Source organism: Seriola dumerili, unplaced genomic scaffold (assembly GCF_002260705.1).
Source record: "Seriola dumerili isolate Sdu_G_001 unplaced genomic scaffold, Sdu_1.0 BDQW01000917.1, whole genome shotgun sequence".
NCBI lineage: Eukaryota > Metazoa > Chordata > Actinopteri > Carangiformes > Carangidae > Seriola > Seriola dumerili.
In genome coordinates, this window is record NW_019175172.1 from 1 (window position 1) to 71,800 (window position 71,800).

Here is a 71,800-nt window from a genome sequence, read left to right on the forward strand (position 1 = left end):
AAAAAGTCATAGTATAGCATGGCATAAAAAGTCAAAATATAGTAAGTCAAAAAGTCATAAAAAAGTCATAGTATAGCAAGGCATAAAAAGTCAAAAAAGTCTAGTTAGAAGTATTAAAGTCATGCAAAAAAGTCATAGTATCAGCTAAGGTCATGAAAAGTCATGAAAAAAAGTCATAGTTTAGCAAGGCATAAAAGTCATGAAAAATGCATAATATAGCAAGGCATGAAAAGTCATGAAAAACAGTCATATTAGTCATAGCATAAGCCATAAAAAATCATAGTATAGCAAGTCATAAAAGTCATAAAAAAGTCATAGTTATAGCGGCATAAAAGCATAAAAAAGTCATAGTACTAGCATGGCAATTAAAAAAAGTCATAAAAAGTCTATAGTATCGGATGAAAGTTCATTGAAAGCTGATGTGCATAAAAAGTCATAGTATAGCAAGTATAAAAAGTCATTGAAAAAAGTCATAGTATAGCCAAAGGATGAAAAGTATCATTGAAAAAGTCATAGTATAGCATTGGCCATTAAAAAAAGTCATCATATATAGTAAGTCATAAAAGGTCATTAAAAAGTCATAAGTATAGCAAGGCATATAAAAAGTCATTAAAACATGCATTTTACAAAAAGGCATAAAAAGTCATAGTTGTCAAAGTGGCATTGAAAAAGTCTATAAAAAGTCATAGCTATAGCAATGGCACTAAAAAAGTCATGAAAAGTCATAGTTACTAGCAAGGATGAAAAAGTCAGAAAAAAATCATAGTATGTGCATGGCATAAAAAGTCAGTAGAGTTAAAAAAGTTCATTTAAAAGGAAGGTCATAAGTAATAGTGTAAGTGCATAAAAAAGTCATAGCATAGAAGCAGAAAAAATCATAAAAAAAGTCAAAAAAAGTCATAGTATAGCAAGTCATGAAAAAGTCAAAAAAATCATAGTAATAGCAGGCATAAAAAGTTCATAGTATTAGAAGTCATGGAGAGTAAAAGGGGTATTAGAAGCATAATAATAGATTCATATAAAATATAGTCAAGGCATAGTCTAAAAGTCATAAAAAATCATAGTATCAAGGCATAAAAGCGCATAAAAAGTCATAGTCTAGTATAGAGGTCATAAAAAAGTCATAAAAAAGTCATGTTATAGCAAGCATGAAAAATGAAAAGATAGTATAGCATTGCATAAAAGTCAAAAAAGTCATAGTTATTAGCAAAATAAAATCATAAAAAAGTTATAGTTATAGCAAGCATTAAAAAGAATAGTAGAGCATGCATAAAAGGATCATAAAAATCATCATAGGTATAGCAAGGCATAAAAATCATGAAAAAAGTCATAGTATAATTTCAAAGCATAAAGTCTTAGATAACAGTAATAGAACAGGCACTCAAAAAAAGTCACAAAAGAAGTAAGCTCATAAAAAAGTCATAAAAAAGTCATAGTTATAGCAGGCAAAAAAGTCATAAAAAAGTTCATAGTATAGAGCTAAGGTAAAGCCAAAAAAAGTCTATAAGGATAAAAAGTCAATAAAGTTGTAGCAAGGCATAAAAGATCATAGTATAGTAAGTCATAAAAAGTCATAAAACAAAGTCAGATTATGGAATTAACAAGTCATCAAAAGTCAAAGTTCATGAGTAAAAAGTCATAAAAAAAGTTTCATAGTATAGGGCAGCATGAAAAAGTCATGAAAAAGTCATAGATAAGCCAAGCAAAAAAGTCATTAAAAAAGTTTGTATAAGCAGGCATAAAAAGTCATAGAAATCATAAGTTCATAAAAAGCTCATAGTATAGCATGGCAAACAAAAAAGTCATTAAAAAGTATCAAGGATATTACAAGGCATAAAAAGTCATGTATAGTAAGTCATAAAAAAGTCATTAAAAAAGTAATAGTATTAGCATGGCATAAAAAGTCATAGTATAGTAAGTCATAAAAAGTCATGAAAAAGTCATAGTATAGCAAGGGATAAAAAGTCATAGTATAGCAAGATATAAAAAGTCATGAAAAAGTCATAGTATAGCAAGGCATAAAAAGTCATGAAAAAGTCATAGTATAGCAAGGCATAAAAAGTCATAGTATAGTAAGTCATAAAAAAGTCATAGTATAGCAAGGCATAAAAAGTCATAAAAAGTCATAAAAAAGTCATAGTATAGCAAGGCATAAAAAGTCATAAAAAAGTCATAGTATAGCAAGGGATAAAAAGTAATAGTATAGCATGGCATAAAAAGTCAAAAAAGTCATAGTATAGCATGGCATAAAAAGTCCAAAAAAAGTCATAGTATAGCAAGGGATAAAAAGTCATAAAAAAGTCATAGTATAGCAAGGCATAAAAAGTCCAAAAAAAGTCATAGTATAGCAAGGCATAAAAAGTCATAAAAAAGTCATAGTATAGCAAGGCATAAAAAGTCATAGTATAGCAAGGCATAAAAAGTCATAAAAAAGTCATAGTATAGCAAGGCATAAAAAGTCATAGTATAGTAAGTCATAAAAAGTCATAAAAAAGTCATAGTATAGCAAGGCATGAAAAGTCATGAAAAAGTCATAGTATAGCAAAGCATAAAAAGTCATTAAAAAGTCATAGTATAGCATGGCATAAAAAGTCATAGTAAATTAAGTCATAAAAAGCCATAGTATAGCATGGCATAAAAAGTCATAAAAAGTCATTAAAAAATCAGTATAGCAAGGCATATAAAGGCATAAAATTAAAAAAAAACGTCATAGTATAGTACGGCATAAAAATCAAAAAAGCGTTATAATACAGTAGGGCATAAAATGTTTGAAAAACGTCATAGTATAAAAAGACAAAAAAATTAAGTTTTTTGCCTTTTTACACTACGCTTCATTATAATAAGGCCTAAAAAGTAAAAAAAAACAACCTAATAGTATATTAAGGCATAACAAGTTACAAAAACATTACATTATAATCAGGCATAAACGTCCTCGTATGCTGAGGCCTAAAAAGTTAAACAAAATGTTATAGTATACTAGGGCATAAAAAGTTTTTTAAAAAAGGCATAGTATAATACATCATAAAAAAAAAAAATTCACAGTACCGTATGGCAAAAAATGTACATAGTACAGTAGTAAGGCATAAAAAGTCCTAAAAACATCATAGTCTAGCTTAGTCTTGAGCTCTGGAGCTTAAACAGAAACATCTCACACACTGCTCTAAAAAATATGTAGATGTTATTTTACAAAATATATGTCAGTATAGTAAGGCAAAAAAAAAATTGTACTATAGATGATGATGGATGAGTAAGAAGTTACGATAGTGTGTGTCAATAAAAGAAATTATTAACTTTAACACAATGAAATGGTCCAATTGTAAGGTTTTGGATGCATCAATTTTCATTTATTAACCTGGTGATAAGAAAATATTTCATTCCAGTAGTCACAACCAAATGGGATTAGAACTTATACAAGTAACAGAATTGTGCAAAATTGTGTGCAACAATTGCCTGATCTACACAATGAGTGAAGAAAAGTCTGCAGTTGGTTGGATATACAGACATGACTGTACAATGTACGGAAAGGTATTTTTAAGTGCCTTATTATGGGAGACACAAATAAATAACAGAGGAATAATGAGGAGTGTGTTTTAGTATTCAAAAGTGTGTAGCTACTGAACAGAGGTAATAAGAGCCTTTACCAACATGCAGGAAAGTACATGGTTACTATATTAAATCTAACATTATGTTCAAATCAACAAAAAGTCATTAAAATGCTGGAACAATGGTGTTTGAGGTTTGTTTCTTACATAAACAGTCAACGTTTCATATTTTACCTTTAAAACATTACCGTACCAGTGTCCCGTACAGCAAAAAAGACAGAAGATATTTAAATTTGTTGCATAGCGTAAAGAGAAAAGTGTTATACATAGTGTAATTGCCAAGTTTCAAAATGCCAATCTTCTCTTACTTCCTCTGTAAATTGTTAACCCTTGGTCAAATCGTTTCATTCCAGATCTACGTAATTATCTACGTCCACATCTGCAGAGTCCTCCAGCAGTTCCTCCAGAACTAGCTGATTCTGTCCAATGTCCTCAAACTGGGTCAACAGCTCTCGCTGGACTGTTGGGATGGTCTTATATTCAGCAGATGGTGCTGGGCCTACATCTACAGGCTGCAGCGTGACACGGGGGATGTCTTTAGGAGGTGTAGCGCCCTTGCTTCTCTGGTTGAGAGTGTTACTTATCTGGTCCATGTCAATTTGAAGCATCTCATAACTGGGATGACTGACAGTGAATGATAGCGCTGACCGGCAGGACCCATGGCAGGCTCGCAGCTTCATGTCAATGTCCACCTGGTAACATAAGCAATATCGTGAGGACTGGTAATGCCACAACAAATAACAAAAACACAAACTATCCGTAAAGAAGCAGGAAGCCCAAAACAAAATAGTACAAAGAACCGCAATGTACCAGTTAAGATATGAAGCAGTTTTACTGAATAACCAATAGAGAAGTAAACCAGAGGCAAGAATTGATGTGTTTCTTTAAATAGCTATAGCTTCTTATTTTTGACTTGTTGAATTTGTGGTATTTGACAAATTAGCTGAATATCTTTCACACAATGATCAGGATCAAACCTTATTTAGATTCAGGAAGTTTTTAGATAAATATTTATTACATTTGAGGACAAAATTACAGTCGAGCAGGAAGGGAATATAAAGCTTGATGTCATCAGCATAGACATGAACCCTTATGTCAAATTCTGTTCATGGTGAATGTTGCCAAGCATGTACAAGAAAAAAGCAGTGTTCATATGTTTGTTTTTCGTTTTGCTCCAATGAAAGGATTAACAAAACCATTTAAACAATTGCAATAACAATGATGCCAACATTATTCTCAAAACAATGCATCAGAATATTGACATATGTGATGTCAAACAGTGCATGGATTGAGGAATAAATCTTTCTTTGTATCTCATTTGTGAAACCTTGTTTAAGTCCTCTTACGCTCTGGTTTGGATTTTGATAATTTTCAATACGTATGTCATGATGATGATAAAATGAGGGTACTTATGCCTCACCTCAGTTCGATACAAGTCATCAATCTGTTCCTGGATGTTGCCATGCAGCTCCTTGAGTCGCTGCGACAGACTGGATGATCGTTTCCATAGCGAGGTGAGATTCCTGGCCAATCCTTCTGCGTGTTCCACAAACTTCAGCTCTGAGACTGGAGACAAAATACAGCATTATTTAGTCGGTGTTAATTTAGTAAGTCTGTCTTTATTTTGTCCAGAGCACCAAAAACAAACACAGTCAGTGAGTCTTACTGTATCTGTTGACTATGACTCTCCGGTTGGAGTTGTAGATGTGTGTCATCACTGTCATGGCCTTTTCAGCTGCATCTTCATACATCTTTGCCGACTTACACACCTTCCAGAGTTTTCCCTCCACTTTGCTCTTCATCTGCGAGATCAGACCTTGGAGTCTGCAGCCAGAGGGGCATTTCGAAACCTATGGAGAAGGACACCAGTTGATCAGATGTACCTGAGAGGCTGTTACCACAGTTGGAGAGCAATGTGCATTTGCAGAGATATCGTATTAAATGATATATGTATTAAATGTTTGCCATTTGTGATAAGTTGGTCCCAGCTGTTGAAAAGCACACTGCAATATAATGAATGGGAAAACTGAAAACTCCATATTGTAGGTTGAAAATGCCCCTTTCACATATTCTAAAATTACTTTCCCAACCTGAGGGAACAGGATTATAAACTAATCAATAGTTGCTGATAAACTGCGTTTGCATGTTTCTTACCCAGTCATCATCTGAACACAGAGGGACGTCTGATTTCACTCGACACTGTTGCTTTCTGTGTGTCCGGGTGTGACTGAGGGACTGTCGGCCATCCTTATTTTGCTGCTTCAGCCTCACACACACTGCAGAGAAAAAAACAAAACAAAAAAACAAACACCAAACGGTCAGTTCACCTTCAACCGACCTCTACACAAACATAAAACGGGATTTTTGTGCACATATTTGTTTTGTGTCGTTGGTGCAGGACTTTAATCTTCTTTTATTTATTTTTTGTAAAAGTTGACATAGACTTTAAAAGCATTACAGCATTACTGACAAACCATTTTTAATAAACTTGCTTTCATCAGAGTTTGATGCATCTTTCCTTTGGTTTTGATTTCTTTTCATTATTTGTTATTTAATGACACATTAAATAAGGGACATTGTTACTTTAAGTTGGTTAATTTACCTGAATAAACCCACCATTGATTACAGTGTACCATAAATATGTTTACAATATCTGTCAGAATATTACAAATACTGTATTTGGTGTAACAGTGAAAACAATAAAAAAGATAAATGTGGAAAATGTGTCTTAACATAATGTAAATGATTCTACAGTGACAGACAAACATGTACACAAGAGTCTTATGATAACTCACAGTTAATGGTCATTAAATGTTTTTATTTTTATATGATGTTTTTTACTTCTTCACAGGAAGATTTCAGTCACTGGTTGAACCACATTGTTAAATTCCCTAAGAGTAAATACAAATCCTCTTGTAATACTGTCCTAATTTAGGATTTACTTTTCAGAAAGTAACAGGTATTTGGTAAATATATGTGATACAGCATACAGTAGAAATTTTGTAGCAACATAATGTAAACCTTTAGCTATAATTGGCTTAAAGGGTCAAACTTTACCTTTATTTTATTATTATTTAAATTATTTAAAACTGTATATGTAATTCTTTTTAGAGCAGATGATTTAAACTGTTTCACAACAAAAAATAAACACGGGACAAAATACAGTCATTTGAAGCCCTGTACCTACACACAGATCTCTCTTTTAATTAGGTACCTTTGCAGTGATAATTTACATTTTTCCTAAGTTTTTTTTGTATCCCAATGGATAACAAAACACATTATCTGTGTTTTTGTGATTTGTAATGTTTGCTGAAATAACGCCACAAGCCACTGAAGCTGAAGTGAACATTGAATCTTTATTGATCGAGCAGAGTTCAACAAAAAAAAATGGGAGAACATCAGGTTATTCCAAGAACACTGGTTTGGTAATCCTAACACACAGGTCAATGCCGTTTACACAGTGAGTTGATGAAAAATACAAATATACACCAACACTGTTTGACTTGATTTTGAAATCCCAGAATGATTCACAGAGTCTGAAACCCCCTTTGCTTTTTGTCCTCAAATATTTATTTACCCTCTTTACGGTTACCTCTCCTGGTTTGAATCCTTTGCTTTCCTATTTTGCGACCATATTCTAAATGCGTATAAAAGTATATATTCGGTGTTATTCGACGAGTTTCCTTTACGTTCCCCTGCTCCGTATCCCATTAAAAAGTATTTGGTCGGATAAACATCCTAACAGTTTTCAGGCTGTAATTGGCCGGTTTGTACGTCACCCAGACAACTCCATTTTCAATCTCATACGGTGTGTTTTTCTCCGGGTCGTATGAGCCTTTGTAATAAATCCCATTTAAGTTAGCTGACTGGCAGTTGTTGTACCACCACCCGCCCCCGTACATCTCTGCGCAATTCTCCTCCCACTTATCGTTGTCTTTGTCAAAGGTGCTGAATTTCATACCGTTGTGGGACAGAAAAGATGCCATGTCAGACTTAGGCATCACCAGAGCGTCGCCGGCATCGCCAATGTACCCGGAAACATGCAGCGCGTAGCCCTCCTCCTCGGAACCAACCCTGATTGTGTACTCAGCACTTGCTACACCCCCTTCCCAATCCTCAAGCTCTACCTTCAGCATGATCTCACTCTGATTAGTCAACAGGTGGAGATTCTGGTTGCCTATCCAAAAATCCCCCTTGCCCTGCGCGTTAACTGAGCCGAACCCGTTGCGGTATTCGGCCCAGGTGCGGTTGAAGCTGAGCGCGCCACTCTCTCGCTGCTGGACTAATAACCACCCGCCCATTAGCCCCTCCTGCTGGCAGTAAACCTCCACTACCCTCTTGGAATCAGTGCCGCCGGGTTTGATCTTAAACAGTCCATTCGTTTCCCCTTTGAGGTGCTTCTGGTGGGCTTCAACGCAATCTGCGAACAGAGAGGGGCACACCGCAGACCGCGAGTTAGCTTTGACCGGCTGGTTCTTTGGTTGGGCTAGCTGAAACTCACTGCAGTGGTAAAACCGAAACTTTTCCGACAAAATGACTAACATCTACCCTTTCTCTAACCTATTTTGGTCAGTCTGCAGGATCTTCCGTTTTTTGTTACAAACACGGCCAAAGCTACTAATGAGGACACTAAAGTCAGGTCCTCTGTGATATTTCTGGGAATCTGGGGGGTTAACGAGATTAAGAAGACTTTACTTTGGTTAAAATAATCCATTAAATGTTTTTTTAAATCAACCAAAAATCCTCAAAAGAATCTGGACATACAGATAGAAGAGAAGATGTCTGTCTATCTGCATACAAAAACCCTTTCGTCTTTAGTTCCCACACAGTTTGTCTGATTACACATTGAGCAAAAACATCGCAATAATTGTAGATCTTAACCATTAAACACATCGCACTGACTGTGAATGTAAAAATCTTTAAGCTCTAGCCTCAAACAACAAATACTGTGTTCACCTCACACTTTTAGTATTAGGGCTGACTAGCAAGCTAGCTGATGCTTAAGCGTGCTGTCTAAATGAAGACCTTGTAGATTTTACTCCAGGTCTGATGTTTCGGTACCTTTTCCTACATAATCGGCCTGCCGCTCGAAGCGTGTGCTCTTCACACTCCGGGCGTGGAAATCAGGAATGTCGTCCTCTGCAGCGGCTGTGTGGAATGGACCGAGGTCGAACCCAAAACCAGCGCCAAATGGATCCCCGAATCCTCCTTTGGAACCTCCCGTGAGGCTTCCCTTGGTGCCGCTAGTGTGGACCGTCTTGCTGGTCAAAGATGAAGTAGAGGAGGAGGAGGAGGAGGATGCATGGCCAAGGCTAGGGAAGAAGGAGCTCATCCCTCCCCCTCTGCTGTTGTCCGCCATAGCCTGGCACTCGGGGCCTCCGTTCATCACTTCCTCCATCCGCTCCACTGGCCCTTCCTTTGTGTGGACAATGACTCTCCTGGTGCTTTTGGTGCAGGTGATGGATTTGCTGGACACGTGGTGTGTACTGGGCTGGCCGAAGCCATCAAACCCTCCACTAAACAAATCACCATCGCCGCGTCCTCCAAGCTCAGTGATGGATTTTGATGACGTGGAGGAGGAAGTGGAAGAGGAGGAGGAGGAGGAGGAGGAGGAGGAGGAACCACCAAAGGAGGATGATGATGGTAATGTTGATGTAGCTGCAGAGTAGGAAGTACCTGGGTCCTTGGAGACGGTTGCTGGGGATGTCACAGATCCTTCCTGCTCCAGGATCAGCTGGACGGTCTCCACCTGAGAAAGATGAAAACCTTCAGTATTAGTTTGCGTGGCTCTAGAAAAGGTGGAATAATTAAGGTAATAAAAAGAAGTGATGACGTCTTCGTCAGTCCTCGCCCCAGGATACACTGCATGACTTACGGGTGCATTTCCCGCTCATTCCTTTGTCTGAGTTCACACTGTATTGGTTTATGCTGTTCTTAGAGCTTCTTCTAACGTGATCGTACTTCTGCCCTCTACAACCGAGGTACGGGAGGACGACCTGGAGAAGTGGCCTTGGATAGCAGTAACAAACTAGAGTTTGAGGCCCTGGCTTGGCTGTGTGTCTGCTTTGAGGTAGACATGGTTCGCTCCCACATTTTTAACATAAAACGTGTCCAGCTTTATGACTCTGGAAGTATTAATAAGCCTCCAAGCTTTTCAAATTGTTCCTAAAACATCTTTAGAAAAGGAAAACACAGTCAACTCATACAGATGTCAGACTGGAAGTCACACCTATAACGTACAATATATCTGATATGGCAAAATAACGAAGCTTGTAATCCCGAGATAGCGGGATAAAGAAAATATTTGCAAGTATGGCCTTTCTTGGCTTCCGTATAAACACATAAGTGGTTTGTATGAATTAAAAACAATAAAGAAAATTGATTAATTAAGTAATCAGTAAAAATGTATAAAATATGTGAATTAAAACTATCAGAAAATAAGACAAGCTGAGAACAAAACCAGACAATTAGAAAGCGCATTTAAAAAGTGAAGTCAGAGAGACACTGAGGTGCAGGAATATGTTTGGCCTTAAAAACATGTGAACAGTGTGAAAACATTGGGCTTATCCTTAAACAATGCCCGACCTTCACTTGGGAAAATTCATGAATGGTGTTGAAACGTGAACGTGTTACTCACCTCAGGGAACACGTCTTCTCTCTTCTGCGCTGCCACAGAGCCGTGGCTGGACTTGTAGACGCTGTCCACGATGGCGTCCTTTAGCGGGCGGCTCTTCATCACGTACAGCGTCCCCACGGACTCGATGCGCTGAGGTGACTGGGAGTCCAGCTGGCTGACCTGGGAAATGGACGGAAACAGGAAGTGGATGGAGTGGCTTCTTACAAAATAATTCAAAACCTTCAGTAAAGATCAGGAGCTGGTGTAACAAAAAGATTTCTTAAATCTGGACTCTGACTCCTGGTTCCTCCAGTCAAAGTGCAGGTAACGTTCCTAAATAAGGGTGCGGTGGAACCACAGCGTGAGGTCTTTACCTGTTTCTCCAATGTCACGTAGCTCTCCTGGTCCACCTGGTACTCGGTGTAAGTGCTGCAGGATCCTTTGCAGGAACGGAGCTTAATGTCGATGTCCACCTGACGGAGGAGACACAGTCAGACGTGCTTCCTGTGTGTTTACACCCAGGAGTAAACCATATCACAGCGAGACGAGGTGGAAGCTAGTTGTTGATATAGCAATGGCTAAGTTTAGCTAAAGCTAATTATATTTAAATGTAATATAAATAAATTCGGTTTATTTCACGTGAGTGTAATAAAATGCTATGATGATAGACCATAAAAAACCCAGCTAAACCCCTGCTAAAGCTAAGCTAACTAGCTGAGCAGATCAACAGTAAAAAACTACCCTTAAATTACATATTAAATGCATTAAATTGTAAAAGAAATCATTATTTCTTGATTTACAAAGATACATTTAATTTGTATAATCTGCCTTCCTTTAAATAATAAACATTTTTTTTTTTTTTTTTACAATCTCAACTTGTAAACGTGAACGTGTAAATGTTGGTTTTCGTCACAGTTGCGTCTCCTTACCTCCAGCCTCTGCATCTCGACGACCTGGTCTTTGACTCGATCCTTCAGGGCGGCCAGGACCCTCAGCTGTCTGTCGATCTTGATTTTCAAGTCAGTGATTCTCTGACGCAGATTCTGGGCCAGGTCGTAGTAGCTGTTGTCGCCACCTGGTGGAATATATATATATATATATATATATTATTTCATAATTTTCATTATTATTTTAAGAGAAACACTAAATGTAAACCTCCTTTTTAAATACTATGTATTTCAGTATAAATCAACAACATTGCATACATGACTGATGAAAATGTTTTTTAGATTACTTCAGGTACAAATGTTTTAAGTTGTCTGTATTTGGGTTTAAGTTGAACCTCCCGCTCACACACACTAACCAGACTCAATGGTGAGTTTGTCCTTCAGGTAGTCGTAGGTCTGTTTGGACACCGTGTCAGCAGAGCGGTGCTTGGCCTTGTACTGATCCAGGAGGTTACGGATCTTCTCGATCCTCTTGAGCATGCTGTGGTCGTATTTATCCATCAGACCCTGGATCCTGCAGCCTGACGGGCATTTAGAGCCCTGATGGAGGACAGAATAGAGAGAGGGAGAGGCTGCGTTTAGAGGCCGGACTTTTAAATCATTAAGATTGGAGCTCTGGCAAAATGTGGTGAACTTTGTTGATTTGTAGAAGACGCAGGACAAGATAAGAAAGAAGCTGTTTACCCATTCATCGTCTGTGCAGAAAGGCCACTCCCTCTGAGTGGAACATTTCTCAGACCTGGTGCCGTGCTCCACCGGACGATTTCCTCTGGGGTCAATCTTTACGGCCTAGAGTGAGAGAGACAGAAATCAGTGACGGTGCAGAGGTCCAGGGCCTTGTTGAACACGGGTCGCAGTTCTTATGGGCCAAATGCAAAAACATTGACACCTTTAATTAATAATTAAATAATCAATAATTAAAATAATTAATTTAATTTAAAAAATGTTTTTCATAAGTGGAAATTGTCATTCAAACACATATCATAAGCTGGACTGAAACAATTCCATTTTCTAAGACCATGTGAGTTTGGGTGGATTCTCTTCTTGAATTTAAATATGTAGTCTAACAAAAGTAAGTAAATGGGAAAATAAGTACTATTTTGACATAAATTTAGACAAATGTTATTATAAGGCTGTGTATTATTTAGGTTTATAAACTGATCATTAATAATAATAATTATTATTATTATAATAATAAAGTTTATTTGTATAGCACTTATATAGCACAGTAAAGGGGGAATTAACAAACAGCAATTAAAACAAAAGAAAAACAAACATCATATTTCTGTATAATGGGAGAATAAAACACAACATATCAAACGTTCATAAAGCTGTCAGATAAAAGAAGAGAGGGAGGAGATTATAAATATTAACTTCTCCCCGCTCCTTTTCAGCCATGCCATGTTTGCTGGTTGTTCTCTGAGAATATGGTAAAGTCTATTGGTTACTATTTTTTGCTGTTTTTTAATTTTCATTAGTATTTTTATTTCATACAGTCACTCTATCGGAATTAAGTAAAAAAACAAAAGTCACGCTGCTGCCTCCATATTATTTTGCGAGAGAAGTAAGCATGGCTTATAGTAAGAATAACCAAAATTATGAGAGTAAGATGCTGTATTAAACTATTTAAAAAATGTATTATTATAATTCTTTATTATTATAATCGTTGTTATTAATAAAAGCAGCTAAACAGGGCAGATGATTAGATTAGATTACTTAATGGCCATTTTTATTGGCCAATTTCTATGTTTTAGCATAAAATTTCTTTAGTTTTAGAATAAAAGTTATGTTTTTATGTTTTAGCATAAAAACGTCCATAAAAGACTTTCCTTCCAATCCTTGCTTACAAAAAATTAGTCGTTAAAATAAATTTGGAAACATAGTTCTGTGAACAAAGTTTCCATTGTTTCCACAAGTTAGGTCGGATATCGTTGATATAAAATGGAATATAAAATGTTTTAATGAATAAAAAATGTAATTGTGATCTGATGTGAAACTCACCTGAATTGAAGCCACACAAATTAAACCCAGACAGACGAGCGCGTTGAGTCGTTCCATCTTTGTCTCTGCTGTCCTTCCTCTGAGTGAACGCTGCTTGTCGAATGCTTCTCCGACGCTGCTGTCGGATCATTTGAAGGCTCCTGGTTCAGTCTGACAAACCGGTGACTCATCAGCGTTTGGTAACAACATCCGTCAGGTCAAATCAGAGTTGAGTAACTTCTGCTGCGGACAGCCGATCGATGTGGAGGCTGTTTGTCGTACTGTGTGTGACAAAGTACACACACTCCCTGAACTCAGACTCAGATCAGTTCAGTTGCTGCAGGATTTACTGGCATTTGCTACAGAATGTTTTCTCAGGTTAAACAGTGACAGGCGGCGCTGACAGTAAAAATTATTATGAGTCATTGAGTAATTACTCAAATGAATCAATGCAATAGTAAATAATAATGACTCAATTATTCTTAGTCACTATTTGTGATGTTTTAACTCAGAAAATGTAAAAACATTTGTATGAAAACAGATGGAACTGTTTTAATTTTCATGTGATGTCCCTCTCTTTGCCCTTATTTCCTGTCTCTCTCTCTCTCTCTCACCTGTCAACTGCCAATTAAAGGAAAAATGGCAAATAAATTGATAAAATAACAATAATCAAAACAATAACAAAACAGGAGATGCTTAGCACAAAGACTGGAAATAAGATGAACCAGCCTGGTTATGTTTGAACAAAGTCTCACTAATTTACACATTATATCTTACTAGTGTAAAAACAACAATATTTTATTTTTGTACATTTTGCCATTAAATGAAATACTTTTTTATTGCTGTTTAAACTGGAAAAGATACGGGAGTTTACTAAACATTAGAGAAACTACAGCTCAAAAATGAACATGTTGTACTGTTTGTTTAATCCTTACAAAAGTCAAATTGTTAATGATGATAGCATTAATAATAATAACAATAATAATAATAATAGTTGTGGTTTTATGAGGCGGTTTATGGCTGTAGCTTCATAATTATTAGACTCTCCACAAGACACAACATATTTCCCTAAATGCTATTTAATATAATGAGGTTTATCTTCCACCCACAATTTGGATGCTAGCTTGTGTTTTTCTGCTTACACTTACACATGAATCATTCAAATAAAAACACTAAAAATAAACAAAAAAAGCATAAATCCAATACAGCAGTTATCATCAATACAAACATTTACAAGGTCTGTAGAAATGAGTGTTTTTAACTTGTAGGTTGTAAACAGCAGTGAATCAATATAAATATAAATTAATATTAATATAAATTAAGGCGAATCCTAAAAACAGTGTGACAGATATCCAGTCTTATTTCTTATATTTCAAATTTAATCTTGACATTAATCCAACAGCAACTTTGAGCCAAGCTGTGAAGCAATTATAGTTTTTTCTGGTGGGTTTGGGACAAAATGTCATTTCCAGGTAATCACACCAACCTTGTGAGGACTTCCAGTCGGGATTTGTGGACTCTGGGGTTTTTTTCCCCACCCCCAACATTGGAGGCTGTCGATGGGTTACATGTGGGTGAGGGTGAGGCGGCTGGGGAGGATGCAGCAGCAGCAGCAGCAGCAGCGCCACCTGGTGGTAAAATAACTGATCACATGTGAGTCATCTTCAGTATAAAGCTGCAGTCTGTCAGTGTTAATTTACTTCTCTTGTTGCCACTATGTGACGTGAAATCCAAACGACTACATTTCCATTAGCAGCTTGTATGTTAAACATTCACCATACAGTTGTTTATAATCAGTGTATATTATAACAGCTCATTTCTATTGGCAGATGAGTAATTGTTCACTTACCAGCAGCAAATGGACACTTCTATTTATCACAATTAAGCAACAGTCACACTTAAAACAAGAATTTATGAAAAGATTAAATGGACTCTGATTAACCTTTTATGACAAAAAGAACCAGTTTAATTTGTTATTCGGTTTACACTCAAAACTAGTAACAATCGAGTAATATTAAATATGTTGTTTGTTATTTCATTTTGACGTTTGTTAGACTTTTTAAATATCGTCACATTAATTAAATTCACACACTAATTGGCAATAATATGTAAATCAAAGGCACTTGCTTCACACATAATATTACTGAGGAGCCATTTAACATGGTTTGTGTTTCTGAACAGAAATGGAGCAGTGATAAACAGGAGAACACCAACAGGTGCTTTCAGTCACTTATTAGTGGAAGACACAGTCATTTGATAATAGTATCATGTGGAGTCCATTGCAAACTGTTGGACAACGTCTTCATTTCCAACATTAAAACTAATTTACGTTAGGTATGTTTGTTTCCGTTTGTTCACTGCCCGGTTATGAACTCCTCACCAATGAGCCAGCTGACCTCTTCTCTGCCTGTAGAGACAACAAGATAAATAAATGAGAGAACTGGATAACTCTGTTTTCATGGTTTTAGCTTCACTTCTGAAACTGCTATAGCTAGCAGCTAGCCCCCTCTGTTGGCCAAAACGAGCACAAGTTAAACGTCTGGTCACTCTAATACAAGATACAAATGTGGGGTTCAGTGTCTTGCCCAAGGAAAAAAGAGCCTGGAATTGAACTGGCAACCCTGCCGTCAGTGGCAGCTTCAACAGCTCTGATCCACAGTGTCTTTCTTGTGTGTTAGTCGGTGGTTTGTGAGATGCTGCAGGAGCCTGAAGCTCCTCTGGCAGTGTTCACATGCAAACGGCCTCTCGTCTGTGTGGATGCGCATGTGTTTGGTGAGGTTACTCTTGTGGTTGAATTGCTTCCCGCAGTCTTTACAGTGAAAGGGTTTCTCCCCGGAGTGGATCAGCTGGTGCTTCTTCAAGTTCGACGCCTGGGAGAAGCACTTGCCGCACTGGGAGCAGCGGTGCGGTTTCTCCGACGTCTCTTCGCAGTCGTGATTGGTCAGCTCCGCCAGCTCGGCGAACTCCTGCCCGCACAGGGAGCAGCGCGGCGGTTTCACCTTGTGGCTGACCTGGTGAGCTTTCAGTGTGGACAGGTGGGAGTAGCCTTTCCCGCACAAGTCGCAGGTGTACGGTTTCTCCCCCGTGTGGCCGCGCTCATGGATGACGAGATGCTGCAGGAGGCGGCAGCCCTTGCCGCAGTAAGAGCAGCTGTACGGTTTCTCCCCGGTGTGTATGATCTGGTGCTTCTTCAGGTTGTTCTTGTCACTGAAGGCCTTGTGGCACAGCGTGCATTTGAAGGGCTTCTCTCCGGTGTGGGTGTACTGGTGCGCCGCCAGCGACACCCGGATTCGAAACCGCTTCGAGCACAGCGTGCACTGGTACGGTTTCTCCCCCGTGTGGATGCGTTCGTGCTGCTTCAGCTTCACCAGCTGCTTGAAGCTTTTGGCGCAGTGGCTGCAGCTGTGCGGTCTCTCCTCAGAGTGACTGATCATGTGGATTTTGAGGTCTCCCCTCCTGGCGCAGGTCTTGCCACATTTCTCACATGTAAACTGTTTCTCCTTAGTGTGGATCAGCTGGTGCTCCTTCAGAGTTCCTTCCCTCCCAAACTGCTTTCCACACACCTTGCAGCTGAAAGCTTTCTCCCCAGTGTGGGTGAGTATGTGCTGTCGGAGGGTGTGCAACAAGTAGAAGCTCTTATTGCACTGTGTGCAGGTGTGACATCTTTTCCGTGGAGTCTCATCAACTGTTTCTTTGCCCTCGCGGTTCTCTGTGTTTTCTTTATGAACGCGTACATGCAGCTTCAAGTGCCGTTTAGTGCGAAACGTCAGGCTGCATCTCCTGCATGAAAAGGTCTCCTGCTCTGTCTGTTCGGACTCTGTCTGGCTCAGTTTACCTCCCGTCATGCTGCAGTGATGCCGCTGGTGTCTGACCAAGTTGCTCCTCCTCACGAAGGATTTCCCACAGTGCTCGCAGTGGAGAGATCGGGGCTCGGACACACTTTCCTGCAGGTTCTCTGCTCCATTTTCATTTGTCACTGACACAGGAGACGGGATGGTAGCTTTAAAAAAAAGAGAAAAGGGGGAAACACACAGTTAAAATACTTTTTTTCCCCCAGGGAGGACAGATGGAAAGAGAAAGAAGTTAGTGAGAAAAGCAAACGTGTACTTATCTTCTATGAATATCTTGAATATTTATAGTTTTTAGTTAGAACAAGTAGTTTTGGTTTAGATCTTTAATTTTACAGAAACACTTACCTCCGGGCTCAGTCATTCCTCCATCTTCAGTCTCTTCCTCTGCCTCAGTGCCACGTTGCTCCGGTGTGGAGATGCATTTCCGTCTACATTGTGACTTTGCGTTGGGGCCCTCTCCTTCCTCCTGAAACACCTCTGAGTCACTGCTGGCATCACTCAGCATGGCTGATTTGAGGGATTCTGGTAGTTTGTAGTCCTGTATGAGCCACGTCACTCCATCTGAGCTGCCGCCATCCTCCTGAAACTCTAACAGTGTCCCATCAGCCCCTGCGTGACTTGGCTGAAGTTCTTTACCTTTAGCTTCCTCAGAGCTGAGGTCGCTGTCGTCGCACTCCGACGCTTTTTCTTCTTTACATAAATTGATATCTGCTCCGAGGTCAGTGTGGAACCACTCCTGGTGCTGATCCAGCTCCGAGTTTATCTGCCATGAATCATCAGAGTCGCTATCTGCCTCCAGCTGCTCATCCTCCTCTTTTAACACGACCTCGATGCTGGCGTAACTCTGCTCTGCTGCCTGACGGACGATGTGACCGTTTGGTCCTGGAGTTTTCATACAGTCCACCAGGCGGACAGAGACCTCCTTCAGAGCGAGGACCGAGGGCTCGCCTGAGGATCCTGGAGGCAAAACGTGTTCATTTACAAAACACAATTCACACATTGTCGCAGTTTCAAAGAGTTTCACAGCTTACGTAAAACGGAAACACTAGGGCTGCTCGGTTGTTGCAAAAATCATAATCAAGGTTATTTTGATCAATATTGAGATCACGATTATTATTATTATAACATGATTTCTCATTGACACCACAGATTTATTGAACTGAAAAAAACTTGGTCTTTTTAACAGTGGACTTTCTTCAAATTTAAATGCAATTCAATGGGGAAATGAGTAAAAAAATGTATTTTAAAAATTAGATAAATAAAAAATAATATATAATAACTTAATTTATACAATTAAATGTATAATATAACAATAAATTAGATCAAAATAAAGAAGATGAACTGTGTTGTAACATTAGTGTACTTCCACAACCTACTGAAAAGTACTCAACATATATTCAGTATAGAAAAATAATAAGTGAGACCAAGATAAATGAGATCAAACATGTTGTAGTGCACTGCACCAACATACATTCAACATGTTGGTAAACTATATTCAACAACAACAGTGATTGGTCAGTTTAGGCCACTTCTGTTTTCTCCTACAAGTTTCTGATGCTGGTAGAAATTGCTGACACTGCAGACACCAGGTAAAGTTAAAGAAAAGACTCTAATCTGCTGCTTTTCAGAAACACAACCTGTGAAGTCATCACCATGATCTGACAAGAACTGATCATCCATCCAGAGCAAAAACCAAACAAACCTCATCTGCCTCCGTCAGCTGCAGAGAGTGAACATGTGATGTTTAGTTTGAGGCGGTTTGGTCTTGGCAGCTGCTCACCTTCTGGATCCTGCTTCACGACTGGTCTCGGGTCTGCCGGTGTTTTCATAAAGTCCATCAGGTGGACCGACGGCTGCTTGGAGCGAGACAGAGACAGGCTGCTGGTGGACGCCGCCATGATGCTCTCAGTCGCTTCAGTCGGTCAATGGACAAACCAACGAAACTAAAACACATCAGATTAACATTAAAACGTGTAAATAACAATAAAAAAATCACAGAGTGACAGACTGTGGCGAGTTTTCCCACATCGAAATAATGTGATTTTTGTTATGAATTAGCTATTTTGGTTAGCTCTTTGTTTTGATAACATGCCTTCGGTCTGTCCTCGATGCTAACATTAGCTCCACACAGCTCCTGCCCCACTTTAATCTCTTATCTTTTGGGGTTAAAGCAAATTGTAGCTACGCTTAAGTGAAATATCTCCATTACTTACCAAACGGAGTCCAATCATGTCTGTTCCCGGGCTAACGTTTGAGCTAAGCTGCTGCTGAAGACGAAACCCGGCTCGTTTAAGCGTAATAAATAAATTCCACTTGTGTGTTTCGTGTTTTTTTTAGTTATAAAACGAGCTTCTCTTCCTTTCATGGCGGTACATTTGAAAGCGAAGCTACGAAGAGCTAATTGTACGAGAGGAGAGAAAACTCCTGATTTGTTTGTTTTTCTTTCCGGGTTTAGTTGACGGACGTGTTCCGGTTAACCAATGGGCAAACGAGAGAAAGGAGAAGAGGCGGGATGATTTGAAGATTTAGCGCCAATCGTGTTGCCGCCTGGTCGCAAGTAGACGGCAGCCCATGTAGGACAAAAATATAAGAAACCGCGTTTTCCTAAAACCTCCCGGTTTTATTTGTTTAATTTCGCGTTTATTAATGTCCGTTTAAAATTACATTTATTAACTTGTCTATCATTAATTTTATGTTTCTTCTATGATAACTTTTGAGTAGTGTGATGTTTTTTGTTTTTTCCTCATGTACAAGTAAATTTTTTAGCTACTTGAACTTTATTTGATTATCCTAATTCCATGGTACTTTTTTCTGTGTATTCTATTTATGTATTCATTCTATAATTTACATCTACAACATTTGAGAAGAGAATATTGTACTTTTTAATTCCACTACATTTATAGTTACATTTTACATTAAGATTTTACACACAAAACATATGATACATTTATATAGTGAGAGGTTTTGTTATAATTCAAATTGCCCAACACTATATACATTTGGTACTTTTACTTCAGTGTCAAAACAGTCTTAATTCTTCTTCTGCTCTTCCTCAGTTTTATGTAAAGAAGATTTATGATTTTGAGAATTGACCTACAATTGGCATAGGCTACTTGTTTAGAGTAAAATGAGATAAGAGAAACAGAGTATTGATATCACGCTGGGATTTTATGTCACAGCAGGAAAAGTAAAACAATAAACTTTAAATAACCAGAATATTATATACATGTACATCTACTATATGTAGCATAAAGTGTAGAAAAATATTAAACCTGTAAAAAAATAAACACACAGGAAACTGAGAAGAACAAAAACAGATTCAATACACCTTGGATGTGCAAAGACAAAAATAAGAAATGAAAGAAAATAAAACAAACTGCAAGAAAGATGTGCATAAAATTACACAGTGAAAAAAACAAAGTAAAAGTTAATTAAACTTATGTACTATACATCTCTGTCCTCTGTGTATCTCATCTGTATTCGCCACTAGATGGAGCCACATGATAAGTTTGTGTCCTCTGCAGCTGTCGTCATCGTCACACTGGGTCTCATTGAACTGATGTGATCATTAAAAAAGGAAAGTTTAGCTTCAGGACACACTGTTTAAAAAAATACTGTGAGAAAAGCTGCGTGTTTGATTTGTAAATGTGCAGGAACTGGCTGTGGTGAAGCATTAACACAACGTACATGTCAGTGTTCACACTGAAACAAAGCATCTGTCCATCAGTGTTAACAGCTCAGCGTGACACAAATATTTCTGTGCTCAGATAAAAAAGAAAAAAAAAAGAAGAAGCCTGAAATAGATTCTGAGCCTCAGAGAGAAAAGACATCCTGCGGGTCCTCAGGCTGATAGCGGATAAAGATTCAAACAATCACTATAAAACTGCAAGACCGATGACACACACACTTGAGCACAAACACACACACACATATACATATAGATACATACGCCCACGAACACACAAATCCACAGACTGGATCCTTTGATAATTTGCTCTTTTGAAGATGGACATTTTTTCAAGTGCCTTTGAAGTGACTTTTCCTGATGTTGTTGGTTTGTGAGCCTCAGTTAATTGACTCAAATTCAAAGTTTCCCCCTTTTCTTTGTACATAACAGATGAACGTACAGTATGATGTAGAATCGCTGGAATCGGCCCGGGCACGGGGAGTGAAGAGCCACATCAGTGTGTCTTTAATCCTCTGAGCTGCTGTTACACTTACAACGACCTCCGAGGCAGCTTGAGTGCTCACTTCCTGTTTTCCGGTTGGTTTGCACTTCAACAACACATCAAGTCACATTTCAAATGAGTGTGCTGGTGCAGAAAAGCTCCTAAAACCTGGTCTAATCGTAATCACAGTACAGTATGTAATCCAGGTGGGGGAGGTTCATTATCTTTTCTTTTGAATTATTTTGGTTTTTTGCTTGAAGCAGTCAAATATTAAATTATATTAGTGTAAAATATGAAAAAAATGATGCACATTCTCAGATCTACTTTTACAGAAATGTCAATTTTCTTGTCATACACTACAGGCTACACCTGTGGAACTATTTTTCCACAGGAGAATGCATAATTTGTCTAAAAAAATCGGAATCATCATTAAAACTAGAATTATCTCCTTGTGGTTGTATCCCTGCGCCACTAGTTTCGGGTTACATCCCTGTTTACCAAGAGTCATTTAAAACATTAACCATTTGTCTGAAACATAAACATGTCCTTGTGTCTTTAAACCCCCAAATTCTCAGAAATACTATTGAGGATATGACCGTGGCTTCCTCGGTGGTAGCTGTGGTCGTGGGTCGTCCCTGTTGTGAAACCACTGGTCACATTGTTCGACTGCAGAGCTGGTTGTGTAAGGGTTAAAATATACTGTAGCACCATTTGCTTTAAATCTGGCTTTAAGAATGTTGAATGTTGGAGATGAAGCGTTCCACATTTATTTTCCTCATCGGGCCCTTTAGAAATTATGATGTTTTTGATGTTGATGTGGACGGTATTTACACCTCAGAAAACTAGTAATTATTGTAACTCCCACATGACATGAATGCAGCGTGCCGTATTCAGAACGTGTCACCAACGCAGCAGCAGGGCTGAAAAAGAAAACCTGAACATGAAATGACTGAAGTCGCCCAAATGACTCCAACAGCTTCCTCGTGTTTTTGAAAGGTTTGATGAAGGACTTGATGATGTGTTGATAGTTTCTCCTGAACACTGAGGTAAATCCATTCACCTTGTATATAGTTCTGCTGCATTTATGGCTTCTGAGAAAAGAAAACATCTTCTTCAAATGATTCATATCTACATCTAATTTTTATTTTTCATTTCAGTCCTGTCCTCTGGAGCAGATTGGGACATAGAGAATCCTGCCTTGTGGTATCAGTGCACTGCACTCTTTCATTTTCTTTAAGCTACCACAATCAATCACAGTAAACACGAAGCCTTTATTTGCTTTGTAGAGTTTCTGATTCATTTCTTTGACAGGCAGCGGAGCAAAATTAATGCAGCAAAATTGGACAGAGATAAGATTTTGTGCTGATGGTGGCACTTTATTATTCATCCTATAAGGACATGAACAAATGAACCAAATCATCTGATAGTTGTTTTCACTCAGAACCCAAAATGTCAACCTCATGATGAAACAGTCAGGGAATCGTCGGTAGAATTCATCCTCTTGGAACAGTCAATGCTTATGCCAAAGTTTGTGCACATCCATCCAAAATTTATCATCTAGGGGCCGTGAATGTGAGGAGCAAATTTCATGACAATCCTTCCAGTGGCTGTCAAGATATTTCACTCTGAGCCTTATGGTGGCGCAAGAGGAAAAGGTCAGGGCATCACCAAACTCACCGGGATTCAACCTCTGGGGACCATGAATGTCTGAGCCAGAATTCATGACAATCCTTCCAATAGTTGTTGAGATATTTCAATATGGACCAAAGTGACTCATCACTGGCCTTTCCATCCGTAGAGCTATGTTGCTAGCATAGCTGAAGAGCTGGTTGTTAGCAGCAGCTAAGCTAAGCTCATTGTCTTTTTCTCCACAGTCATCAAACAAACACCACTGGACGAGTTTGGGAGCACGTGTAAAGGACAGAGGTAAAACTTTCTGTAAGACTCTCCCTGGGACGCTGATCCAGTTCTGCATTTCACTCAAAAATCTGCATTCATCACTTCCTGCGTGGAGCAGATTTCCCATCGGCGTAAACACCACACACCTAAATCTCTTTGGCAAACAGACCGGCTCTCCTGCGTCTCAATTAGAGAGGATGATGTTTTAGTCACAGCCCCAGCTGGTGAGTTCACTTTTATAGAAAACTCTTGGAACACGTTGATGTAAAACACAAGGAAGCTCCAGTTCACCTCATTGTGTTCTGTCTTCCAAACTTCAGATTATGAGTATTTTTTAGCTAATTTTCTGATACTAACGTTTCAGAACCAAAATGATAAAACTATAAACTGGCCAGAATATAAACATATTTTCTCTAGAGGATACGCTTGAAAACTTAAAGGTCACTGAATAAAAGTTGTCTCATGTACTTTTCGTTAACTTTTACTTGGAGATGTACAAAAAGTTTTCTTTCATTTACTTGCTTTGGAGCCCAGGAGGTGTCATAGATTTTTTTAATTTCATGCGCTATAAATAATAATTAGTGCCCTTGAGTTTTAATAACTTTTTGTGCCATTAGTCTCAGCTTGTTTGCGCCCCATGCTTATTATTGATTGGTTCACAGACTCAGGTACATGCATATACTTTGGTTTTGGCTGTTAAACACAACATTGAGTTTTCTTTGAGATCCCTTCAACGTATTGTTTTACTGCAAAACCTTCGATGACTCTGCAGATGTGCCTCAGGGACGGGAACCTCGTGAAGGTCGTCTTCGTCGTCCTTCTCAAACTTCCAGCTAACTCCAAAGGCATTTGATGCTCTCTATCAGAAAGCTGGAGGTAAAACAAACAGTATGATGTGAAAATCAAGAAAACAAATTAGTAATCTGATTAAATCAGTGTGATCCCTGGAGATGGGAGAGTTTTCGATGAAAACAGTTCACTATTGTCGTCCGACTCGATCACACAAACCACCAAGAGAAGAGATATTCTTCCTTTTAAAATAGAAATGTTTGAGTTCACTTTTTAGTATTCACTCTGTAAGCTGCGTCTGCAGTGGCTCAACATTTTGACCTCAATTTCACATATTCCCCAGCGAACGTTTAGAGCACACACACACAAATACACACAGGCCTTCCTCGCCCTCGGTGCAATGCAAGATTACAGAGGTTTACATCCCCATCCTCCACCATCAAAACCCTTTTACAAGTTAATACCTCAGGTGCACACAAGCTTCAACACACATGCACAAACACACACAGCTGGCAGGTCAGCATTTGCACACAAATTGCCTGGTCGGTTTGTGTGTTTTGGTGAAGCCCAGGAGGATTCCGGTCGGCCGAGGCTTCATCCGGAGGAATGGCGACATGTTTGCAGGGAGAGAAAGTCCCAACGGGAAACCTCTTCTGCCTTCAGATCATGTGAAGACCACACTCGAGAGAGTCTCAGGTTCTCCTCTTCAATCCCCGTCGTTCTCACTTTCTGTCGCTGTAGAGAGGAAGTAGAGGAAGGTAGAGGCGTGCAGCGTCGAGCAGGTCGATCGATACTTCAGTATTCATTGTTTTCAGTTTCCTGCAGTACTATTCAGTATTTATTATTACAAGCAAGGAGGAGTGAACATGAGCTTATGTGGACTGAAAGGTAACTCAGTGATTGGTCGGTTTCGGTGATGTCATCCTGCAGGTTTGGGTCCGACAGCATTTTATCTAATATGAATTGGGGAGGAAATGATCTTTTCAAAGCCGAATCTTGTCAAATCTCTTCGGGAATCTCATTAAGTTTTTAACAGTTTTAAGTAAAAGACTGTTTAAAAAATGATCAGTTAGAGAAGGAGGGGCCAGAAAAGCGGCCCCAGTCACCCAGGGGCCCCAAAACCGCCAGATTTACAAACTGAAATTATTATTTAAAATTAATATTTCTTATGTTAGTCCTCCCTCCGTCTCACTTTCCCTTCCCTTCATCTCTGTTCCCTCCTCCCTTTCCTCTTTTTCATTTCCTCCTCTCACTCCATCTTTTTCTATCTTTCTTTGCCGACCCCCCCCCCAACCCCCCCCCCCCCCTCCATTTCCTCCGCCCCTCGGATGCTAATTGACTTCTGATGCATTTTTAATGTCCAGCCACTGAAACCGTGGCCTGCCTGCCACCGTGTGTGTGGCAGGTAAATTGAATGTGTGAATTGCTTGTGTCACTGTTTGTACAGTGTCAAATGTGCAATGATCATGTTTATGTGTTTGTATTTCTACCGCTGTGCGAGCACGCAGGTGGATGTGCGGCTGTGTGGATGTTTTCAGGCGTAATCTTGTCACAGGAAGTCAATTTGTACTCTTCCTTTCGTGCGTCGTTCCACGCTCCCGGAGGACGCCTTAATGGCAAACCGAGCGAGTTGACTAACAGGAAGTGAGACAGGAGAGTTTCTTGTCCACAGCTGATATTTTTGTGGCGAGCAGCTTTTCCCCAAACTGTTTGATGGTAGCTTGAGCTTCATTTAATGAACTCGCAGCGTTCCTGTTGCTGCCAAAACTGGGTCACTCGTGTGTGTGTGTGTGTGTGTGTGTGTGTGTGTGTGTGTGTGTGTGTGTGTGAAACATGCAGTAAATCCTCCATAGTCAGAATCAGTCTCTAAAAATGACAATGTTTGTGTGACAGTGCAAAAAATGACAAGAGGAAGCGAAGTCAGCTGATGTCGTCGAGGTCCATGTGGATGGATTGGTCCAAAAAATGTTAAACTTTAAAGGAGCTATATGTGAGTTTTCCTATTGCTACATCGCTAACGTTAGCATTAGAATAAAATATCCAACTTTACAGCAGAAATCAACATGTTTACAGCCTGGTACAAAAACAGTTTTGGTCTCTAGAGATAATTTCCTCCTTCATGACACCTGTTTATATAACTCACCTGTTTACATTTTATTAAGGACTAAAGTTATGGAGCATTGAGGGCGTGGCCTCTTTGAGTTAAAGGTGGGTGAGCATATGCTCTCCACATGTCCCACCTCTTCGCCAATTTTTGGATTAGCTGGGAGTGAGGGGCGGAGTCTGGCAGTGCCAAGATGGCGATGGTGGAGCAGCTCGCCGTGAGCTTCAACACCGCTCTTCAGAAACCTGTGGGTGATGTCATGGAGGCTANGTTCACTATTGTCGTCTGACTCGATCACACAAACCACCAAGAGAAGAGATATTCTTCCTTTTAAAATAGAAATGTTTGAGTTCACTTTTTAGTATTCACTCTGTAAGCTGCGTCTGCAGTGGCTCAACATTTTGACCTCAATTTCACATATTCCCCAGCGAACGTTTAGAGCACACACACACAAATACACACAGGCCTTCCTCGCCCTCGGTGCAATGCAAGATTACAGAGGTTTACATCCCCATCCTCCACCATCAAAACCCTTTTACAAGTTAATACCTCAGGTGCACACAAGCTTCAACACACATGCACAAACACACACAGCTGGCAGGTCAGCATTTGCACACAAATTGCCTGGTCGGTTTGTGTGTTTTGGTGAAGCCCAGGAGGATTCCGGTCGGCCGAGGCTTCATCCGGAGGAACGGCGACATGTTTGCAGGGAGAGAAAGTCCCAACGGGAAACCTCTTCTGCCTTCAGATCATGTGAAGACCACACTCGAGAGAGTCTCAGGTTCTCCTCTTCAATCCCCGTCGTTCTCACTTTCTGTCGCTGTAGAGAGGAAGTAGAGGAAGGTAGAGGCGTGCAGCGTCGAGCAGGTCGATCGATACTTCAGTATTCATTGTTTTCAGTTTCCTGCAGTACTATTCAGTATTTATTATTACAAGCAAGGAGGAGTGAACATGAGCTTATGTGGACTGAAAGGTAACTCAGTGATTGGTCGGTTTCGGTGATGTCATCCTGCAGGTTTGGGTCCGACAGCATTTTATCTAATATGAATTGGGGAGGAAATGATCTTTTCAAAGCCGAATCTTGTCAAATCTCTTCGGGAATCTCATTAAGTTTTTAACAGTTTTAAGTAAAAGACTGTTTAAAAAATGATCAGTTAGAGAAGGAGGGGCCAGAAAAGCGGCCCCAGTCACCCAGGGGCCCCAAAACCGCCAGATTTACAAACTGAAATTATTATTTAAAATTAATATTTCTTATGTTAGTCCTCCCTCCGTCTCACTTTCCCTTCCCTTCATCTCTGTTCCCTCCTCCCTTTCCTCTTTTTCATTTCCTCCTCTCACTCCATCTTTTTCTATCTTTCTTTGCCGACCCCCCCCCCCCCCCCCCCCCCTCCAATTTCCGTCCGCCCCTCGGATGCTAATTGACTTCTGCATGCATTTGTTAATGTCCAGCCACTGACAACCCTGGCCTGCTGCCACCGTGTGTGTGGCAGGTAATTCTGATCTGTGTGATATTGCTTGTGTCACTGTTTGTACAGTGTCAAATGTCGTGCAATGTCATGTTTATGTGTTGTAATTTCTAACGCTGTGTGCGAGCACGCAGTGTGGATGTGTCGGCTGTGGTGCGAATGTTTTCATAGCGTAGATCTTGTCACAGGAAGGTCAATTTCGTACTCTCCTTTCGTGCGTCGCTTCCACGCTTCCCGGAGGAGCCTTACATGCGCAAAACCTGAGCGAGTTTGACAACAGGATACAGTGAGACAGACGAGAGTTTCTTGTACACTGCTGATATTTTTCGTGGCGAGGCAAGCTTTTCCCCAAACTGTTTGACTGGTAGCTTGAACTTCATTTAATGAACTCGCAGCGTTTCCTGTTGCTGCTCAAAACTGGAGCTCGCCTGGTGTGTGTGTGTGCTGTGTTGGGTGCTGATGCTGTGTGTGGTTGTGTGCGTGTGTGTGTCGTGCTGTGTGTGTGTTGGTGTGTGTGTGTGTGTGTGTGTGTGTGTGAAACATGCAGTAAATCCTCCATAGTCAGAATCAGTCTCTAAAAATGACAATGTTTGTGTGACAGTGCAAAAAATGACAAGAGGAAGCGAAGTCAGCTGATGTCGTCGAGGTCCATGTGGATGGATTGGTCCAAAAAATGTTAAACTTTAAAGGAGCTATATGTGAGTTTTTCTATTGCTACATCGCTAACGTTAGCATTAGAATAAAATATCCAACTTTACAGCAGAAATCAACATGTTTACAGCCTGGTACAAAAACAGTTTTGGTCTCTAGAGATAATTTCCTCCTTCATGACACCTGTTTATATAACTCACCTGTTTACATTTTATTAAGGACTAAAGTTATGGAGCATTGAGGGCGTGGCCTCTTTGAGTTAAAGGTGGGTGAGCATATGCTCTCCACATGTCCCACCTCTTCGCCAATTTTTGGATTAGCTGGGAGTGAGGGGCGGAGTCTGGCAGTGCCAAGATGGCGATGGTGGAGCAGCTCGCCGTGAGCTTCAACACCGCTCTTCAGAAACCTGTGGGTGATGTCATGGAGGCTACGTCCATCTCCATTTACTGTCTCATTCCTCTCTGCCTGAATTCACAGTGGGGTCATGGATGTGGATGCACATGGCAGTTGCTAGGTAATAAGGTAATGATTCATATTTCTGCTACCAATCAAATAAAAGTAAAGGCATGGCCATTGGCCAATCGTCACTGTTCGTTTACAGACACAGGATTGGACATAACCAGGAAGAAAACAGAATATAGGTAGAAGGAAAGTACATTCATGTCCCGGGCAAGAATATTAACTTTTATATCAACTATTGAATTTATTAATGATTATTAAAAGGCTGCTCACTGGTTAATGGTTCTGATGATTATTATGCTGTACAGGTTTTTGTTTCCCTGGAAATTAAACAGAGAAAAGCAATTTTTAATATTAAACACAACAGCTGTTCAAGTGTAAAAAATATGCAAGAGCAACACAATAAAGCCTCAATGTAAGATTTCTCTCACACACACACACACACACACACACACACACACACACACACACACACACACACACACACAAACACACACAATTCATTAATATCACAAAAATCAGTGTGAGAAATATTCAAGAATAATTAATGGGAGCATCGTCCTGCCTCGTTCATCTTCCCTCTGTCACATACACAGTTTGCAAGACTAATTAATTTCCTTCTTCTTGGAACTGTACATACAAACCGTCCTGCTTTCAAAAGGTTTCATACATCTGATGCCACACACACACACACACACACACACACACACACACACAGTTCATTAACCAGCTGCAGATCCTCTCACATATTCAAACTTACACTTACAGGATATATGTAGAAAAATGTACAGCAACTTTTCCCCCCTAGAAAAATGAGAAATAAAGTAAAAGGCTCGTTAAAGAAAGAAACAGATGAAGTTCAGAAGGAAAAATATTATTGTTTTGATTCACATTAGTTGTGAATATGAATCACACACATCCAAACTAAACACTCTGCGCCCTGACCCATCAAAACAGGCATCTGGAGTGTGTGTGTGTGTGTGTGTGTGTGTGTGTGTGTGTAATGATGGGTGAGAGTGGAACAAGAAAAGAGACAGACAGGTACATTGCACAGTTAATTACAGTAGTAATAGTAAAATGGTTTTAGTTTCCTACATTGTGTGTGTGTGTGTGTGTGTGTGTGTGTGTGTGTGTGTGTGTGTGTGTGTGTGTGTGTGTGTGTGTGTGTGTGTGTGCAAGAGAGAGAGAGAGAGACTTTTGTTAGCTGGAGGCCTTTCAGAAATAGTTTTACCATTTGTTTTTTCATGACTACCATTTTTTTTCCTTTCTCTATACACATGGGTGTGTTTGTATTTAAATATGTGTGTGTGTGTGTGTGTGTGTGTGTGTCTAAGTGTGCGTGTAATGAGATCAGGGATTTCTGAGATAACCGTGCTGATCGAGCAGGTTTTTATATTTCAGGTATAAGGTAATGTTCCCTGATTTCACACATGGCTTCGCTTGATGTGAAGCAGCAGGCAGAGATGAGACGGCTCATACACACACACATACACACACACACACACACACACACACACACACACACACACACACACACACANCACACACACACACACACACACACACACACACACATACACACACACACACCTGCACTTCTGTACTTGTAAGGACCCTCACACCCTCAGTGCTCTTACTCTTTAGAAATGTCTTAATTATCAAAACATGTTCTCACCTTTTAAAATTCTCATTCTCCAAAATGCTTCTTACCAATAAAAACATCCACACTTTATAGAAAAGTTTTCTCACTTTCCAAAACTTTCTCATTTTTCACAAATGAATATAAATTAGAAAAGAAAATGTCCCTGTTTTCCAAAACCCTCCACACTTTCTCTGAAATTCAATTTTCCAGAAATGTCTTCACTTTCCAAAATGTCCTTGCTTTTGAAAAAAGTCCTCCCTCTCATAAAGTAGGGAGACCTTAAAATAACAGAACCGCATCAGTGGTTCTTTATGCTTGAGACATGAACTAAAAGTGGTATCTTACATTACTGTGGCTGTTCTTTTAGCCATTAGTTTTATTTGATGTCACTATTAAAAGGCAAGACAATTTAAAGGATCAGTTCACACTAACTGCAAAAAAAAAACTATTTTCTCACCTTGGCATCTATAACATATAATACTTGTATTAAAGCAGCTTTGTGTGAGTTATCTTGGGTAATGTGAAAAAGTGGAGCTGAGCTGACAGAAAAAATGGAGCTCCGATGAAGAAATGAATAAATAATAGAAACTCTAAACTCAAAAAGGTTCCAGGAAGACAGCAAGCATGGTCAAAGTTCAAAGACTTCTCCTGAATAATCTATGAGCCTTTCTTTTATTCACATGAAACCTACTGTGCTGTAATATGCTGAGCGAGATTTGGGCCTGAACATTCGTCCAGTGAGACGAGTTAATTCCCCACAGAGCGACGCCAAGGTTGAAAGTCCAGTGCCAATAAAAAAAAAATTTTTTAAAGTGTGCTGCATCCTACATCATTATGACACAGGTGGTGGTTACAGTCTCTGGAAGATTTAATGATTTCACAGGGTACTGTGGGATTTGGATACAGACTCAGAATTTGCTTGAGCTCATCAATTATGAATGGCCTGAAGGGAAAAGCTCGGCAGACGAAAAGTATAATCTTTTGACATCACATCTTTTCAGCGTTTCACCATTTATTGACTCAAAAACATTAGATTCAAAGCGTGACGCTACTTTTCATGAAGGTCGTATGAACAGAAACCACAACCTGAAACCAGGCAGAGTGAGAAATCCCAAAACCTTTGATCAAACGGGTTCAATAAAATCCCAAAAGCCTCAAACAAGCTCAATAAAATCTTTGCATTATTGAAGATCTTTGAAGCTTGTCAGCCAGAAAAAAATGAGAAAATTCAATTTGTTCCCGTTCTTCATTTTTAAAACCTTTTCCACTGCAAGAGCTCGGCAAAATATAACCATCGCTACATGTTGTGCGTCTATATTTCCACTGTTCTGCATCAGTGTTGGGAACTGAGTTTGTGCAAGAGAATCTGGGCGTGGCTTCGAAGGTGATACTAGGTACGAGTTTCAGGTATTTTTAGGGGTTGGTGGCTGCGATGGAGTTCGATATCAAACGTTTCAATAAGGAGAAAAAAACACAGCAACAATAATACACCATTTTACGACTATTTTACTTCTGTATAAAGTAGGACAACACGCACAACAAACTCGTCAACGTGCTAACATTTAGCATGAAACACAAAGTAGAGCTGAGGCTGAAGATCACCAAAGTTATTAGGCTTTGCCCTCTGGGGACCATGAATGTCTGAATCAAATATCATAGTTCAATCCATCCGACAAGTGCTTTAGACATTTCACTCACAATCACAAATGCTGCCTTCAGTCTCAAGGTACCAACAGAGTAAAAGTCCAGGGATCATGAAAGTCATGAGGAGTGATCCTCTGGGGACCAAGAATGTCATGAATTTCATAGCAATCGATCCAACAAATTGTTGAGATATTTTTGTCTGGACTAAAGCAGCGGATTGGTCGACCAACCAATATTTTCCATCTATAAAATGGAAACGGAGGGAAAATGTCACTTTTATCTCGCTCATATACAAGACTACGACATGAAAAATACATTTTTCATTTCATGAGGCCTTTAAATGTCTGAACATCATGCCTCAGTTGTTCTGTTGTTGTGTATTTAATAACTAGAACAGCGTCCCCAAGGAGAACAGAGGTCCTGAGTTCAGCGGGAACAACACAGCCTGTCTCTTTACATTATCCCAGCGTCGTGAGGTTTCACCAGGCCACGGCCTCAGCTCCGTCTGGAACTTCCCCCTGCTTTCCTCAGCTAATATTCTGCCTTGACAAGCTTCTGTCTCACAAGCATGGCCTGTGGAAATGTGCTGCTCTTTGACTCTAAGGACATCATCGCTGAGACATAAACAAGTTAAAGGGAGAGAGAGTTTCAAATTTGATGAATAAAATTCTATGCTGTTAACCTACAAGCTCTGTTTCCCCTCTGACTACAGCATCGTCGATGGATGTGATTGGGTGCGATTTCCTGCAATTACAACCACATAATGTAGGAACTTTAGCCTACGTTACTGCAGCTACGTGAGAGATGACCCCCAAACACCAGCAAAGAGGTATTAAGTGACCCTTTAAAACAGTTATGATTGATATTTTTATGATAATGCAAAAACAATGTGGCTCATAGTGATGATTATTATCAGTTAAATCTACAGCTCCCCTCACCTTTACTACAATTAGGTAGTGCTGTTGCTATGGGAGCTAATAGGGATCTATATAAGCAAACAACCAAACACACAAAGGAAATGACAGTTCAATATTATTATCAGGCTAATCATGCACTGCGTTAGTAAATTTAACTGAAAAGTCCAATCAATTAAAGGAGCTATTTGTAAGTTTTGCTAATGGTACATAGCCAGTGTTAGCATTAACAGCTACTTACCAGTCTTGCAAAAAGATTCAGCCAACCTTTATAGGACAAGAGGTTGTAATACGTCCTGCGAGCAGCTAGACGGACAATGCAACAGTGACTCAGTATCGGAAAGTGACAAGACAAGCTGGCTTTACTGAAGCTAGCTGGTTAGCATGCTAACTTCAGTAGAAAGTGATAGAAATAGAGAGAGCTCTTGGCAAGTAAACGAATTAAGTTTCTTCTAGACTGAAGATTGAAACCTCGTTGTGTTGCGTCCTTCCCAAGTATCTGGTTTCAGCAGGTAATGCATCACTTTAAGGGAGTTACACCATGTCAGCAGACCTTTAAAGTTTTCCTCGAGTCAGCAGGAGCACCTCTAGTTTTCAAGGACACCTCAGAAGGTCGGATGCTCGCCAGGACCTTGTTTCCTCCGATTATTATCAGGTACAAACGTGCTTTATCATAACTGTTTCTTTTTAGTGTGGAGTCTCTTGAGTTGAATAAAGCAACAGACTAAAGAAACTTTTAATGATTCTTGCAGTTACTTGACAGACCAGATAATATTGGGACAGGAAATGTGTCTCGCCCGCTTGAAGCAGCTCTAAATACTCGCTAATATGAGATCAAAACAACTCAACACATACATACACACACAATGTTGTCTCTCCCAACATCTCAAAGTAATTTAGAGAAAGAATCAGCAGTAGCTGCAGGGAGATAAAGGCAGGATGAAAGGAGAATGTTAATGATCTCATGATCTGCGGGACGTCTGCAGATCGACTGTACCTGTGAACCAAACTTCAGATGCATAAAACAAATTAAACTCTACAGTAAAATGTGACCAGACTCAACCTTTTTATTTAACCTATTGAATCAAATATAACAGATAAAGTAGTCTTTTGTATTTGGTCTCAGATTGAACACAAGGCAATTTAGTGGCATTGTGATTGTATTAACCTTGTATTCAGACCTCATCCAAATAGTTCTGGGGTTTTTCCCAGTTCAGGAAACTAGAAAGTCATGAGTGGATGCGAGCAGATGCAAAGTCGCTCAAGGCGGCACAATTTGAAGTGAAGATGTATGTTTTGCTTTTTAAGATGTTGAGTGGAATATGTCGACTGATGAATGTAGTAAATGTGATGTAATTTGCAGTTTTCTTGATTAATTGGACAGAAATCAAAGGGTGCTGACGTTTTGACCACCCCCCACCCTCCACCCTCCACCCCCCACCTCCCGCCTGAAGCTAAAAAGTTCACAAAGCAAAGCTTCCTCGTCTTGCTGTTAAACTGTATTTGAATAACTGACGCTGATGTAAGCATTAAGCTTCTGGTAACTGTTTGAATAGATGAGTGTGAGCCTTTGTATTTCCGGCCTCGTGCCTTCATGGTTTACAGAACCCAGCGTGCAGCGCAGCAGGGGGACTGGTGCCTCTGGAGTTTGGTGTTTGGTGTTAAGAACATTTTTGATGCTTTGCTTTTAATATTTGATCGTTTCAGTCTGAATAATGAATCAGTTCACCCCCATTTAAACAACATATTTTATCACTGACATCATGGAGTATCCATCCATGCAGAAGGTTTTGGTTTTAGATATCTGTCTAGATCACTACTGCTGTCCTCATGCAGGCAATTAGCATAAATAGTGTAAATAGATGCAAACAACTAGCCTGGATCTGTTCAAGCTACCTGTTTGTGTCCTGGTTCTGCTAGATCTCAAGTAAAACTAGCAGGTAATTAGCTTATCTTAGCATAAATGGAAGTAGAGGGAAATTGACACTGGATAGAGATGTAGCTGTCTGCTAGTGCTTCCAGTCTTCATGCTAAACTAAGCTAATGTCAATTAAGATGCAGTTTAAACTTCTCCTCTTTTGCTCTGCCCTCTGACCTCAGGTTGTTTTTGCCTTTAGACGAGATTTACGTCGGAGAAAAGTTTGTATTAAGTCGAGAATGAAGCACAGACAAACTCAAGGATTCTTTCGTCCTGAAGAAGACTGAGAGACGATGTCAGTCTGTTTTCTTTCAGCTGATGAGAATGGTTTGGTTTGGTTTAGATTTTCTTATCACTGAACCCACTGAAGGTCATTCATGCCTTAGGTCCCTCTAAGCCTGTCCCACACCAAATCCCCTCTCAGGCCTCCAGGCCATGGTGGGACGGCCACCGGAGGAAAGAAAGCCAGAGTTACACCATTTCTACACCAAAATGAACAGGTATGAGCTGGAGCTGATAAATTTTACCGGGGAGTAAATGCAGATTGGACCCTTTCACGTTAGCAGATGTTAGGGAGTTTTTTTGCCCCGTGTCGTCTGCCTCTGGCTTTCACCTCTACCATTAAAAACGAAGCATGTGGTCTTGGAGCTGAGAGCCACAGGTAGATTAGGGAAGTGAGACAGTATTCAGAGACAGACTAAAACACGTTGTGTTCGGTCTTTTCGTGGGATTTTAACAACGAGACAAACACAGAGTCCATCAGTCTTATCCTTTAATGGACGGCCGCACCTGAAAATCAGCTGAGAGCGCAGGTGTGAGCCCCCAGTGGAAACAAAACTGTCGTCTGTCTGGACTAATGAACCTCACCGCCGCCGTGAAAGCAGCATTAAAATGTTTTGCACGAACCACGGAACGGGAAAATGTTGCAGCTCACAACCTGGTTATAAACTTTAAGCATGAATGTGTGTGTGTGTGTGTGTGTGTGTGTGTGTGTGGGGGGGGAGATAATGTGCCAAATGAGGAGGAAAGAATGAAAATGTGCTGTTAATAATTCATGTGGAGATACCAGGAAAAAGGGAGTGTGTGTGTGTCTGCTGCCTCCTGCCTGAGTGTGTTTGGCATGTACTGAATTTTTCATCACTGTTAGCAAATAATTGCGTTGTTGTTGTTGTTGTGTGTTTTGCTGTAAACAACACGCTGCAGCCCGGAGCTGGGCAACGCCCTGCTCTCACCTGCAGAGTGAACTCTTCACACTGCAGATAAAAACACTAAACAAAAAAAGAAACTTTACACTGATCTGATGTTTTGTGAGGAGCCGAACATTTGCATGAATTTATGTGATAAAATCTGGCGTGCAGCTAAATCTGACTTTCTAATATGTAAATCTCACCGTGCTCGCTCATGGGAGAATTTCTTTGGCGACTCCTTTAGTGGCTTATTCGCTGAGACGCCTCGTTTCAGTCAGAACGACGTCTCAAACTGGAACTGAAAGCTGCTGGAGAAAAGCCAGAGACGTGTGTGTGTTTTCTTCGTTTGCATATGTTTGTGTTTCATCGTCATAGCTGCCAGTTCATATTGGTTTTGAATATCCGTCATTACGGTCATCCAGAAAGCAGATAATGAGAATGGACCATTTGAATGAGTATCGGTAATATTATATTATTATTAATATTATATACATTTTCTCTCTTTCAAAAACGCTTCTGATCAGCTTCTTCATTGTAGATGAATGTATTTATTGGCTGACAGCTCATGTCACGTGCGCTCTGCAGGTGTGATTGGATCATACAAGCACATTCTTCAGGGTTTTGGTTTCTCTGAGCGTTTTACCTGAAATCTGCCGGCCAATCAGAAGAGAGGCTCAGAGCTCAGAGTATGACTGATTAATGACACTGGAACCAGACATGAGCAAAAACCTGAAGAAGAAGAAGAAGAAGTTGAGGAGAGGATAAATCTTCAGGGCCTGAATTAGCATAAGAGTGACGCTGCTCTGTGCTGCAGCCCCTCCGTCTAATTTACAAAAACACAGTATGGCTTGAAGGCGACATACTGAGATTCACAAAACAAAGACGAAATTTTTCATCTTGGAAAACTTCCTAAATGTCTGTTTGCTGCCTGTTAAGAAAGCTGTGATCTGCGGAGGCCGACGGGCCGGCTGTGAGGTTTCTAATTGGCCGGGAGAACGCGCGTGTCCGGTCATTGTCTTCGTCTTGGCCTTTGAAGGTGTGAAGATTGCGTCTTCCGCTGGGAGGTAATTAGTTCCACAATAAGAGCAGAAGGTCAGCATGTATATTATATGAGAAATCAACCAAACACTGATAATGATGTGTGTGTCTGTGAGATTAACTGAGCTGAAGAGTTTAGCTTCCCGCTGTGACATAAGGTCACCTTATTAAGGCTTAACTGCAACTGCTCCTGTGACACTTGTGTTTAATACATCACAGTTAAATTCATTAGTGATGTAATCCTTGAGTTTAAATTTATTAGCAGTCTTGCAAATTGGGGGGAGCTCTGTGGGACACCCCTGGTTCCCACATAGGAAGTAAAAGTCCCACAGACAATGTTAAGGAACTCACTTTTGGAGTACTTCTACAACAAACGTCCAGACAAGATGAATATGTGATGTCTTCTTTGATAACAGGTGAAATTCTTAATTCTGTGAACAGAGAAACCTGTAATGGAAAGGTTAATCGTGACTCCCATGGTGCATTTTGGCAAGAAATATCCAATTACTAACCTTTAAAGCTCCATATTTTCCTCTCCTCCTGAGTTTTATTTGACGAAGAAGATAAGATAAGAATATTTGTGGTTTTAAGAACCAAAAACCATCTCAATGTAGTTTTACATCTCCTCAAACGGTGGTTGGAAGCTAAAGATTATAATGTTTAGAAACCAAACAAGAAAAGATACGTCTTTAATCAAAAGAAGATGAAATAATTAAAACTGGTAGTCATAACAAAAACCTATAGGATCGTTACACAATCTGGATTCCTATGGGGGTCATTCAAACAGGTTTGTGTGTCTGAATGATGTATTTTTCCTTTCCTCTTCCCCCGCTCCCCAGACACTGTCCCCCTACCTACCTACATACAACACTGAGAAGGTGTATCATCCAAGACATCCAGAGCCTTCAAGCAAGCAGCTCAAGCCCACTTACCTGGCCCGAGTGCAGAGCTTTTTGACAGCCTCAGCGACCTCTGCCAGGGAGAACAGCAAGGCCAAGTCCCACAAGTGCTCCTCCCCCACAGATGTCGTGTTGGTTCAGTTCAGGAGTTCCTCAAAAAGCTTCTTTCACCACCTGACTGTATCTGTAGCTAAAGTCAGTCCCTTAAGTTTCACCTGAACTCACAGTCTGAACGTCCGACAGCAGCACAGGGCGTTAAATCATATTCAATTATTCAATGAAAGTTGCTGCTCAAGGGATCAACAGTTAGAATGAAAGCACCAGAAAAGTTTACATGGATTCGTTTCAGGGCTGAGGCGGAACAATGAGTCACATCAGAAGGCGGACAGACTGACGGAGATAAATGTCAGACGGCGAAAAGAGAAATGAGGACGGGGGAGAGGAAAAGATAATTAGTGTTTACAGACAGCTGACAGAACGATGTCCAATGGAAAAATAGAAAAGGGAGGAGAGGGGGTGGAGATGGAGAACAACAGTCAGAGTAACACAGAGAGAATCTGAAGTGAGTCGACTGCACTGTGTCCTGCTTTGTTTTCTCTCTCTCTCTCTCTCTCGCCGGTTTCATCATGTTCCTGTGGCGGCTGATTGGAAGTCTTTGAAGGAAAACTCTTGCGTCTTGAGTGTGTAGATCATCAGAATCTAACACTGTAACTTGTTCGTTCACATTCATGATTCCTACACATCCCCAAGTCCTAAACACTGACCTTAGTTTAAACCTAGTTCTAACCTTCAGCCTGAAACCAAGTCTGAGCCTCAAACAGGCCTGTGAAGACGTGAGATGTTCTTCCCTTCAAACAATAAACTCACATATAAACTCAATCCAAAATATACCCACACTTTCCAAACGGTCCTTACTTTGCACAAGTTTCCACACTTTCCTGGTCCTCACAGAGACGTACATGAACACAGATCGAATGCACCTTCTGCAATTTGCTTTGAACAAAAATTCATTTGCTGAATGAATGGAATCAGTAAGAAGACAAACCAGGAGTTCATACGTAACGTTCGATATTTTCAGTTTTTAGTGTTTCAACAAATGAAAAAAACAAAACAAAACAGCTGGTGAATGTTGAAAAGTAAACTCTGAAAATGAAAAGACTAATTCATTACTGCAGAACATTTTATGAAGCTGTTTTCTGAAGAGTTTTCTTTCAGAGGCGACAACATGAAAATCAATTTGCAGAGATGTGAACACTCGAGAGAAAAAAGAAAAGTTTTAATTTTGTGGCGTGTTAATCGCCTGGTGGAATAAGTTATGGAATGACAATATGATAACAAAGCCATTGAGATGTAAAGGGTTATATAAATTTAACAGCTGCATGTGTTAAAACTGTTTCGCCGTGACTCTGTTGTTAACGTCATAATTTCTTGTATTTTTTACGAGCAGTTTAGTGCATCAGTTCTCAACAGTGGAAGAAATCAAACGTCCACTTTTATCTGAAAATAATGAGCCTCAATAAACAAACAATAAGTTCTCCTGTTTTAATAACGATGACACATGATAAGCAGCAGTGAGTCACGAGCAAAACAAAACAGTCACACTCGATTAGCAAGTGTGAAATTAAGATTAATTAATTTGTTAACGTTGATTATGATAAAGTGCTGCGAGCGGCGTCTCTGTGGGTCCGTGGGCTCCTTTCTCACTTTAAACTGCAGATTGCTCGCTGAGAAAGAAATATGTCTGAACTTTTCAACTCGTACACTGAGGGCGGAGAGGAGGAGAGGAATGAGTTAAACATGAAAGACGAGAGGAGAGAAGAGAAGAGATGAGGGCAAGAAAGGAAATAGAGAAAGTGATGAAAGAGTTTGGGGTCGTTTTGAAGGGAACTGAGTGAAAAGAGAGAGACAGAGAGAGAGAGAGAGAGATTGATGTAAACAATTCTTTCCTTTTGATGTTCATCCATCCATCCATTCGTCTTTGTACTCACCTACTTTCCATCCAGATATCAACTATCGTTTTCCCGTCTTTTCATCCATCCTTCTATCGCCCTATTATCTGTTCATCCATCCATACTTCTACGATGTTTTTCCCTCCTTTCACCCATTCATTCATGTCCAGCGATTTGATTATCTATTCGTCAATCCTTCCATTTATCTATCTATCTATCTATCTATCTATCTATCTATCTATCTATCTATCTATCTATCTATCTATCAGGGATCCATTGATCCCTGTGAGTCGAGTGGAATGAAGAGGTTTGGACCTAATGTTTTCCCGTCACTGATGCTGACGTTTTTTTTCATTCATCATATTTCTCTTCTTCTTCCTCATTTTCTGTTGGAATATCTGTTTCACTCTCTGCGTTGTATTTCAACAAAAACAAAAAGAGAAGAAAAGAAAATGAGAATATAAATGACTTTTTTCCCCCACTGGAAGGTAAACTGAGCGTTTGATTTGTTGTTATCAGACTGTCTGTGTTGCTTTGCTTCGACTCACTGCTGCAGCTGTTTGAAATGAACTGAATGATGGAGGACCATGAATCTCAGATGCATCACACAGCATGTATATATTACTCCAGCAACACACACACACACACACACACACAGAGTCCATCATCTCCTATGCTTGTTATTTTGTTTATCAGTACGTTTCATCTGCCCTCCAGTAAAACATCTAAGATGCCAAAACATTTCCCGGTAAACTGTCCTGAGTTAACTCCCCTGAAACTCAATAACTCGGATCTCATTTGTTTTCTAACATTTCTGCCTTCGCTCGCTCCATCTCTCCTCTCCGCCCTCACCCTGCACCATCACTGACAGCCACTCAATAAGCAGCATGTGCAGTCGTCAGATGAGACCACAGGCCTTTAAAAATCATCTCTGAAACACTCGCTGACGTTGACAAGCCATTAAGTTCAGGAAATTGATTTGCAGATTGAAAATCCATTTAAGTTTTAAAAAGCTCAAAATGACCCTTCAAAGTCCAAGTACGGAGGTCACTGCAAGTTTTTATTTAGCGCACACACACGCAGAAAGGCTCGGGTGGTGTGTGTTTGACATGTACTGACACTGAAGCTGCAGCCCTCTGCTTCCCAGAATACATTTCACCAGTACAGCACAGCATGTTCATACATTCATACAACAGTTAACAACGAGCCCGCTGAGATTTCATTAGCTGCTCCGTGCTTGGTTTTAACCCAAGCCAACAAACATTAAACTCTAATCAGTCAATGTCAGGGGGTTTCGTTTGTGGCTGAATGAGAAGGAGCCAGAAACTCTCGGGTGACTCACATCTGACTGTCCACAAACTTCCAGCGCAGAGGGAAACTTTAAAGTCAAACACAGGCAAAGATGTGACGGATGAAATCTGGTTAGTTTTTTACTTTTTCCTCTTGGTTCACTCGACTCCACTTACAGCTGAGTGGCAAAGGAAACAAGAGTAAGCTTGGGAACACAAGCAGACATCCTTTTGTGTAGATGTTTTGTTTTTGTCAGAGATGTGAGCCACGAGAAAAATGACAACAAAAGAGAGGAGGCTCTGAGCCTCTCTTCTGATTGGCTGACTGTTTTCTGAGTGATCCAATAAAAATACAGCAGATTTCAGGTAAAAACACTCAGAGAAACCAAATCCTGCAAGGTTTGGATGGTGGGTCCAGGTGGGCGGGGCTTAGTGACTGCTTTGTTGTGACATCACAAAGTTCCAGAAGTCCTGACGGCTGGTTTTAAGGCTCAGTTTCTGAATACAGGCTGTGTGCATTTCTCTGTGGACTGAGGCTTTGATACTTTCACAGTATTAATATAGAAGCTAGACCTGATCTATAATCAAAAGACTTTGAGCTGAATAAAGGCCAATTGAGTGTTTAACAACATTTCTGTGCATCAGTCAGATAATACTAACATTCTTATATAGAATTAATATTAAAACTTGAGAACTGGATGAACTCAGGACACTTGTAGAAAGTTTGTCCTGTTGACATTCAGCAGAAAGTTGCTGAAGTATTGTTTGTGTGACAAAAGCAGCAGCGTTGAGCCTGAGGAATGATTCGTCTGTGGCTCAGAACCACCTGGTGACACAAAGACTTCCTTCACTTGACATGCCAAACACAGAAAACAGCGTTTCGCTTCAACAAGTTTCCTTCTTTATGAGAACGTGCGGATGCAGATAATGAGCAGATAAATTAAGGAGCACTCAAGACACAGCGGCTCGGTCTAAATGGAAAGGAAAAGAGTGTTCTTTGAAACTGTATTGCTGAAGTGTGAAGACGCAGAGTGGAACTCAAGAGTCAGTTAAACAAAAGTTTTATTTTCTTTCATTAAAACCACTGAAATGAAAAATGAAAATACTCTCACTTCATTGGCTGTGAATAAATGCACAACAAGACAAGGAGTCCTGCTTGGCAATAACAGATGATATAAGAGTGACTGACTGTAATGCTTTATAGAAATCATATACTACTTCTTTTTGACTGTTGATGTAATTTGAATTACATTTTTTTGATAAGATTTCTTGACAAATAAAAGTGAATTTCAAGGTTTTTATCACCAGCAAACATAAAAGTTTGTCATGCTCACAGTGAAAGTGTGAATGCTGATGTTTAAGGTGCTTCTGAAACCTCCTTTCAGCTGTCAGAATATAAAGTGGGCTGCGTCTGACTTTCCAGAAGAAATGGAAGAGAAGTGTTTTTAATTCTTCACACATCTACTCCTGTCACTCCTTCTGCGCAAAACCATGAATCAATGTGAGGAGGAGGAGGAGACATGGGGAGCCCCCACAAGTGACCCGAGCTCCTCCCAAAACATCACAACTTCAAACTGAGGGGATCTCACTGAACTCATGAATAACCTTCAGCGTTTCTAATGCAGCATGAAGCGAGGTGTGAAAACCTAATGTCCTGTCATTGGTTATTCAAAATGTGTGTGTGTGTGTGTGTGTGTGTGTGTGTGTGTGTGTGTGTGTGTGTAGAGCCGTCCCAGTCGGTGTGGCTGATTTTTATGTGTCATGGCTCTGCTTCATGTTTTGTTTTGTCTGCCCATGTGTAATTATGGTGTTTGGCTGCGGTGACAGATTTTCAATGAGTTGTCTGTGCATTGTTGGCGATGGAGCGCTCCACCTGTCAGCACATTCAGTGCAACAGAGCCTGTGAGTAAAGCGGAGTATCCCCTCCATCCATTACTGTTGCAGAGAGTATTTCACTCAGTAACTAATATTTAATTTCCCCTTCACACACACACACACACACACACACACACACACACACACACACACACACACACACACACACACAGCGACAAATCAACTACAAACTAAACCCAAAAATCTCATTCAGCAGCTGGTTTGATTTTTTATTTGGCAGCAATATCCCGACACACAGCTCGCTTAGACAAGGTGAATTTTGAAGGACATTACTTAAGAGTAAACACTGCTGATACAATTACTTCAGCACACATGTTCAAATACCCAGCCACTTAAAACTCCTGAATTCCTGAGTGAAAACAAAGATGGTGTCTGTTATAGAAGTTAATATCACAAAGGTAAAAGACCAACTAAACCACCACAGACACACAAAGACTATTAACATGAAATAATAAACTCTACATTGATGTGAAAACGTTTCTCTACAACATCTAATCCTCCATTGTCTCACTGCTCATGACTGAGCTCCAGTGTTGGTAACATTAGATCATATATGACATTTTATATTGGTAATGAAATGCAAGGGTGCGCTATCAGCTAGCTTACATTAGTTAGCTAAACTGAAACTTAAGGCAAAAGTTAGAAACTAGCTAACATTAGCGTTAAGCTATAGATGCTATCAGCTAGCTTACATTAGATAGTGAAACTGAAACTTAAGGCAAAAGTTTGAAACTAGCTAACCAATAAAAATAGCATAAATCCATAGACACTTGACACACTCTAATAGAAACTCTGAAAGTAAGAAAGTAAAGTGCATTAAAACAAGCTAATGTAGCTGTTGCAACTCACATTTAGCTGCAGTGTCTGCACAAGGCACAGGAGCAGAGATTTAAGGACGTGAGCCACGGATGGAGTGAGGCAGGCAGACGAAATGTTCAGCTAACATCAAGGTTAAGAAATGGTACAGTCCACTTCAGGGGTGTCTGAAATCGTATTGCAAGATTCTTCCAGGCATGAATATGGGAAATATATTCTTATATTTACAATTACAGGTAAGTAGGATATATAAATGTTCCAACCCCCCAAACTGTTGTTGAGTTAACCAACACGGATCTTTAACTGCCCACCACCACACATACACACGCTGCCATTTAAAACATGGTATTTTAATGATGTCCAGGTGACACCAGTGACATCAAGAAACTGGTGTAAAAACATTTGCAGAGGTTACATTCCTCTGTCTGCAGCCTGTTTTTAAAACCCAGTTTCTGGCAGCTCGAGCAGATGAACAAAGCCTTCACAGTGGGTCGCTTCACAATGAACACTGAGCATTTTTCATTTTCTTCTAATCCTAAACACCCACTACAGAACTGTTGTCCTGCGCCAGCATCCTGTTTCAACTGGATCTCTGTCAAATCAACCCGGAAAAGCATCGACATGCTTGTGCTGCGACTCTAAAAATGCTCTCTTTCTTTCTCTTTTTATCACTGCAAAACCATTTTCTGTCTTGGATCGAGCCTTGATTTTCATTTCGAACTGAATTGAGGTGAAACCAGTGGCAGCCTGGAATCCACAAACATGAGAAATGCTTTGTGGAAATGGTCAGCAAATAACATAATTTGTGGTTCATGAGCTAAAACTGGCAATATTTTCTGAAAGTCAGATTTGAATTGTAGGATATGATTTCCTCGAGCACTGTTTTTCCAGCGTGGTGAAAAGGTTGAAGTCAACAAACTGCACAGGAGGCAAAGTGAAGCCTGAATGTGCGTCTGAAAGCTGCAGAGAGAAGAGTGTGTATCATGGTGTTGACGGCACTCACAGAGAAAATGGGTAAAAGCGAGTCCAAGTGACGTCAGTGCCAAATGTCGCCTGGGCCTCGTGGGGGGGGGGGCAACGTCCCCAACAAAGCGACGGCCAACGAAATCCTCTAATTAAGTAATCAGCTGAACAGCAGGGGGCCGGAGCTGGGGACTGAGTGGGACTTGGCAGAGCTCAGAGACACATGAAGCCTCAAACCAACAACACTGGGACGCCGTCTCCTTTTGTTAGAGTGAAAACAGAACACCAGCAGTTCCAGGCGCTTCAACTGAGGATGATGGACTTTAATGCTTTGTCAAATTGCAACTTCTCCACACTTCAAACGCATGAAACAACAAAATACAAGAGAGTCCAGGCCTGACTCACGGTGTAATGTTCAGCTGTCCAAGCAAGAAGGTGTGCTGAGGACCGATACACAAAACCCTCAAAAGCTCAAACATAAAACCTGCTCACTTCATGAGTCGATAACTGTTGTTCTGACAAAATATTCTGAAGACGTGACACATTGGTTTGTCATTAGATGACTCAATAATGAATGCTGTCAGTTTGTCAGGTTATCAAGCTCTTCGTTGTATGTGTTTATAAGCTTCTAAGTGTAAGTATAACATGATCTGTAGTCAAGGTTTACACAACAACAGATGATAGAACTAATCATTCAGCCACAAAAACAGAAACAGAAACGCATACAAGGCTAAAAGTCTTATGTAAGTTTCAATACATGGATACATCATCCAACATCCAACTCTAATTATATCGCTAATTGCCTTAAATTGGCAGTTTCCCTATGGGATTTCTACATTGCTACTGTGAAGCTAACAGAACTAGCACCTAGAAGTCACGCTAATTGCTATGCTAGCAGGAGCTATTTAATGATATTTAAACACATACCAGTTCATGAAATACTGTGCTAGTTTTCTGTAATAAAACTATTTTTTAAAGCTGCACAACTTCCAGGCTTCATTGAAGTTCGAACCGAACTGCCGAAGTTCCACACGAGCTGGGTTGAGACGAGTGGAGTTGAATCGGTACTATGTGATGGAAAAACACTAATAGTTACATTGATCAAGGCCCTATAGTTTTGGTTTGAGCTTAGCAGGGAAATAAAATCAATGAATTGGTCATTGAAAACAACATTTTTCTTCCTGTATTCTCTTCTTTTAAACTTTTTGAAAACAAACTACAACCTTCCGTAGCACTTTCATGCTGCTGCACTTGTTTCAAAGAAGTTGCTTCAATAACGACGTCACAAACCGAAGATAACTTCACACTAATCAGACAAACGCTGAACTGTTCACGGTCAAACCTCTACCTGTCCATATTCGTCAGTATTTCCAACTGGATGAACTAATATAAGCAGCAACCTCCCAGCAACAAGTCTGCAGCAGCCAACAGCCTCTCAAAGAGGAAACAATCTGAAGTTCTTTTTATGGAGAAAAAATTAACATTTCATTAGATTCTCTTGAGAAATGATTGAACATAATTACAGGCAGTCACCAGTAATTAACCGATCAGTGTGATCATTGCCCGTGTAATTTGCATAATTTCCTGCACTTTGCTAAATTGGTTGAAAATGTTGACGTCTACAATCAGCTGCCTCAGCCTCCCACCGCTTCTCAGACAAGATCAGACGCACACTTCTGATGAGGAAGTCGTCAACAGACATCAGCAGGAAACACACACACACACACACACACACACACCCATCTCAGAGACGAAAGATTTGAGCAGGATAGTGAGAAGAAGTTGTTTCCATGGTAACTTGCAAATCAATTAGACTTTCCTGCACAGATGCATATACAAATTATTCAGCTGTAAATCTTAGAGGCAAAATCAAGACTCATGTTTAAACATATGTTAAATATACTCAGTGGTTTATATGTGGACACTCCTCATCCTTTGGTGGACTTGTCGTCTGGGCGGTGGACTTGTCGTCTGGGTCTACACTCGACTCTTATTGCCACAGCTTAATATGATATGTTCTACAACATGGATGAGTTTTTAACTTGCTCCCTACTCCCCACACCGCGGGTCAGTGCTGCTGCAGGCGAGCAAACGTACAGTTACAGTTAAAGAAGAAAAACTAAGCCGATAAAACGTCACAGTGGAGAACTGAACCGTGTCTATTCTCACTCTCCTGACCCTGTTTCAGTGGCAGCTCCTGCCTGTTTTTACATGTGTGTCTTCCACCTTCATGTTGGCAGATAGACTTTACTGGCATCGTGAAACACGACTCTCGCTGCACAAACTCCTTCACACCGAGCTGGAAAGAAGACGTTGGCTTCAGGTCGGCCCTCTGGGATTTAACATTTCTAATGTTTTGAATGTGTGTGAACGGCACAGGATCTCGACAGAAGGTAAATATATGCCGTACTGTGCCTGCACTTCCCAGCCAATCGGTGGTGTGTGTGTAACTGGAGGGAATTTCACGGTGATGGGAAACAATCAGAGGAGCAGTCTGGATAGATCTCACCAACATGTTTATTAATAAAAGTCCTAATGGATAAGAACCCTGGAGGGAGAAGTTCTGCCTTCAAAAGAACTGTTCATGAATAATAATGATAAACAGACAAGACATCCAACGTGCGAGTGGTTCATTTTAAAAGACATTGAGGACGCAGTCATCTCTGTTTTAATCTGAATATGGAAATAATGTAAATGTGGAATTGTTGCTGTTAAAAAAAGTCTTTAATATCACAGCTGTAGGTTTTCTTTAACCCTGGGAATATATGGAGGAAATGGAACAGGAGAAAAGAAGAAATGCGACACTTTACCCCCGTGGCTTCCATATTATTTAGCATAACAAGCAATTATATTTCTAATAAAGTGCCGGCAGCCGAGCTTTATGGCTATTATCGGCACAGCTGGAGAGTGTCCTTGACCAATTAAAGACAGGCTGAAAAAAATGGTTATTACTAATTCAGGACGCTGGAGGAAACCTGGGAGAGATGATCTGTGTGTTTGAGGGCCACATTCAGGAGATCAGCAGACGCTGATTACATCCAGGCTGGAAATGATGGAACTGTCACGTTTGTTTTACCAAGTGAAATTTGTCAAAATGAATAAAGGAGGAATCTCAAGTTTCACACGTGCAGATTACAAGACACGACAAAGACACGACACATGATTAGAGTTTATTGTTACATTCCGGTTTCATGTTATAACAACAAACTTTCCTCATTTTTTTTAACAAATCTTTAATGTTGTAGATATTTTCTGAAATAAGTTTTGTGATGTAATGAGAAAAAGTGATTTGTTTTTATGACAAGAAACGTTTTGTGTAAAGATGGAATATTAATAATGTAATTAGTTTTTTAGTAAGACAAAGAAAATATGTCATTAAAACTAGAAATTAGAGCCAATATTTTATTCATTAATTTATTTTTTTAAGCTTCCGCTCACACACATTACAAATGAAAGCAAAATGCAAATCTACCTGTTCAGTGTGGTTGTATGTGAAGCGTTACATCAGTGCTGTACAACAGTCACATCATTTACTTCAGATGCTTCCTCTCAGGCGCTCGGAGAGCTGTAGCTGCTGACAGTTTGAGAGCACGTCGCTGTGTCGTGTACCTTTGTGTACGACGACTGTCGCTGTTTGAGTCCTTTCTGTTTCATATATTTATAAAGCAAAACAACCTATATACAGTAACGTATCTTACATCACATCCACAGAACAGGAAGTAAACACTTTTAAAGGATCTCAAGGTCAGCTGGTTCCTGAGCAGAGAGAGAGAAAAAACTATATTCTGGTTTATCTGTTCTGGTTTATATCCTTTACTGTTGTAGTTCATTGTTTCTATCATTCTTTCTTTTCTTTTTTTTTAATCCTTCTCCACGACTCAGAACAGCACCGAGGATCTGGACGCAGATGTATGAAGGGAACTGACCGGTCGAGTCCCTGCCAGTACAGACTGCACAGTGTTCACACGCAGCACCGGGGAAAAGCCTCCTGATCTCACATGTCGGGGATTCCTTCAGGCTTCCAGCTTGTGAATCCGACAGATGAAACTTGTATATTTTCTGCATGAAGGACTCGTGGTGAGCAGCTTAAACTGCGGGAAGACGTCTGTGACAAGATGCGTCGTGTCAAAGATTTAATATCAATTAGTTGTTTGTCACGGCTCGTACTCTCGACTGCGTTTTCCCATCTGTCAGCAGAAAGAAAAAAAAACAGCAGAAAGAGGGTTGGAATATTTTTCTGCTGGTTTTGAAATGATAAACTAGAATTAAATACATAAATGATGCTGTGTTCAGCGAAGAAAATCTATAACCACTAAAGGACAAGCTGCTGCCTTTCTGTCTACTGGTCAACACTGATGACGCAGCCATCTTGTTTGAATAAACTTTAATAAACTACCAGAATTGACGACTTTTGTCCCCCAAAGAATCTCAGTGTCTGTCCAGCTTTGCCCGAACCTCAAACCGATCTTCCACCTAAAATTGAATAATTTACATCATGGGAACTTGTTTTTTGTCCCCAAAGGGAAGTTGAGTGTTCGCCATGTGACACACAAACACACACTGTGTCTGTTCGGGTCGGTCACTGTTACACTGATCAGGACACGGTTCACAGAGTGCTGATTGGTGTTTGTAGAGAGCTGGTGAAATGTGCTTTCTGCCCCTATTATGTGGAGACTGACAGAATGTGCATGCTTCTGCATATTTCTGTGTCTATGTGTGTGTGTGTGTGTGTGTGTGTGTGTGTGTGTGTGTGTGGGGTGACAAATTATTGATGTTTTCTTGGCTGCCCCAGTGTGGGACTGTCTGACAAGTTTCACACAGAGCTGAGCCGGAGGGGACAGTCGTTAGGCCTCAGATCTGACAGACTCACACCAGCAGAAAAACACTCGCCAGAGGAAACTAACAGGACTCTGGTGCAAACAGCAGCAGCAGCATCTGGGGGGGGTAGTAACGGCAGTAGCAGCAGTAACAGGAGTAACAGGAGTAACAGGAGTAGTATATTCCAGAAGGAAAAGTAAATTCAAAATGATAAATGATAGCAGCTGTTATTTATTTATTTTTTGGTGAAGCAAGAAAACAAGGTAGAAAAGGAAAACAGAAAAAAAGAAGAAAATGGAAAAAACTAAGAGAAGAGGGAAAAAAGAAAAAGAAGGAAAAAAGAGAAAAGTAACTTCACAGTTGGACTTCAGGAATGTTTTCAAGGGTTAATTTGTTTCAGGTTTTATATAAACAGTTTCCTAAATCCTACAACACCTCCTTTACCTGAGACATTGTGTTGGAAAACACTGAAAATCTAATTTACACCTGGATTCTCCCCCTGTGTTTTCATGTAACTGCCAGTTTATCTTGTTCATTTTTTGAAAACAGGCAAAATCATGTGTTGCCGTAAAAATACCGGCAGTATCCCACGACATAATAGCATTATGGGTAGAATGGATTGGTGTAAGTAGTACTTGTTCCAGTTTATACACTGCACAGTGGAAGTGAAGGCGGACTGCAGAGAAGTCGAGGTCATAGAGGTCGGACGCGTCTGTCCTCAGCAGCGTTGGACAGAAGTGGCAGCCATCCGTGTGCAGCCGCGGGAGACAGGCGTTACATGGATAGCAGGGAACAGATGAGTGACAGCTGAAGGCTAAAACATGGAAAACCAACAAGCAGGGACGGGGTTGTTACTGTGGTCCATCGGTGCTGGGGGAGATGAGAGCTAGAAGTCACCCGTCCTGCTTCTGCCCTCCATTAATTCCACTTGGGACACTGAAAACTGAATTATCTGAAGTTTCGACCATCCATTCTTTTTATATGACGGCAGCCAAATGAGCAAAAGAGAGATGTAGCGGTGAGAGTGTGTGACCTACATCTCCAAACACCATTAAATAAATCAATATGTAACTGCAACCATTATGGGTCAGTTTGGAGTTCAGCAGAAGCAGCCTGCTGTTCAACACTGCAGCCACAAAAAAAACAACTAATTTCTTTGATTTCTCAATCACATTTTGCTAAAATAACAATAACAACTGCAACTGTTTCTAGAAAGACAAGTTTGTTGTTTCTGAAATGAACAGAAGAAAACTGCTCCACAGCAGCGCCACTGAGCAGAGGTCCAACTCCTCATAGACGTTTCAGCACCATGGACAACTCCTCACATGTACTGTACAACTGGGTTCAGTTGAACGCTTTTATTTAACTGTGGTATCATCAACCTTCCTTTGTTCCACCTCCTTGCATGAGCAGGGTTTAGAGTTGTTGAAAATGAGCTACTGTTGTGGCTGATGCTCATTCTGTTCCGTCTGGTCAGGCCATTATCAGGCTGATAACGTGTAGTCTGACCCCAGCATTTAAGTTGTTGTTACCACCTGAATGTAGAATATGTTGAGTATTAATATTTAGCTCTGACTTCGTAACTCCCCACAAATAAACACCAAACTCATCAGAGCAGGGATTAGGGAGTGACAACATAATTTCCTGTCTGGGTGAACGTAGGACATTTTGAAATGCTGCAGCAGCTGTGATTAAAGAGTACACTGAATATACTCTATATTACAGTGAGAAGACTGTGAAGAGTATGTGATTGCTTTGTTGGTCAAAGGTAATTCAAACATTACCGTCTCTAAAGGTCTTGTAAACAAGTCTGAGACTCTTGATTTACATTATAAAGGAACAAAAAAGCAAGTAATTTATTTTAACTACAGCATATAGCATGTTTCAAGATGATAATAGTTGCTAATAGATGGCCTTGTGTATGCTGGAAGTCATCTAGTGTTTACATTTTTCTGTAAAGTCGAGTAATGATTGATATTTCAGTCACTGAAAAGACTGGAAAGAAAATTTTGACAATAGAAAATTAATGAAAAGACTCTTCTGATAAATAAGGTTGAAAATGTTAAAACATAATTTTTAGTTTGTTAAAAAGACAAATTTCCAAAATGTAATAATTAAATACATTTTTGGGGCATTTGTTTTTACACAGTAAACCTCGATTTTAAAATCATATGGTCTTTTTAAGATATTTACTCAAACATGTACATCGCTCTTCTCCAGGCAATGTTCTCATTTCACATCTGCAGACAAAGACCCCCGCCAACGCAGTATGATCTGTTTTACAGACAATGGATATTCCATATAATCTAAACACAATACAAAAGTGGTTTACAACGAAAGGCGTCTGTGACCTTGACGTCCAGAGATCAAATTTAACTACATATGTGATATCCGGTTCTGGACTGTGAATAAACTCCCACTTCAACAGAGTAAAGAAAGGTTTCCCACTGAGCGAGGAGATGTTTCCTGTTTGCCAATGGCATTAAGCCGAGCATCATAACCAGGTTTCACATTAAAAGATTATGAGCTTCACCGTGTTATTGTAACCACTTAGTTTTAATGCTTTGACTCATAGTGTTTTACATGATTTTTAGGTCTCATTGACTTTTGTCTCTGTCACTGATTTGTTCCCTCGACTCTTTTGTTTGCCAGTTTTTCTGTGTTTGTCCTTTTTTTTTTTATTCCAGGGATTGACTCAGGTTTTGGTCTTGGCTGTGGCTCAGGCAGCCACCTGATGCTGTTATTTCTGTGCTGTCACCATTCAGTAATTATGAAAGCCATTTGTTTTGAAGTACTGCCAAAGCGCGGACAGTTATTTGGTTTTGTGTGTGTGTTCCTGTATTTCTATCTTTGTGAAGACCAATGGAAACCTTAAGGGGACATATTGAAAGACAAAAAATAATTTTCACATTTCACATTTTGGGAAGTGAAGACAATTATAGAAAGTGGGGACGTTATTCAAAGGAGAAATTTTGGAAATATTTGGATATATTTATACAATAGAGACATTTTCTGATAAAGGGGACATTTTTGGAATGCAAGGACACCAACAGGGGACTGCGACAGTAAACAGACCAAGTGTGGACCACTACCTCTAGTGACTTCGAAAAAAAGAAGAAACAAAAAAAAATCCAAATAATTTTTTCATTAGTGCACAACTGCTTTTGTAATTTTCTTTAAAATAAGTCAAGAGGGGCATTGAAGCAAAATTCCGTGAGCGTAACAAGGATCGAGCCCACGTCCTCAAAAGGCTGCGGCCTTCATTCACCCTGCACTGTGGGCTAATATATGTCCTCACAGATCCTGTATGTCTTTGCAAAGCACAGCGGCATTGTACTGCGTGTTATGTAGAACAATTTGTCCCCATATATAAGGTGTGTCCTTTTAATGCACACCGCCATCACTTTAGGGTCTGTACTATCAGTCTTATTTAATCTTGTTTGACCATTGAATGTACTTCAGGGACATTTCTGTGTATTGTTCTGTTCACCTTGCAATGGTAAATCTTGAAAAGTGAGGTCTGGTTTAGAGATGGTCCAGTTGTCTTCACATGACTGAATTTTTTTTACTCATCACAAGTGATGACAGTTGAATTATCTCTATAAAAACTGAGCAAGCTCCATGTGCTAATGAAGAACAAGAGATGTGTCCAAAAGCTTCTGAAAATGTCCAGTGAATCACTCAATCCAAGGACAAAAGTCAGGTAAATTGAAAAAAAATGAATCTGAGGAACAATGAATTTAAAAGTCATCAACACAAACACATCAGTAATTGCTGTTGATATTTCAAGAACTGCAATCTGAGCGCAATGACCAACCTTCTCTCCTGTGTAGGCAGCTTATCACATTCTTTTATATATATAGTTCTCAAGGTTTCTTCTTTCTTTAAACCAGATGTGACATGAACAGAATTGCAGGACAAATCTCTGAAGTCGAGAGCTTACACTGCAGCTGGAGAACAGTCATAAACCACTCTGAGCACTGGAGTGTTCTTGTGCCAGGAATGTAAATGGGTTTTTTGAAGTCGACATTATTACAGTGTGTAAAGACTAAAATAACACTCATTGGTACGTTGGCACAGCATCTAGACCTTTTCTTTACTCCATTTTTACAGATAGACTTCAATACTCTCAACTTTACTTATACTGATTCAAGCTTGAACTCACATAGAACTTGCTGTATTAGATTTTGTACATAATTTCATTGTGGAGGGAAGAGTTGCAATGAAGATAAAGAAGGCCGTAGAATTTAAAGAAAATAAAAAGTGGAGATCATCCAGACATATATATTTCAGTTCTGCCAAGGTTGAAGACTCATTGTCTAACAGACCATCAACGTAATTGAAAACATATCATGGGGTCATGAAGGTGCTCTAATTGGCTCTATGTCGCCTTCTATAGGACTGTTCACTTGGGTCATGCTGGCAGTAGTTGGAAAAACTTTCAGTTCCCATAGCAGTTTGTATTTTGATTGAAATATTTCATTGTCTCCAGGTCATTTCTTCTTCTTGAAAAACACTTCTTGGTTTCTTAAGTTATGAACTTCATGTAGCCTACACATCCGCATGTCATCTAGATTTGTCTTGTGCTTTAGAGGCCAGAAAGATGCGCATCAACCAATACTTTAAAACTCAAAATCCTTGATGCATTTGGAAGTCAAGATGTTGGTATAAGGAGGTAATACAACACTTGAACCTCCAAGCACTAGATGAACTTTGCAGATGTTTTAACAGGATTTTCTCCTTAAGTTTTGGAGAACGTTCTTGTGTAAGTCTTAGAAACAAAGATTTTAGCCTCCTTGGATAATAAACTCAATATGGAGAGAGATCCAGATGTAAGGAGATGCTTCCTCCTTCTTCTGTTCTTCAGTTTTTAATTTCTCTTCATGAGGAACTTGCGAAGAACAAAAGTGCATCCTCAGATTTGGGCTTACAGAGCTATCCTCTCTCTGCCACAATAGAAACAAGAAACCAGACATGCTTTTCCACAGACAAAAGATCTGATTAGATTTTTTTTTTCATACCCTTTGCCACAACGTAACGACCAGTTCTCTCAATCCATCGACTCTTTCATTTCTTCTCTCGCCAAGTTGAAGATGCACTCATGGGAAATCATTCTACATTATCATTATGTACACCTTTTATACGTCCGAGTCAAACCAATCCTTCTCTGTAGCCTGTAATTCACTCTCACCAGCTGCCGGGCTGAGTCATTACGGTTTAAAATAAAATTGGAATCCAGTGTTCTGTCGTAAAGGTCAAAGCCATTGATTCTGTCCCCTAATACACACCGTTATCCCATCAACTCATGTCAACTGGGAATATATGGACTGAAATAAGATATTACTATCTGTCTCCCTTGTGTGGGGCCCCCTGCCTCCCTCCATCCCTCCATGTTCTTGTCCTCTTTCCTTGTCACTGTCAACGTGATCCATTTCCTCCTGTTTACTCCCAGTGGTTTTTCCGTCAATAACTTGCTCCCTCTGTCTTTATTTTCCTCTTCCCTGATGTGCCTGTCTTTCTCTATTTGGTTCTATCGCCCATTAAATGTTGTCTCTGCAATCTTCTGTCTTTCTTTGTCTCTTACATCCGTCAATAACCACTGATGTGACAATTACACCCTGGTCAGAGTTTCCAGGCTCATGCTGACATAACGATCAACTGATCCAACATCATTGGGATCCTGATCATGCACATTTGAATAGAAACACCTTTGTTTCAGGTGTGTTATGCTGGTGGTTGAACTTACTACTGTAAAATATCTAAAACATATTCATTGCTACTTGAAATCTACTTATGATACACCCACAAAACAACTCACTCCTCTTTAGCCTGACTTGCGTCGTCCCAAACAGTGCGACTGTAGTTCCTCTGACGTCCATGTTGTACTTGTGAGCAGCATAAACTGCATCTGAGCCAGAGACATGACGGCCATGATGGATCTGGCAGTGAAAATGTCAGGGCCTGAAAAATGAAGCCAACACGGTGCTGAAGTGCTGAAAACTGTAGTTCCTCTAATGTCCACTAGAGTCTGGCTCCAACAGTGAGTCAGTCCCCACAGACTCCCATGTTAAAATGTCCAACTTTACAGCAGAAATCAACATGTTTACAGCCTGGTACAAAAACTGTTTTGGTCTCTAGAGCTAATTTCCTCCTTCATGACACCTGTTTATATAACTCACCTGTTTACATTTTATTAAGGACTACAGTTATGTAGAATTGAAGGTGTGGCCATTTTTGGATTAGCTGGGTGTTAGGGGGGAGTCAGTTTCTGCCACGATGGCAACAGTGGAGCAGCTCACTCTGATCTTCAAAACCCCTATTCAAAAACCTGTGGGTGACTTAGTTTCAATTTGGACATGAGGAGTGTGGATTGAAAACACCTGACATTTGAAAAAAAAAAGTTTTTACCCTTGGGTGAGGTGGAAAAGTTGGTGTGTAAATAAATAATGATGTATTTGAAGCATGTGACTGTGTGGAGCTATGAGGAGACTGGAACCTTTTTTCACATTAATACATGAAACAGTAAGCCACATGGTTTTCCATCATTCGAGCTTTGACTGGAGCTCTTTTAATGACCTCATCTCATTGTGTCCTCTTCCTCTTCAGTGGTTTAATGGCAGCGACTGGATATTTAGAAGCACATTAATACATTATAATTCACATTTTCTTTTCTTCTCTTTTCACATTTTTTCTGAAAATTTGGTTTTACAACTGTTGATAAAGATTTTTTTTTGTGCATGAAAGCTCATACATTTCTAGTTTTAAATATCCTATGCAGGATTTGTAATATTTCTTATTACAAATCCTACGTGATGTAATTTCCTGCGTCTCGCCTGAATGCTCCCTCGCTTAATTCTTCGCTCGGATGGAGATCTGAGTTCCTCTGTGGAGACGAGGACACATTCAGGTTCGATCAGGTGTTTTGTCTGGGTGAAGAAAATGTGTTAGTGGATGAGTCACCTCCTGTGTGTTTGTGCATATACGCATGTAAGTGAGTCATCTGGCTGGTTAAAAGCTGATCTGGTGAGTCATTTGCATGCTCTTTTAGCGTTTATTAAATTGAAGAATGAGTCTGCATTTGTTCTACAGATGTTCATCCTGATGTTGCAAATCAAGCTGCTTCATCAGAAATAATCTGCAGGCATGACGGCTAAATTCCCACTATTTAATTTGCTCTTTTAGCTTTGTAGACTTTTATAGTGACCTTTAAGTATCTGGATGACATCTTCCTGAGCACTGAGCGGCCTTACCTCGCTCGCAGACTCATCAGTTAAACTGCTAGTGGAACGTGTTTTGCACCGTCAGCCTTCAGAAGCTCCATCAGAGCAGAGAAAGCAACTTGCTGAAGGGCAAAGCAGTTTCTGAGTAACTGTGTAGTTGCTCATTCACTTTTCCCTGATCATTTTTCCATGAATGTCAATTAATAACTATTTGACATACAAAGGTCCCGAAGTGATGATATTAAACTCTTGACTAATTAATCTTATTTAAATTTAATTAAATCTGGGGACGGGACATCAGCTCTCAATGACGTGTTGTACTCACTGCAACTTTTCATGGATGACTTACAGATTTCAGAACCCAAGTCGAGGTGAAAAAAAAACCAAATTGGTGTTGTGGTGGAACCGGGATTAAAGAAGTGGACTATTTTGACCTCTGTCAAAATAAAAGCTAAAAAAACACGAGTATGTGAAGAAAAACACAATTAAAAGCTGAATTTAGTGGCAGAATAGAAACCAGCTCAACACACTGAAGGGTTTTTACTGCTTTTCTGCTAGCCTATACTGAATACTAATTAACTATTGTTCGCAAATTTAAGTTAAATACTGTGTAAGTCACATTAATGAGTGAGTTATGACTTTTTTTTCTACTTATGCTACTGTTACACAACACTTTAGAATTTCACAGATAAACAAGATTATGTATTTAGAGGAACAGCTTTAAGATAATTGGGAAATGAAGGGAAAGTCAACGGGCCATTAAGCTGGCATGTATCCTGATACTGGTATATATCTACGATAAGCTCAAATTGGGTTTTGTATAAATTGGTTTCTTTGCTGAAGGATATTTTAAGTTTCCATTCAATTTGAATTTGAACAGCTGATTATTAAATTTCAAGCATGAAAACTAAAATGAACATACATACTTACATATGAAAAGGGGGCGTTCAATAATTTAAAGTCAGTTCTCTCACTGGTAATAATTATTGGTAATAGATACTAGAGGAGGTGAGTGTTATCTCCCTCATGTCAATAGTCTCCTGATGGTAATGACTGCTCTGAGAGCTGATTCCCTTTCTGGGAATGAATGACAAAATTAGAACTCCCTGCTCTCACATTTATAAACAGTGGGGGGGGGTTTGTATTGTCCTTTACTGCACAGTGAGGCAAACTAATTGTGACTGAACATCAGTCACCTCTAAAGAGAAAAACAACGCTGATGATATTTCTGCTGAAGTGGATCACACCTGGAGCTAGCAGATGGGATCCAGTGCGCATGTTATACGGTTGTTTCTGGACAGTGTGTGTTAAATTGTAAAGAGCTGTTCATTGAAGCCAGAGGTGCTTTACCATGTGTGGTAAAAAGAAGAAAAAAAAACAACAAAAAAACACTAGATACTGAATAACGGTCCTGCAGCTGTGACCCAGCTTACAGTTGATATTGGAGATGAATGGAAGCTTTTTTACACTGGTAAACACCACATTGTAGTCCCTATTTGACTTCATATTACATACATACACAAGATATATCTATACATAATTATAAAACAAACGTTTTTTGGAGGGTTTGGTGTCGAAATAATAAAGTATAGTTTGCTAAATTTATTGCAAAAACCCATGGGAAATTGTACTTTATGGAGGATCTCTATGCAATGCAAAATCATTATACAAACACCCACCTAGTGCTGAACCAAACTGTGTGATACAACACAAACATAAAGTAGATCATCAATTATAAACAGCAGGGCTCATAATTGCTGTTGGTTTAGTAAAAAAAATTGTCACAGCTGCAGAAACTCCTACGGGATTTTCATTTTATGTATAAGAAAATCAAATTATAATGGAACAGAATTTGAGTTTTAAATCCAAACACACATATGCTGAATCTGTATTCATGTTGCGCTGCAATTGGATAACAAGCTAAACTTGAGCAGTTTGCACGATACATATCAAGATGGAAAGTTCTCCAACTTCTGGTCGCCATGGAGACCTGCGTACTCATACTTACAGCTAATTAGGATCTGCTGAGAGTGAAACTAATGAGATCTGAACAGCGGACATGCAAATAAACCCCCGAAATGCTCTCACATACGCACACGCACACACACATACACGTACACACACAAGTACTTCTTTTGCTATATTTATGGGGACCATCACGTAGATAATGCATTCCCTGGACCCTTACCCAAACCTCAACCATTACAACTAATTCTCATAACTCTCAAACAGCAGTTGGACACCAGAAGTGTGATGGGCACCCGGTCCCCACGAATATAGTAAAACAAGGCCACACACACACACACACACACACACACGCATACATTATAAGAAAGAGCCCAGAGGCGTATTTGTGCTTGAGAATAGTACATCGGTTGTTGGACACAGGTAAAGGCCAACAGTTTGTGCTTGGTTACAGTCTTTCACACGGTCAATATTTACACAGACTTACACAATGTAGAACATTACAGCCATGTTACAAAGCAGTTTACATTCATGTTTAATAAAGGTTGAGCAGCATCTGTGTCCTCTCGTCACAAACCTCAGCAGAAACACATCAGAACATTATCAGTGACGAACTAAATATTTGTTAAAACCTTTTCCTCAAATAAATGAAAACAAACAGAAAAATCAGACAAGGAGCATTTATAAAGGAGAGGTTCATAAAATGTTTGACGCCATCTTGTTTACTTTCTGTCCTCGAAGTTCATCCCAGAGTGCTATAACCCGTGCACAGTTAGTGAATGTTAATTAAAAAATTAGCGTTGCTAGCTTGTGCCACAAACTTGACCAATGTAACATAAACCATGTTTATTAATATGTCAATGTGAATAATTTGATTATCTCCAATGCTTCAGCACAGGTAAGCATGGTCACACTGTACCTCACTAGTTTGCTAGCTGGTTAGCTTGCTAGTTTGCTGGATTAGCTTCCTTAACTTGTGATCTAATTAGGTTGGTTTGAAGCTGGGTAACCTGCTAGTATAGATAGTAATGAGCTTATTTGCAGGTTAGTAAGCAGGTTAGCAAGTTAGTTAGCTTGCACCCCCCCCCCCCCCCCCCCCCCCCCCTTTCTGTAGAGACCCAAAGTGAAACCAAAGCTTCCAGACGTAAGAAAAGTTGACATTGATAGAATAGTAACCTAACCCACTGACATTTATCATTGGGTTAGCTTGCTGGTTACTATTTGGTTGGTTTGAAGCTAGCTAACTTGCTAGTATTCACTAAGGAGCCTATTAGCAAGTTAGTGAGGTAGGAAAGTAAGAAAATTGAATTGCTTCATGTGCTTAGATATGAAAAGTCCTTTTTTGAAAAATTATTTAATGTTTATTCAACATGTTTTGTTTTTTTTGCGACCATTTGCCATAAGTCCTTGACCAATGCAGAGGTTCAACGTCATAGCTTGATAAAAGGGTTTAGATGCTTTTAGACAGCAGAGATTACAGCTGAGAAATAAAAATAAAAAAAGACATAAAAAATGAGCTTTGAAATTTTTGATTGTGGATGAAACAAAGTTACAATGACGGGAGCTGCCACGCTGGTAAATTTTCTAGCGATGTGTAGTTTTGTTCACAAAAGTGGAACAGACGTTAGGAGGTGACGTCATGACTTCTCCTTTCTGTAGTGCAACTCGTTTATTCGCTTTTTTCAAGATGGTTTGTTGAGTTGCCTCCAAAGAGATGGGAGAGGAGAGTCAGAGTCAGGAGAATTTATTTTAGGTGTTCATTGTTCCAAATGTAAAAGAAAGTGCCATTTAATCATGTTGGGTAACTGCAAGTTTGAAACCGGTAATTACTCTTAACACCTGAAGTGGCATTACCCTTTGTGATCTTTTCTAGCACAGTTCATCTTTTCTATTCAAACAGGAGAGTTTTATGTCCATCCAAACCTTGAAGCACTTCAGTGAATTGGACTTTTACTTTCAAGACCTTGTACGCCCCAAAATAACTCCCAATTCCCAACTCTCCTGACAAGAGTGGACAATGACCTGTCCATGCACTGCATTGTGGGATAGCTTTGGGGATTCAGAGCAAAACCAGATGACGTCAAAGTGTCTTTCCTGAACCTTTGACCTGCTTCCATGTGAGTGTAATGCTGTTCAAAACTGAACTGTTAAAACATCCAACTTAAATCCAGGGATTTTAACTGTCATTGAACTAAAGCACATTATGGTTTACTTGTAAAATGACTGGCCTTTAACATGGTGATGTTTCAGGTGGATGCAGTCGAGTGCATGTTTAAAATATAAAGTGAGAACAACTGTTCTCAGCTGTTCTGGATCAAAATCCTTCATAGGAAACTGTAGTTTTTGTGGGGAATATTTGTGACTCTGCACCTAGTCATACCAAAACAAAGCAGACACTTCTCATAGTTATTTTATGTTTGTCCTTGGAGAGAGAGACACCATTTCTAGCTTTTTTGAGGCATGCATTAATAGGGAAAGAGAGCGGAGAGGAGACAGGCGAGGAGCTGAAACGAGGACGGAGATAAACAGCTGGTAAGGTTTGGTGGGAGAGAACACGGGGATTGTGGGATTGCAGGTTGGGGCGGTGACACAGCTCAGAGAGAGAGAGAGAGAGAGAGAGAGAGGGAGAGACACTGATCGAGGGATTTAAAGATGACAAGACAAGACAGGGACACAGGCTAAGTCCAGAAAAATGACAGATTTCCTCTTTCATCCTCAGTTTATTTACCAGTTGAAACTAATTCCCGCTCTACTGCTGGTTCACATTGTGACACTGTGTTTACACTAAATTAATTTGTTGACACAGCTCCTGCCAGAGAGACACAGAGTTGCAATTACGATATGGCTATTAAATTGTAAACACATAAACAAAACGACCTTTGGTAATGGCATTTTGAACAATGAATTTCATTTGCAAAGTGAAAATTAAGAGCTTGCTGCAGGATTTTTTTTTTCTTCTGTGTATGTATGAAAACTCAATCATCTGATAGAGAAACATGGAGCTAATGGAGACAGGTTTCCTTCACATTAGCTGATGGTGGAGAGTTGATACCGTCGCTGCCTGGAAATACACCTACAAGGTGGTGAGTTCAATTTAAAAGCCCGGGTGGAAACACACCGAACACACCTTTCATTTTCTATGAGAAGCTTGCACAGAGCATGATGGGAAATGATGGTGCAGGTAGGTTCGAAGACAAAGTTCAGGTAAATGAATGTGACCTGGAAACGGTAGACATTGTGCATATAATTGTGAATAAATGTTATCAGGGAACCACTTTTTAATAATTAGCTGTTTTAACCAACGGGAACTTAATGACCTGAGACCTGGATGTTCAGAACAATTTGTTGTTACGTTAATGAAACTGGGAGAAACATTTTTACGGCCCATCAGCGAGGGGAGCAAAGACAGTGAAGAAGACCGACTCCAGACTATACTGCATCTCTGGGAATGAGTTTTCACCCGAGAGCACCAAGGTCGTGGATGTAGTATCACCTCCTGAGCAGAGGCTGAGGAACTCTAACTCCCGTATCAGCTGTAGCTAATGGCTTTTATAACGGTTAATAAATCACTTGTGATCCATTAATAAGAACAACTGTTGGGTCGTCATGTCACGCTTTCATCCCCTCCCCCGATGTGAATGAGCCAAGACAACAGTGGACTAGGGGGTGGGGGGGGGTTGGCATGCTGACAGTGCAGTGCATGTAGCTCGCTGGCGTCGCCTGCGAAAGCAAATTGAAAAAGTGTGTTGGATACAAGCGCCAGTAGAAATGCAGTCCATCTGGTTCTCAGCCAGGTTTTCGTGTGTTCCTGCTCTCGGCTGCTCACGGATCTCACCTCCTTCACTGACACACCTGAACCCGTCACCTCCAGTCAGGTTTTCTGGTGTCGTACACAGACACGGAGGAATTCACAGCTTTGATTCAACCATCTCAAGAGGAAATCCACTGATGCGACGCAGAAGCTGTCGAGTAAAGCTGCATGGAGTCTGATAATTAACCTCAAGTGATGTCACTTGAGTCAGCGTCGGCTGAAGAGTACAAGTTTGAAAATATACAAATAAATCAGCTTACCTCTTACCTCTGCAGCCTCCTCAGCTGTGATTGAGACTCAAGGCTACATTAGCTGCTATTAGCACCTCAATATCCTATCCAACTGTTGGTGCAGAAGTTGCATTGTGGGTACTGTAGGCATCAGATTCTCACGGGGTAGAAGATTTTTATGCCATTCTCGTGAACGTCATATCTCAATGACGAACTTGAGGGAACTTTGGCAAAAACATTCATTTGGACTCAAGGATGAACTGATTAGAATTTAGTGGTGGAAGGTCAAAAGGTCAAAGGTCACTATGACCTCACAACAAACTTTTTTGGCCATAACTCATGAATTCATACACCAATTATGATGCAATTTAACTGAAATGTGTTTCGGGGATAAAATGAAGTGATGACATTTCATATCCAAAAAGTCAAAGGTCAACTGTGACATCATAATGAATAAACAATTCTGGTCATTATTCAATGCTGTAACTCAGGATACAACCACAAGGGGGTAATTCTACTCATCCATGTTATGGGAGAGCAAATATGAATCAGTGTAGCGTCTTTTAAGTGCTGATCATGGTGAATAAATTGATCATTTATTGGATCTGCTTCAGCCTTTCCTTCTATCTGATGGGATATTAAGAGCTGCCTGAAAGGCTTAGTTCAAGCCCTTTGGTCATAAATAATAATACTGACTTTTTGAAGTTCAATTTGAAATGAATATCATTGACAAACATTGAAATACCTTGAAAAATGAATCCCTTAAATGAGCTTTATTTCAATATGGGCGATCATATTTTAATTATCTCCTCCTATAATCTCTTTTGTGTCTTTTTGAATCTTAAAATGCAGCACGAAATGCGAGCAGTCATCCCTCCGTGACTAAACACCAGATTAGAACCAGAAGTTTAAAATGACGTCCGGTGTCGTCGCCCCGGCTCAGACGAGCTGATCTGAAGTCAGTGAAGGAGTGTGAAATCTCATCTGCAAGATTTCATGTGGTTCTGCTGTGAGCCTGACTGACAGCTGGAAAAATTACACCTGCCAGAATCATACAAAAAAAAGTGATGAAATAAATCACAAGCTTTAGTTTTTTTTCAAACATTCGTCTGTAGCAGATCGTTCCTCTGTTCTTTCACACTAGATTCGAGATCTCTTTTTTTTTGCCTCATTATCTCACATTTCTCTCTTTTCCCGCCTCCCACTGAGCCTCTCGTTGCCTTTTCCACCCTGCCCGGTCTTCTTCCTTCGCTCTGCGTCCTTCATCTACTAAAACAAAAAAAAGAAAAAGAAAAACAAAGCAGCTCCCTTAGATCTCAATCAGTTGTATTTTGACCACTTTCTCTTTCTCTCTCTCTCTGTCTCTCTTCCCTTCATCTCCCTTTTATTCATCATGTCTCACATCTCCCGTTTGTCCACCTCAGTCGTTTTTAATTTACACTCCTACATCTGGCTTTCTTTGGAGGATAATCCACATTAAACACACATTTTCATTATGTAACAGTGTCTGAGATTCACAGCGCTTGCATCATGCGTCCTCGTCCTCCTCGGCTCCATCTGAATATGTGATCTTTTTTCATTTCCTGGCCTCCAGTTTTGTTCGCTTTTAAAATCGTGGACAATCAGCTCTGATCCCTGCTGCTCCTTAAATCCTCGCAGTACAGTCGCATGTTCGAACCTCTGCCCCCCCCCCCCCCCCCCCCCCCCCCCCCCCCTAAGCCACTCTGGGTTAAATGTACGAGCTAAATGCTTCACAAGTTGAATGAAGATGGAGTAAAGCCCTATGTTGACAAGATTTGCATCAAAGTCCAAGGTTGTTTTGAATCAGTCTTTATCGTCAGCGTTGAGGAAACGAATCAATTGAAGTGAGACGTTCGAAAACAAACCATTTCCCTTTTTTTTCGTCCTGTAAGTGCGAGTCCTCTGTCTTGATGAGGTCACATCCTCAAAGCGACCTCGCTTTGATTGGTCGCGGAGAACTCGCCATCATTCAGTCGTTAAGCAGCTCTTCTGCTTCTCTTCTCCTGTCATTCTTCTTCTTCTTCTAATCCCTGCTCATCTACGCCTTCTCCTCTATTTTTGGGCTTCCAAAACTCTTTAATCCCCCGTCGGCTTCCTCTCACTCTGTCGTTTCTATTTTCTCTCACATCTTTTATCTCCCCTCTGTTTCTCTCTCTCCGTGTTGAATCTCGTTTTTCTTCCTGCGCTTCTTGTCTTCAGGGGAACAAACGATTCCCTGACAATGATTTTCTTTTCGTTCCTGCCTCTGCATCTGTTGTCTCTCCATCATTGTCTTGTCATCTCCCCCTTCCTCTCCTCCGTCGCCCTCTTCATTTCCCCCCTTCCCTCAGGCTCTCACACGTCGGTGGCGTTCAGGCGGGTGGACACCACATCCTGGGTTTCAAGCACTATCTTCTTCGCCCTCCCTCCGCCTCCTCCCCCGACGGGGTGAATGCTGTCCAGCCGGCCGCCCCTCCCCCTCTCCCCGCCCCTGCGACACTTGAAGACGGCGAGGAAGGCGGCGCGGTAGTTGCGGTTCATCCAGCCGTACAGCAGCGGGTTGGCGAAGGTGGAGCACATGGCGACCACGTGGAAGACGGTGTAGAGCAGGCGGAAGTCGCGCATGTCCAGCACCGTGCTGTCGATGTCGGTGGCCAGCTGGAAGGCGTGGAAGGGCAGCCAGCTGACGGCGAACACCACCACCATGGTCACCAGCATCTTGGTGGTCTTGCGGCGCCGGCGGTGGCGCTCGGAGCCAGCGCTGCTGTTGCCGCTGCTCTCCGCCGGGCTGACGTGGCCGCGCAGTTTGGACCAGATGCGGGCGTAGGCGAAGGAGATGATGGACAGCGGCAGGAAGTACTGCAGGATCAACATGGAGATGCTGTAGACGGTGCCGTCGGTGCTTTTACCGGGCCACTTCTCCGTACAGACCTGGGACACCACAGGGAAACAGAGGACGGTTCAGTTTGGAAAACTTTACAGAATATGTTTGATTGGATTAAATTAAAGGAGATTACTTCGTCTTAATTTGGTTTATATGGGATTAAATTAGATTTCTTCAGGTTTCTTTGAATGAACGCTGATGTCGTTTCTGCAGGATATGCAGCTGATCCAGGATGTGGCCACCGGATTGCGGCACAGCTAGTCCGGCAGTTTGTTGTTTAGATCAGATTAGAAGAGAACAACGGACATTTCATTTCCACAGTAACTGGTCAAACCATCGGGTGATGAAGGTCACATGATATCAGTGAAAGTTTCTGATGAACATCAACTAAATGGACCTTGAGATGAGATAGTTTTGTCGACTAGATCAGAATCATTTGCATTAATTAGTTCAATAAATTCAATAAGTAAATTATTTTCATTTGGACTGATGAGTTTAGTTTGTCTCAGTGTATTTTATATCGTTTGTAGATGAAATTAGAATAATTTAGCTTTTATTTTAGTTTGATTTAGTTCACATTACATTCACTTGAATTTAGTTTCTTTTACTTTCTTTTTCTTCGTTTTTACATCACTTAGATTAGATTTGTTTTTTCTTAGATTTTACATACAATCTTAAACTAGAGAACAAATTACATTAGGATATAAGTCTCATTTAGTTTTATAGGATTATTTCATGTTCATTATTCTATTGGATTTATTTATATTTGATTTGGATGAAAGTAAATTAGATTGAGTGAGAGATTTCTGTGGAGGAAGTGATTTCTGCAACAGAGGATTAACTGAATAAAAGGACCTGAAGAAGAAAAGGGCAAATTAACCAAATATAATAAACCATTAATTCCAACAGCATTCTCAAGATAATGTGAAAGAAAGTATGACGTGAGCAGCGTTTAGGAGGAAATGAAAGCAGAATGTGCAAATATAATAATGTGAGTGAAATATGCAACAAATGAGTAAAATAAGACAATGGTGTTGAAATATTTACCAGCGGTAAAAGGAGGGAGGAGAAAGAAGTGTAAGGAAAGACGAGCGAGGCGAGGATGCATGGAGGTGAAGAAAGAGAGGAAGACTAGGGGAGGAAGAGGAAGTGAGTGATGAAAGGAGTGAGTGGAGAAAGGGGTGGAAGGAGAGAAAGAGAGATGAAAGAGATGAAGAGGAGGGAAAGTGAGGCAGAGGGGAACGAGATGAAGATCAAAGCGATGGATGAGGAGGGAGGCGAGGGGACTGACGTTCACAAGTGTTTGATTCTGGGACATGGTGCTACAGGTATGTGTGTGTGTGTGTGTGTGTGTGTGTGTGTGTGTGTGTGTGTGTGTGTGTGTGTGTGTACCTGTATGGTGTGTCCAGGCTCCAGAGTGAAGGAGCCGTACTCTCTGAAGATGGCCAGGGGGCTGGCCAGCACGGCGCTCAGCACCCAGGTCAACGCGATCACCCCAAAACACACGTCCTTACGCATCCTGGTCTCCAGGTGGTACACGATACACCTGCAACACACAACACACACACACACACACACACACACACACACACACACACACACCACATCGCTGTTACACAACGCTCATAAACCAGCAGGGCAAACATGAACTGATGAACTGCACCGGTCTGCAGTGGTGGGAAACATTCAATCCATGACTAACAGGTGCTTTTTTCCCGGATTGAAGCTCCAACAAATGAATGTGTTAAACCTGTAGGTGTGTGTGTTTTTTTCTGGATGTATCATCCAGAGGAGAGGGAGGTGGAAGTGTGGGTGCTGATGACTGTCACAGCTCAGGCTCAGTGAGCTCCACAGAGAGGGAGACCACACAGGACTTAAGGTCATTTAAACAAATATTTTTCTGTATAATGACGTCAAAAGAAAAGCGACGAAACAAGAAACATCTGCTCACATTACCTAGATTTTATTGTCAGGTCCAACTGGGAACCAGCTCTTCTTCCTCAGTAACAAGCTGGTGCAAGTTTAGCTTCTGCACCAAGAGCCTGATGAAGTCGCTGCTGTACAGGTGTGTATCGAGACAACATGCAGCATTTTATAGACAAACCCTCAACGTAGCAACGTCATCATCATCATCCTCATCCCCCTCCTCTTGAGGTGACCCACAGCATCTTTCTGAGAAGTCTGGGAAACTCAGGAAGACTCATTACACTCATGTTAGGACAGACCAGAACCACTTCCGGACACTCTGCAAGACTGACGGCAACTGGGGAAGAAGACTAAGAGAGTTTCCCATCAGCCATCCAGCCAGACCAATCACAGACTTCCCCTTGAACCAAGTCTGAAACAAACTCCACTCTGTGCAAGGTTGCAGATGAAACATTTAATCCCATTCCCCGGACAAGGACTGTTTCCCCACTATCTGAATCATTCACTTGAATTTTCTTCTTGTTAAAGGAGAGACCAGACCCAGTAAAGTGAAAGCTGCTTAAGCTCCACTTTCCTCGGAGCTGGAGTTTTCTGAGGACAGCAGGTTGTTACAGGTCGAATCCACCAATCCTGACACAAAGCCTGCATCCACCTCAAAACCTCTCAGCAAAATCATGTTTGTGTTGGACTCTGCCACTTCACTGGGACTTTTAACCTGACGCTTCTGTACAAAGCAATGGAACAAAGAAGTTTTCAGTTGAAAGGTTACACAGCTTGTCAAAAGTAGAACACCAGCTATTAAAATGACAGTTGAGCTTGCTCACAAACTCAACCCAGGTTTGACGATTAGTTTTCTGAAAGGCTTCAGGCTTCAGCTCACAGCTTCTTTTACTCTGCCATAGTCTTTACTCTCCACTGGGCTTAAAGCAGAACACGCTTCTTGAGCTTTACCAGTATAAAAAGAAAAAGCACGGAGACATCAGAGTGCACTCAGTGTTCGGCCAATTACATGTATCTGCCTCTGGAACAAGGAGGAGAACAGGTCGAGCTCTTTCTCATTTGATTTTGGCAATAACCTTAAATTTGTGCGTCAGATCCGGAATAAAATTCACTGGAGCCCACACTTTCCCTACTTCAGACAACACGCCCTCCTTAATCAGGCGCAATTTGTACTGTTCCCAGTTTGGTTTTTTTCATTTTCCCCAATCAACAGAACCAGGCTGAATCCCTTCACCTTTTTAAAGACTCCAACAGCTTCCAACAAGTTTTCTTCCAAATTGGCTTTAAAGTCTTGACCTCAATTATCAAGATGTTCGGCTGTTTTCAAGAGTGCGCTGATGACAGGAAGTGATGGTGAGAAGAGTGAAGAAACTCCACCACAGAAGCCGTTATCAAAACCTCAGACCTTACACAATTTACAACCCACATAGAAAACTTGGTTTTACTTTGTGCAAAACAAGGTGTAGGAAATGCACTTATTTAGCATGTTTCTAGTCTTATTGAGGTTCTGTCTTACACGACTGGAGGAGCTGGGGATCGAACCACAGATCTTTTCGATTAGTGAATGACTCGCTCTACTTCCTGAGCCACAGCCGCCACCACATATGCTGAGCTAACGTTCACCACCAGCAAACAAGCTCAACAGGATTCCACACAACAATAACTACACACTCTCCCTCCCAGTTTACTCAGTGGTCAATCTAAAAACTACTTAACAAACAAGTCAAAGTAGAACTCCCAAAAACAAATCACCAAAACTCTCCCAAACAAGAAAGCATCAAGTTTTCTAACTGAAAGAAAAAGTATTCATTAGAACTAGAACCAAACTTCAGTAATCACATACTCCGCCTTCCCAAAGTACAACAACAACAGTCTTATTCAGCACAGCAACAGTGGTGACAAGCAGAAGAAAAAGAGAACTCATTACACTGGTTCTCGGGTTTCTTGTTGTGGTCTCCAGTAAGCATTAAAGGCGACTGTAAGATTCAGCTGCGGCGCTGTAAATGGCCTGGCAGCACGTCGGCTCTGGCTTTGCCTGCTCAGATACGAGCCAAGTGGGTCTCTGTGGTCTTCTGGCAGCCGTCTGTTGGTTGTTGTGCAGATTGGATCAGAAGCTGGCAAAGCTGCTTTTAGCTCCCACGGTCCCTGCTGATACAGAAACCTGAGAGAAAACCTTTTGCTGTGGCCAGAGTGTAACCTCTTTAAAAGAAAGGATTGTCACTTTTCTTTCCTCCCGAGTCTTGGGAAAAAGTTTCTTTGACTTACTTTGTGTTGTTTATGTGTTTGGGTGCATGTTTGTATGTATGTACATGCCTTGATCTACATGGTGTTTCTGTTTGATTTGCACAAGCCCACCAGACTCATTTACATTTCAGCCAATTTACTTGTATGTTTATTCTGCTTTTCATACAGTGGGTGATTATTCTGCTGGTGGCTGTGCAGTTAGTCATCGTGCTGCATGAACAGACAAAGCCAGAGGAAGAAAAATTGCCTTAATGAAGCTCGTTATGTTAATGTCAGCTGCTGATCAAGTAGCAGCAGTTCGTCTTCACCAAACTACTCACCAAACTCAACACCAATGAAAGTACATCCAATTATGCTCTTGTTAATGTATTATCATGTATTTTTAAAGCTGCACAATTAACATTTTCGTATTAAATATCATTTAAATGACTGTGTGTGATATAAAAAGCTTTCTCCCATAGTGATGAAGCCACAGAGAATTAATACCAACCATGCTTATCTCCTCAGTTGGCATGTTAGCATCTTTCAACCCATTGTTTTGGCTAATTTTTTATTTTCATTCCAATTTAAACTCACCCAGTAGTTGGGTCACAGGGCCATTAATACAAATACACATTAAAGCTAACCAGTGCTGTAAGAAAGTCAGTACTGCAGAACTATTTTTAGCTATAATTAGCTTAATTGATTGAGTGTCTAATGGGCTCCATTGTCCCACAGTGCAACACAGAACACAGATGCTCGGGTTAAATGTTTTCATTTTTGAATTTATTTGTCAGGAACCATCTGCCAAAAAAACAAACAAAAAAAAAACCATTTCAAACACTGAAAGGAGACACTTTGGTTTCCATCTGCAGTCCCTGGACAGGTGGTGGAGACAAAAGACGGAAATAATGATAACAGATTGTAAGAGCTGGTGAGAGCGCCAGGAACATCTCAAAGGACCAAATATGTTTTTAAAAAAATGTTTTTAAAGGTCTGCACTTTGTAAGAACTTTATATAAATGGTGAATATTTAATCTCGGAAGTAAACTTTTCATGTATGAGCACAAACTCTCGGTGTAGCTCATTAAAGTTCTGTGTTTGGAAGTCGTTTGAATTCCACACTGATGAGCTGGTGAGTTTGAGTTTCCTGTGGCGCTGCACACGTCCAGCAGCTTTTAAAAAAAATCATCTCCACAGGGTCACACAGGTTGGAATTATTCAAATGAGGCACATGTTCATCCGAAACCTCATTGCACTTCTACTCTTAACACCTACGTTCCAACTGCCGTAACAGCGGCCTTCCAACGCCTAATTTGTGCCATTAGTGATGCAGGAGGCCATCAGAGTGGGCTCCATTTGCATGTGAATCTCCACAGTAATTCTCTTGTCCTGAAAGCAGCTGTATCTAGGTCAAATTGACTTTTGGATTCTACATTTCTGTCATTTACAGGACAGCAGCACATGGTGAGTGAGCAGGCAGAGGGTCAGAATTCTGCTGCTGAACACAAACTGAGCGTGTATTTGCATGTCTCACTGTTCAACTTCCGTCAAAACTGGATGCACTAAAAAGTTTAGCTAAATTTGACAATGACACGACACATTTTAGCCGAGCTAGCTGATGCTGGCTTCCGGAGCTAATTACAAACAGATGATGGACGTATCGAGAGAATACTTTGACGTAAGGGACAGAAACAGTCATGAGTGTGGAAAGTGAGTGTGTCATGGCTGTAAAAAAAGATGGACATAACCTCTCTGACGTCACCCGCAGGTTTCTGAAGAGCTGTTTTGAAGCTCAGAGTGAGTTGCTCCACTGTTGCCAACTTGGCAGTAGCTGACTCCGCCCCTAACTTCAGCCGAATTCAAAAAAAGGTGAAAGAGGCCACGCCCTAAATGATACATAACTTTAAGCCTTAATGAAATGTAAACAGGCGAGTTATTACATACATACACATGGACATTTTAACATGGGAGTCTATGGGGATGGACTCACTGTCAGAGCCAGACTCTAGTGGTCGTTAGAGGAACTGCAGTT

General features: G+C 40.4%; 4 protein-coding genes across 4 annotated transcripts in view; all 4 read right to left on the minus strand.

Moving 5' to 3' along the window:
• Positions 1-3,099: 3,099 nt before the first annotated feature.
• On the minus strand, positions 3,100-6,056 carry LOC111237522 (fibrinogen alpha chain-like). Its single transcript, XM_022766646.1, has 4 exons — positions 5,757-6,056; positions 5,269-5,452; positions 5,023-5,168; positions 3,100-4,294 (listed from the first exon to the last, which is right to left on the minus strand). The coding sequence occupies exons 2-4, from the start codon at positions 5,402-5,404 to the stop codon at positions 3,947-3,949; spliced, it is 630 nt and encodes a 209-aa protein (XP_022622367.1). The 5' UTR covers positions 5,405-5,452; positions 5,757-6,056; the 3' UTR covers positions 3,100-3,946.
• An 883-nt stretch (positions 6,057-6,939) lies between these two features.
• LOC111237521 (fibrinogen alpha chain-like) lies at positions 6,940-13,274 on the minus strand. The gene is made up of 8 exons (XM_022766645.1): positions 13,167-13,274; positions 11,850-11,954; positions 11,522-11,705; positions 11,148-11,293; positions 10,593-10,691; positions 10,240-10,398; positions 8,664-9,351; positions 6,940-8,022 (listed from the first exon to the last, which is right to left on the minus strand). The coding sequence occupies exons 1-8, from the start codon at positions 13,221-13,223 to the stop codon at positions 7,313-7,315; spliced, it is 2,148 nt and encodes a 715-aa protein (XP_022622366.1). The 5' UTR covers positions 13,224-13,274; the 3' UTR covers positions 6,940-7,312.
• Positions 13,275-15,088: 1,814 nt separating this feature from the next.
• Positions 15,089-19,403, minus strand: LOC111237524 (zinc finger protein 708-like). The gene is made up of 4 exons (XM_022766648.1): positions 19,210-19,403; positions 18,777-18,939; positions 17,342-17,953; positions 15,089-17,145 (listed from the first exon to the last, which is right to left on the minus strand). The coding sequence occupies exons 2-4, from the start codon at positions 18,892-18,894 to the stop codon at positions 15,785-15,787; spliced, it is 2,091 nt and encodes a 696-aa protein (XP_022622369.1). The 5' UTR covers positions 18,895-18,939; positions 19,210-19,403; the 3' UTR covers positions 15,089-15,784.
• A 45,684-nt stretch (positions 19,404-65,087) lies between these two features.
• Positions 65,088-71,800, minus strand: part of LOC111237527 (neuropeptide Y receptor type 2-like) — an 18,033-nt gene continuing 11,320 nt past the window's right edge. The window contains exons 4-5 of the mRNA XM_022766654.1: positions 67,009-67,162; positions 65,088-65,663 (exon numbers count right to left, since the gene is read on the minus strand). Of these exons, the coding sequence (XP_022622375.1) occupies positions 65,088-65,663; positions 67,009-67,162 (730 nt within the window). The remainder of the gene's footprint in view (positions 65,664-67,008; positions 67,163-71,800) is intronic.

What these genes read in the sequence shown, in the direction of transcription:
- LOC111237522 (XM_022766646.1), bottom strand. Translation starts at nt 5,404, where the DNA reads ATGAAGAGCAAAGTGGAGGGAAAACTCTGGAAGGTGTGTAAGTCGGCA. An exon ending in AGTCATAGTCAACAGATACA is followed by an intron (nt 5,169 to 5,268) that starts GTAAGACTCACT and finishes TTTTGTCTCCAG; the next exon opens with TCTCAGAGCTGAAGTTTGTG. An exon ending in ATGACTTGTATCGAACTGAG is followed by an intron (nt 4,295 to 5,022) that starts GTGAGGCATAAG and finishes TTATGTTACCAG; the next exon opens with GTGGACATTGACATGAAGCT.
- LOC111237521 (XM_022766645.1), bottom strand. Translation starts at nt 13,223, where the DNA reads ATGGAACGACTCAACGCGCTCGTCTGTCTGGGTTTAATTTGTGTGGCT. An exon ending in TCTGCACAGACGATGAATGG is followed by an intron (nt 11,706 to 11,849) that starts GTAAACAGCTTC and finishes GTCCTCCATCAG; the next exon opens with GGCTCTAAATGCCCGTCAGG. An exon ending in TCGAGATGCAGAGGCTGGAG is followed by an intron (nt 10,692 to 11,147) that starts GTAAGGAGACGC and finishes CTCCTCCGTCAG; the next exon opens with GTGGACATCGACATTAAGCT.
- LOC111237524 (XM_022766648.1), bottom strand. Translation starts at nt 18,894, where the DNA reads ATGGCGGCGTCCACCAGCAGCCTGTCTCTGTCTCGCTCCAAGCAGCCG. An exon ending in CGTGAAGCAGGATCCAGAAG is followed by an intron (nt 17,954 to 18,776) that starts GTGAGCAGCTGC and finishes TTTTGCCTCCAG; the next exon opens with GATCCTCAGGCGAGCCCTCG. An exon ending in AGGAATGACTGAGCCCGGAG is followed by an intron (nt 17,146 to 17,341) that starts GTAAGTGTTTCT and finishes TTTTTTTTAAAG; the next exon opens with CTACCATCCCGTCTCCTGTG.